The 72,089-nt window shown below is 47.7% G+C and overlaps 1 protein-coding gene across 2 annotated transcripts; it reads right to left on the reverse strand.

The window, feature by feature from the left end:
* Positions 1–1,828: 1,828 nt before the first annotated feature.
* Positions 1,829–27,485, reverse strand: COPS3 (COP9 signalosome subunit 3). Of its 2 annotated transcripts, none has more exons than XM_083152844.1 (12): positions 27,212–27,485; positions 22,634–22,763; positions 21,944–22,056; positions 21,798–21,847; positions 20,557–20,649; positions 16,249–16,428; positions 16,006–16,146; positions 14,779–14,952; positions 13,514–13,600; positions 11,374–11,487; positions 9,729–9,809; positions 1,829–2,124 (listed from the first exon to the last, which is right to left on the reverse strand). In XM_083152844.1, exons 1-12 carry the CDS (start codon positions 27,279–27,281, stop codon positions 2,071–2,073), a joined length of 1,287 nt encoding a protein of 428 aa, XP_083008970.1. In that variant the 5' UTR covers positions 27,282–27,485; the 3' UTR covers positions 1,829–2,070. The 2 variants fall into 2 exon arrangements, with proteins under 2 accessions (XP_083008970.1, XP_083008971.1); XM_083152845.1 differs by having other exon boundaries at positions 27,227–27,484.
* Between the last annotated feature and the right edge of the window lie 44,604 nt (positions 27,486–72,089).

A 72,089-nucleotide genomic window follows, 5' to 3' on the forward strand; every position in this document is an offset into this window, starting at 1 on the left:
TCCCTTCCTGTCTCCAGCATAGTCTGCTTCTCCTGGGCACAATCCTGAATTTGAGCTTCTCCGACCTATGTACAAGCCCTGGCAGCCGTCCTAGAATTAGCCCTACATCCTCCTATATATCCGAATAAGGTATAAAAGGACTCCCCTTTGGACACACCAGCTACTCACATGGATTAATATGTACCTGATACTTCCCACAGGAGCTCACAGCAGGATACTGCTTATGTGCTCTTTGTACAGTGACGGGTACTCTATAACTGTGTAGCTTGCCCCCCTCCTTGCACCTTTGTCCTCAGCGCATGTGCTCCAGAATGCCATTCATATAGCATGCATTTCTTTATAGGATTGGAAGGGCGACAACGGCATTAGTTCGACAATGGCTAGGCTAGTTTTTCATGTTTTTGCTTTGTCTCGAGCTGTGCAGACAGGCGTGTGGGGAAGCATGGCGAGTGCAGTACACTTTGACCAGTGTCTATGTCGACATTCAGGACAAAAAAAAAAGTGTGAAAAACTCATCTCAACCTTTTGATTGTTGTCCTAGCCATTGTCGACCAAATACTTGTTTCAACCTTCCAGGCATCTTGACCGACCTATTGCTTCTAGCACACTCTGGCCGGTAACTCAGTACTGAGATACAGACCAGTTTGTGCTACAAACACCTGAGCTGAGAACGACACCCCCAGACAGGAATGAGGAACTGCCGGGGTTGCGACAGCTGTAGGGTGCTAGAATGGCTACTTTCCGACACTTGGCAGCTCCCATAGGCGAAAACAGACACGGATTAGTGAAAACCGGCTGTGAATTCGACAATCCGCGGCCGTTTTTGACAAAACAGATCCGACTTTCAAAAAATTTGGATCGGACAGCCTGCAATGCCGTCAGAAACAGCAGCTCTAAACAGGTGAGTGCCAGTATTTCCCCTCTTGGGAAATATTGGTGCAGGATGAATCCCCCCTTAATAAATAATGAGAGATATTTAAATATATTCCAGTTATGTCAAATGTTGACCCATTTCCTTGTAGTATATTGAGGATTTCCTTGTACATGGTGACTTATATACAGCGAGGCCTTTTTTTGTTTTTGGGAACACAATTTAAAGGAGATATTCTAAAGCAAAATCTACATAGAATTTCCCCGGTATGCAGACAGAATGCCGACAAGAACATTGTAGACTGTATTCTGGTAAACAGCACAATTCCGGAACCACAATGTCGCTATTTATAGCCGTCATCTTAAACCGTATCCTTATACTTACATTGCCGGCACCCTTAAAATGCTTTATTTAGACTTTACCAGTGTGAACACTGTAATGGCAGTATTATGGTGCCAATAACATGGTCTGCCATGTTCTTGTTGTCATAAGGCAGGGAATGGGAACCTTCGGCCCTGCAGCTGTTGCTGAACTACACATCCCAAAATGCCCTGCAAGATTGACAAATAGCAAAACTGTAGCAAGGCATGCTGGGATGTGTAGTTCAACAACAGTTGGCGGGCCGAAGGTTCCCCCATCCCTTCCATAAGGTAATACAACCCATTCCGGCCTCACAGAAACTGTAACAATATAAATTAACTAAAAAAGCTGTATAAATACGAACCCAGAGTCCCATTTAGTGCCTATACTCCAGCCTCCTCTCTAATCCCACGGTCACATTGCCCACAGAAGGGGCGAAAGTCTGTGCGTTCAATTTCTCCGCATCCTACTGTGCCGTACTGATCCAATGGCTTAACTCAAACAAATGAAGGTCCTATGTCTTAACTGTCCTCTATATACGACCGACCACTGCAGGTGACCGAGCTTCCGCTATAAATGAAGTGACTTTCCAGAGACTAATTCACAACACACTTTATTTTGTATAGGCTGTTTCCATTCCGTGGGATATAGCTGAACGCATACAGGACTGAGAGAAAACTTCATAAATATTGGTTTTCGTTTTTATTTCAAATGTCCAGGCAGAGAGGTGGCGTTTCTCCCAGTTTCTTATCGAAAACATGTTTTAGATTCCGTAAGAAAGTTCTGCATTGCTGATAATCCACGTTGTGAACCTCAGTGGTGCAGGGTCCTCTTCTGCCTTAGGAGTAGCTGGACGGCTTGCTTCCTGAGTCGTCCTCTTGGGATCCCAAGCTCTGCAACACACAACAGTGCGGGTTACACCCTGGAGGCTCCATCACTTGCAACATGCAAACTAAAACACCAAACGTTTGCTCCTTATTCAATGTGGGATTCCGACTGCCGGAACGTCCCGACAGTTGGAATCCCGGGCTGTTTTCGTGCGACTCGCCTGCAACTCTACAGGTGAAATTCAATATTCTGCCTGTCGAGTGGCGAAACGTGGGCTTGTCTGTGAAAACGGCGATGGATTGTTGAATTCTACAATCCACGGCCGACTTGTTATAAAGTCGGATCCGTTTTGTCGAAATCCACCTTCAATGCTGTTAGAAACGACAGCATTGAATAGACGGCGGCAGCTATTTCCCCTGTCAGAAATAGCAGCCGACATTGAATAACCCCCTTTAGAATGGTTACTGGCAACATGTGGTATGAGGGGGAATCGGGGAGGACCACAACTTTGGACTGAAAACCACAAATAAACAGAAATTGATAACAATTATATACTGCAGTTTCCCACACTCTGCTGTTACAGTCCACTTTATGGAAATCCATGCTTGAGCACAGGTGGCGACTTAATTAGTACATCACTCAATTTAATTTAACCATATGGACTCAAGAATGGATATTCTTAAAACCTGGACTGTAATGGCGGAGTTTGGGAATCTCTGGTATAATGAGTCCCTGATCAATGCTCAAGTTCTAGTGACTCTAAAACATTCCAGGAAAAAGGTAGCGGGATGAAATACGCAGATTTCAGGTGGTAAAAGAGGACCACATTCAGAGTGTAGGCACGTGAATGACAATATGGTCTACATGTCGACATCAAGAAGGTCAACAATGACAAGTCGACATGGCCAACCGAGAATGACAACAATGCTATTTAACCCTGATGTGTTCAATGTCAACATGCTTAGTAGACATGTTGCACAATAACCTCCAGAACTGTTTGACAATACAGTGTCGGCATTAAATACTGCAGATGACTAATACTACTTTCAGACCGCAAATGCCATGTCGCACACGGGATTAGGACACGGGTCCCATCACCAGAGCAACACGGCAATGCGGTCTGAAAGTTCCGACACGACACTGCATATTGCCGAGTCGGTGACGTCACATGGGTGCTGGGCGGCGGCGCGTCATCGGGGGCTCGGGAGGAGGCAGTACTTGGAGCGGACAGTGCTGCCTCCTCCGTACTGTGAACGGGACACGGGTCGCTCGACCAATGCACCCGTTCACACTGCACTGGACATGGGTCATAGCCGTGTTCAACCCTGGTCATTACCAGGGTTGAACACCCATGTTGCTCGACCCGTGGTGGCCTTTTCAGACCGCACCGCGACCCGTGTTTAGGCCCCGCGAACACGGCAATAAGCCGTGTTCGGAGTGCTGTCTGAAAGCGGTAATACGGATTTTTGATGTAAAATATGCCAGGATCTGTGGGGCGAACAACATGCTGTACACGTAGAACAATCATGGTCTCTATTTAAGGTAAATAGCTTGTGGAACTACAAATCCCAGAATGCCAAGAGAGATCGTGATCGATATTTAGGTTTACTCTTTACATCAGGCATGTCCAACGTTGGCCCTCCAGATGTTGTGAAACTACACATCCCAGCATGCTTTGCCACAGTTTTGATATTAGAGAATGCTAAAACTATTTCTCCTTCCTCCACTAGGTGTCACTGGAGCGTAGACAGTGGGGATAGAAGGGCGACCTCAGGGAGCTAGGGCACTCTATTGTAAATTCAGTGTGGCCAACTCCTCCCCTTCTACTCCCCCCCCCCAGTCATAGATCGTGCCCAAGGGAGCTGGGCATGTTTCCTGATGCTCCTGGGCAATTGTTATTAGTTAGGCTTTATTATGTTTTAAACAAGAGGACAGGCTGGCAGTATGCTGTCACTGCCAGCCTGCTACGTGGGTGCTGCCGGGGGGACCCGGCCGCCGCTACAAAGCACTGCGCTCGGGTCCCCGGCTGAAGAGACCACAGTCTCCGTGAAGACGCGCGCGCCCCATAGAGAAAATGGCGGCAGCGCGACGCTTCCACAGCCGCTCCGCCGACCGGCCAGCAGGACGGCTGTAAGTATTCTGACCTCTCTCCAGTTAGTGGAGGAGGTCAGCAAAGCAATAAGGCGGATTGCAGAGGGGTTTTTTCTATGTATAGAAGCCCTGGCACCGGAGCGCAGACGGGAGGCGGGGCTTAGCGCGGACCCCTCCTCAGTAAGGGGGGTAACAAGGCAAGGCTCATAACCTCAGTACAGCCCCCTGCAGCGCTGCTGGCGGCCATTTTTAGACATTTGGCGCCTCAGGCAGAGCGTGCAGGAGAAGGCTGTGCAGTAATCCTGACTCCGGTGACCGTCCTGCATATACTCTACCCAGTCTGTGAGGTACACAGCGGGGGCTAGAGTAGGGTGAGCCAGAATTGGGCTGTGCTAAAGTTGTTAGGCTACAGTGCCTTTGTTGTAAGGCAAGTTTGGCCTGGCCAGCTCTTAACCCTTTCTCTGCTGTCTCCCCTGTCAGTTTCACTTCTAACCTTATTCTTACTGTTGGAAGTGTGTGAGTGTCTGGTGTTATATCTCTGTTCATTATGGCAGGAGGGAACACCAAATGTAAGGGCTGTAAGGGGAAGTTTACTCCTTCTGCTGATGGAGTTATTTTCTGTGAGAAATGTGCTGTTAACCCCTCCTCATCCACAGCTCAGGAAGTACCGGTATGGGCTTACTGAGGTAATGACACGCTTGGCTTCTGAACTTTCTGCCTCACAGAAAGACAGAGAGCAGGCAAGAGACCAACAAATCTCTTTAGCCACAGCTGTACAGGGGTTAACTAAAGCCCTTGTCCCGCCGGCTTCTGCGGAGCAGGGTCAGGCATCTTTACTGCCCCCTCTTCTCTCACAAGGAAGGAGGCAGTTTACTCATGACTCTGGCACTGATTCAGACGAAATGCCTGAGTTAGAGGAAGGAGAATACTATAATTCTGGTGCTGCAGCACCTGAGATTCAGGATCAGCAGATGGCGGTCCTACCGGACCCTGATCCTGTGGTACATGGCTTAGAGGATTTGATTGCCATGGTGAAGTTAGCCACGGATTATGTTGATACATCTGAGACTCCAGCAAGGCCTTCTCTGTTTGGGAAGAGGCCCAAACAGTCGTCTAGCTTCCCTCAGTCTGAGGAATTAGATGATTTTGTTACACAGGCCTGGAATCATCCGGATAAAAAATTTCAGATTCCTAGGAAATTTTATGTTTCTTATCCACTCCCTGCAGATAGTAGGAGGAAAGTGGAAACGCCTCCGGTGGTGGACCCATCAGTGACTCGTCTATCTAAAAAGACGGTATTGCCGGTGCCTGGAGCCACGTCTCTGAAGGATGCTTCTGACCGTAAGTTAGAACTAACTTTAAAGTCTATTTTCTCTGCGGCAGGAGTTTTACAGAGACCAGCGCAGGTAGGATGCTGGGTTAACAAAGCAATGGGGGTCTGGGCCTCCAAGATTTCTGAAGGTTTAAAAGACAACCCAGATCCAGCCGAGCTTAATAGGTTAGCTGAACACATACGGGAGGCCTCTGACTACCTGATGGAGGCTTCGGCTGACATTTGTAAAATGTCCGCACGTATTTCAGCCTTATCCATTTCTGCGCGCAGGGCTTTATGGCTTAGGCAATGGCAGGCAGATGCGGAGTCCAAGCGGGCGGTTGAAGCATTGCCCTTCAAGGGAGAAGTCTTGTTTGGAGCAGAACTAGACAAATGGATCTCCCTGGCAACAGGGGGTAAGTCTTCTTTCCTCCCTTCAGCAGCTCCACCTGCTCCTCGTAAGGCCTTTCAGAGTCACACTTTTAGGTCCTTTCGTCCCCAAAACAGATTTCGCGGTAGATCGAGAGGAGCTTCCGTCGCCCAGAGGGGAACTCGGGGCAGAGGAAGAGGTATGGCCACAGTACAGCAGGAGGCAAAGTCCACCCCTAAGCAGGCATGACGGTCTCCCCTCCCTGAAGGAGACCCTCCAGGTGGGAGCGCGTTTGAGGCACTTCAAGCATGCGTGGCTTCAATCTTGTCAGGATGCTTGGGTACGGGATCTGGTGTCAGAAGGTTACCAGATAAAATTCATGTTTCTTCCTCCTCAGAGATTTTTCAAGACAGGTTGGCCAGCTTCTCCAGAAAAAGCACTCCTTTTGAGGGAAGCAATTGCCAAGCTTCAAAGGATGGAAGTGATTCTCCCAGTCCCGACGGAGGAAAGGAACCAGGGATTTTATTCTACCCTGTTTCTGGTGCCGAAACCGGACGGATCGGCTCGTCCCATCCTGAACCTGAAACAACTGAATCCGTACCTACAGCCTCTGAAATTCAAGATGGAATCCATTCAATCCGTAATAGCAGGTTTGAGTCAGGGGGAGTTCCTGGTATCCCTGGATATCAGGGACGCCTACCTGCACATTCCAATTTGCCCATCCCACCAGGCTTTTCTGCGATTTGCAGTTCTGGAACACCATTGGCAATTTCAAGCCCTGCCCTTTGGCCTCTCCTCGGCACCTCGGGTGTTCACCAAGGTGATGGCCGTAATGATGGAGATTCTTCGCTCAAAAGGTGTAACGATAATACCATATCTGGACGACCTCCTTCTGAAGGGCTCTTCTCAGGAGGAACTTTTGACAAACATCAACCTGACCAAGAGGATACTGGTAGAACACGGCTGGATCCTAAACTACGAAAAGTCCCAGCTGCAGCCATCGCAGAGGATGCAGTTTTTGGGATTGATCCTGGACACGATACAACTGAGGGTTTTCTTACCGGAAGACAAGATCAGATCACTGCAGGAGTCGGTGCGTCTAGTACTGCAGCACAGGAAGGTCTCAGTACTCCTCTGCACGCGTCTGCTGGGGAAGATGACCGCTTCTTTCGAAGCAGTCCAGTATGCTCGCTTCAGGTCAAGACCATTTCAACTAAATCTTTTGAGACAATGGTCAGGATCACACCTACACCTACAACTTCTGGTGACCCTGTCCCCGAGAGCGAGGTTCTCCCTTTCATGGTGGCTTCACTCAGCCAATCTCAGGGAGGGGAAACGCTTCGCTCTTTGGAATTGGACGGTCATCACAACGGATGCAAGTCTCCGAGGATGGGGAGCACTGACAATGGACCATCAGTTCCAGGGCCGTTGGACTTGTCAGGAATCCCGCCTACACATCAATATCCTGGAACTCAGAGCAATATATTACGCTCTCATCCAAGCACAATCCCTGCTTCAGGGTCGACTAGTCCGGGTTCAGTCCGACAATGCCACCGCGGTCGCCTATATAAACAAACAGGGCGGCACAAGAAGTCGGACGGCCATGAAAGAAGTGACCCGAATCCTGGTGTGGGCTCAGGTTCATGCAATTGCCATCTCAGCGATCTTCATTCCAGGAGTGGAAAATTGGGAGGCCGACTACCTAAGTCGGCAGGATGTCCACCAGGGAGAGTGGTGCCTTCATCCTCAGGTTTTTCAGCGACTGGTTCGAAAATGGGGGTGTCCTCAGGTAGACCTGATGGCTTCACGTCTCAACCATCAGCTTCCGTTGTACTTCGCACGAACTCGAGACCCAGCAGCGGCGGGAGTGGATGCCCTGACGGCTCCTTGGCCATTCAGCTTTGTATACCTGTTCCCTCCGTTTCCGCTGATACCCAAGATTCTACAGCGCATAAGGAGGGAGAGGGTCTTGGCCCTCCTAATTGCTCCGGACTGGCCTCGGCGAGCTTGGTACACCAGCCTCACAACCCTGCTGGTCGAAGAGCCGTGGCCTCTGCCGTTACAAGAAGATCTTCTCAGTCAAGGCCCTTTCGTCTTCCCAGACTTAAAGCGGCTACATTTGACGGCGTGGCTGCTGAAAAGTCCATCTTAAGACAAGCAGGGATTCCAAGAACAGTAATCCCGACCATGATGAGTGCAAGGAAAGAGGTAACATCAAGACATTACCACCGTATTTGGAGGTCGTATGTGGCATGGTGCGAAGGCCGCGGGGTCTCCACAACGGCATTCAAAAAGGCTAGACTTCTTTTATTCCTTCAGGCTGGGCTGTCTGCAGGTTTGCGTCTGGCATCCCTGAAGGTTCAGGTGTCCGCCTTATCCGTTTTTTTTCAAAGACGGCTAGCACTTCTACCTGAGGTACAAACCTTCTTTCAGGGGGTTTTACGATTGCAGCCTCCGGTTCGCCCTCCTACGGCCCCATGGGACTTAGACTTGGTCCTTGATTATCTTTGCTCCTCGGTTTTTGAACCTTTGGAAGAGGTAGATCTCAAATACCTCACTTGGAAGACGGTTCTCTTACTAGCTTTGGCCTCAGCCAGAAGGGTTTCAGAGCTGGGAGCCCTTTCATGTCGCTCGCCTTTTTTGGTATTTCACTCAGATAGAGCCGAGCTTCGTACATCCTTATCCTTCCTTCCAAAGGTGGTTTCCTCCTTCCACCTTAACCAGCCGATCGTAGTTCCTGCATTTACCGAAGATCCTCAAGCAGAATCGTTGGACGTGGTGAGGGCCTTAAAAGTTTACGTGGCCAGAACAGCCTCAGTTAGAAGATCGGACTGTCTCTTTGTCACCTATGATCCAATCCGTCGGGGATGGCCTGCATCTAAACAGACTTTGGCCAGATGGATACGGCTGACGATAAGACAAGCATACGTGAAAGCGGCTCAGACTCCTCCGGCTTCCATTTCGGCGCATTCTACGCGTTCAGTAGGACCCTCTTGGGCGGCTGCTCGAGGGGTTTCCATTACTCAGCTTTGCCGAGCTGCTACGTGGTCGGGCAGGCGAACCTTTGTTAGGTTCTATAGATTCGACACATTTGCTTCATCGGCCTCTCAGTTTGGCCGAGCAGTTCTTGGGGGTTCTCAGCGCCTTCCCACCCGTGTTGGGAGCTCTGGGACGTCCCCACTGTCTACGCTCCAGTGACACCTAGTGGAGGAAGGAGAAAATAGGATTTCTGTACTTACCGTAAATCCCTTTCTCCGAGTCCACAGGTGTCACTGGACGCCCTCCTCGGCGCTGTTGCCGACTTACCTAGGAAGGACCTTCTAGTCCTGGTTTGGGGTTTCTTCCTGCTAACTAGTTTTTGTGTGGTTAACTATGTTCAGTGTTTGTGTTATTTCATCACTGCTTGACTCAGTTTCCATGTCTGCATGAATGTTGGTTAAAAGTTTACCTCCTCTTCGGAAGTGTGTTTCTATCTTCCAGCTCCCTCTGGGCACGATCCTTGAGACTGCCGGGGGGGGGGAGTAGAAGGGGAGGAGTTGGCCACACTGAATTTACAATAGAGTGCCCTAGCTCCCTGAGGTCGCCCTTCTATCCCCACTGTCTACGCTCCAGTGACACCTGTGGACTCGGAGAAAGGGATTTACGGTAAGTACAGAAATCCTATTTGCAAACCATGCTGGGATGTGTAGTTTCACAACATCTGGAGGGCCAACGTTGGACATGCCTGCTTTACATGATATAAGCCAGAACAATACCCTTACTTAAATGACAAAATAAAGGGAATGTAAATGATTTTGGCCACCTGGTATAACCTATCCGTACCCATTTCGTGCTCAGGGCACATAGTAAAATAAGAGACACAAAGAGATCCAATAAAATAATCCACTAATAATTACCTTTTGAACAAACTGTGGGTTCACTGTGATTTCTTGATCCATTGCTTTTAATCGGTCGTCAAGATCTATACAGCGCAGCATCTGGAGAGAGGACGCATACAATATAATTGAGTGTATTCAGGTTCTGGGAACATAGATTAGAGGCTGATTGTTCTTATGATAGAAGGAATTAGTTTAGCACCAAATCACAGATCACTGTACCCTTCAAAGTCATAGTTCGAATGTGACATTTAATCCAGCAAAGCTTTACACGCGACTGTGGAATGGATAGCAGGATTTCCCTACTTATGCATCCAGATGTGGCCACGCCAATGGCTATTTGCGACTCCCATGGCATTTGGCGCAATCCAGTATACCCAATTCGCTCCTGCAGCTCATAGAAACGAATTGAGCAGCAATGTCGCAGCGTGGAGATTCTGTGCAGAGGTTGCGAATTGGATGCGACAAACGGGAATGAGCAGTGGCCATCCAGCAACGATGAGTGCGGCTACATCTGTAGAACAGTTCGACATGGATCCTGTCCAGGTTTTGAATGAGGTCAGGAATGAACAGCAGCCAAGTGACTAGGAGCAGCTGGTCTCTGCCTTTAAGAATGGTGTCTGTAGACCGGTAAAGGGCTCCTGATGCTGAATAAGCTGGCCAGGTGATAGGCTGGGGTTTTGGGGTTATGTTAGGAGCCATCGGAGTGTATACCATTATTGTTTGTCAGAACATGGAATATAATGCTGTAACCGGTTACCTGCCAGGAACGGCTGTTATACCCAAGTGTGTGACCTAACTGCTGCTTGGACTTACCAGGTCTATGTGATGGTTGTCCCACTAGTCATTGGAACATTATAAAACACACAGGGGCAAATTTATATAGATGGGAGTTCTATTTCAGATATTATTATTATTATTATTATAATTTTATTTATAAGGCGCCACAAGTGTTTCGCAGCGCCGTACAAAGGAACAGTACAGGGAGACAAAAACTTGGCATAACATTGAATAAATAACAAAAATACAGTACAAATAAAGAGCACCACAGTTCAATACACATTACAGCTTAAATGTAAGTAGTGAGGACCCAATCAACATACAACTAGAGGCTTGAGGCCAATGATGGAGATGAGTATGAAGATGGTCACTGAGTGTTGGAGTAAAGGAGAGCTGTGAGTGAAATGTGAAGAGAAGTGGGCTTTGACAACAGGAGGGAAGAGGGCCCTACTCGGAGGAGCTTACAATCTAGTAGGAAGGGGAGACAGACAGATTACAAGAGGTGCAAGCGAGGGGGTGGTGGTTAGATAGCAGGATGTAAACAGGAAACAGGCAAGGGGTCGGAGAACCAGCTGGTTTATGCAGTGGAAGGGTACGCTTTGATGAATAGGTGAGTTTTCATGAATAGGTGAGTTTCAGATACTATCTATTATCTTCTAGAAGGTGCTAAATAAATAAGTAGATTCTGATTGGTTGCCCATACCAACATTCCATGTGATATAGAACTCCGATCTTAGTAAATTTACGCCACAATGTGCCAAGTTCCACTCTTACATACTTGGTTTACATTTGATGATGAGGCTTCTGTGTTATCTAATAAAGGTCCAACAATGATGAATGAAAATCACCTTGGCCTCAGCCCAAGACATAGAAATGACCCATTTACCTCTTGGTCGATATTGTGAAGCATCGCAGGATTGTTGTATTTCTCTGGATTATCGTGAAAGCACACCATCCCGTCTTTCTGATTAATACTTGCAAAGATTTCTCCATCTTCTATCTGAAAGGTCAGCGGACACGATGTTGTTACAAAGGAAAAAAGAAAGAAAAAAAATACTTGCGCACCCATTTATAGAACCTCTTTTTATTACCACCTTGGCATTTTGGAGATTATGGCTCTGATTCAGATCTGATCGCAGTACAAATTTGTTCTCAAAATGGGCAAAACCATGTGCACTTCAGGTGGGGCAGATGTAACATGTACAGAGTTACATTTGGGCGGGGTGTGTTGAAACTGAAATCTAAATTTCAGTGTAAAAATAAAGCAGTCAGTATTTACCCTGCACAGAAACAAAATAACTCCCACTATACCAGGTTACATCTGCCCCACCTGCAGTGCACATGGTGTTGCCCATTTTGAGAACAAATTTGTACTGCGATCAGATCTGAAGGGCCAATGTCTAAATAACACAATATAAATATTCAAGCTGGAAAGCCGGTTAAGTTAAAAGTGATGATCGCACCAAAGGCCAGAAAGCAAAATACAATTTCTTCCAAGCATGCTATATTTGAGCACCTAAATTCACTCCCCCCCCCCCCCCCCCCCCCATTTACAAAAACCCTACAACCCCAAATAACCACAAAGGCTGCGCAAGCTGGTGGGAGCAACAGTAATTGCTGAGATAGTAAGCGAGCCCTTCTTGGCATGCCAGGTCCCGTGAGACTCAGCATGTGCCAAGTGTCTTTTCCACTTGAATGTGCCTCTCATACCCCTTTTACACCGCCGAAAAATCCGGGTCAGCTGCGGGTCAGACCCGGATCATCGGCGGTGAAAATGGGGTATATCCGTGTCCATTTACACGGGTCCTCTACCCAGGTCCTGACCTGGGTAGAACCCGGATAGGACCCGTGTAAATGGTCTACAGCGGGTTCACAGCGTGCAGAGCTGGGGAAGATGTGCCCAGCTGCTGCGGGAGGAGGGGGGTCCCTGCGGCTGCTGAGGGGAGGGGGGTACCTGTCCTGTCAGCCTGCGGTCGGAGCTCAGCAGAGGGGATGATGTGCGCCGCTGCTGTACCATCCCCCGGCAGCCGGTCCCTGCGGCGAATGGACAGTCAGTGTCGGCGGTCCCTCCAGCGCATAGGAACTAGAACTAGTTCCCATGCGCCAGAGGGACCCCCGCCACTGACTGTACATTCGCCGCAGGAACTTCGCGGCTGCGGGGAGTGGTACAGCAGCGGCGCACATCATCTCCTCTGCTGAGTGAGCTCCGACCTCAGGCTGACAGGTACCCCCCTCCCCTCAGCAGCCGCAGGGACCCCCCTCCTCCCAGCACCCGGGGACAGCACTCCCCATCTACCCCCTAAAAAACACTGAACCTGGGTCAGCCCTGCCTTAAATAATAATAAAATATATATATATATATATATATATATATATATATATATATATATATATATATATATATATATATATATATATATAATTTTTATTTTATTTAAGGCAGGGCTGACCCAGGGTTCAGTGTAAATAGTGCAGACCCAGGTCAAAGTGCTGTGTAAATGGGGTATAAAGCAGGGTCAGACCCTGGATACTCCAGCATTCAAAGACCAGGGACCGACCAGGGTTTTTGGTGTAAAAGGGGTATCAGTCACACAAATGAAACAGTGGGATGCGAACAAATTGCTCTCCACCTTACTTTTACATGTGACATTTCTGTGCGAGTGTCAGAAACTGTATGCAAAGCGCTATGCTGCAGCGCCCGCAGCATTTTCACACCGCATTCTGTTGCGCTTCATCGTAGTGACATATTTCCTGCGCAGTTCAAGTTGCAGCCAGACATATTTCACACAAAATAAGTGGTGCTTTGCTGCGTCCGTGCGACAAATAAGATCTGCTTTGTTTTCAATAAAATGTTGCTACGATACACCGCTCAGCGTGACTCACTCGCACCAATGTCTCGCTCCACATGGTGTATCAAGGCTTGGTGTATGAGGATAATGAACCCAGCTATGTGACATTTTCCCGTAGGGAATGCGGCTAGTCCATCTTCATAGGCACTGTTGGATTACAGGTGGCCAATATCTTACCATATAGAGAACATATTTTTCAGCCTCCTGAGCACCAGATAACTGAACTCGGCTGGCCATGTCTTGTAATGAGAGGGTGAGAAATGTCTGCAAGAAAAACACAAGCCGTTTACATGCAGAGCTCCACCAACCCCAGTTTCTTTTAAATAAAGCAGATTGAGGAACAATTTATAAATCAATGATTTTTTTTTCTGTACAGCACATAAGGACTGGACAGGAACATGCCTTACGGAGTACATGGAAATCCCGATATCCGCACATTAAATGCTTACTGCCATTAGATAGAGATTAGGTACTTGTGTACTTTCACGGCTCCCATCGCATGCCAAATGTAGTGGCATGCGATTTTTGCAGTTTTTTTAGCATTTTTGAAAAATTGCATGCAATCGCATGCGATTTTTAACATAAATGCATATAAATGCATTGAAATTAGTATCAAACATGTTCAATGGCCCCCAAATGTCATTTTTGAGGCTGTACCACCCCCACTATCAACGCTAGCGCAGCGAGCCCGCGAGGGGCGGCGGTACGCGTCCTACGACCTTTTCATACCCCCACTATCTACGTCGGCGTGGAGTTGAGAATAAAAGTGTGGCGAGCGCAGCGAGCCCGAAGCGTGGCGAGCCCCGCGAGGGGACGCGGACACCTGTGAAGCCCACGAGGGGATGCGTATACCTGTGAAGGTATCCGTGTCCGCTCGCCACGCTTCGGGCTCGGTACGCTCGCCACACTTTCTATTCTCAACTCCACGCCGACCTGGATAGTGGGGGTATGAAAAGGTCGTAGGATGCGTACCGCCGCCGCTCGCCACTCTTCGAGTTTGCGTTGATAGTGGGGGTGGTACAGCCTCAAAAATGACATTTGGGGGCCATTGAACATGTTTGATACTAATTTCAATGCATTTGGATGCATTTCTGTTAAAAATCGCATGCGATGCGATTTTTTCCTATACGATGGACATCGTGGGAGCCGTGATTGTACACAAGTACCAGAGATTATTATCTCTATAATCCGTTTGTGTGTCTCCGAAATACTGCCATCTGTTGGCAATGAGTGAGACTACATCTCTCTCACACATGCATAAACACAGAGGCCATCACAAGGTTGCAGACTAGTATTTGATTGGAGGTAGAAGCAGATGGGGACTAAGCTGTCATTTTGACAGGCTTTTAACTAGTTACTGATATAATGGTGTAACTACATACAACCACCATAGCATCCCTTTGCCGACTATCGAGAGGAAAGATGGGAAAAGCGGCTCTTACTTTGGTAAGTCTCTGGATATTCTTTTTGTAGAGGGAGGACAGACACTGTTTCACCAGCCCCATGTTATTGTCTCTGGTAAAGGTCTCGCCGTGTCTGTTCACCAGGTTCCGCAGCTCCGCCGGGTTGTTCGTCGCGTAGACTTGTGCTAGCTCGTGGTATGCATTGCTAAGAGGCTGGGAACCACAGACACAGTTATACATTGACCTGCAGTATATAACAACATCTACACAATGTATATGTCGCTCAGTTTGACAGATACGTTACCTATTACGTTATTTTTATAACACGATTAGTGACTGCAATATTACTTGTGCGGCACCACTTACATAGAGCCCGATTCAGATCCAATTGCAACTGATTATTGCAGCAGATGTGCCAATGCTGCCGCCTGGAAATGGATTGAGGCGACCCTTCGCGGCCTCATCTATATCTGCAAACGAGCAGCAGCGCTCGCAGGTCATCAGCTAAGTATTAAGTAGCCCTAGGGTCAGGTCACCTTGAAATGGCACAGCATCCCCAAATGGTCCTTGACTGTTAATAATTTTTATATCAAATCCTGACTGCAAGCTACCTTTGTGCACGCGCAGTGCATTCAGACAATAATTGGTAAACTGTGTAAATATCGGCATTGCGTATACATCCGAACCAAGCCCATAGAGCAGATTAGACCGCTATAATCTAGGTTGGACCAATACACCGGGATCCGGGACCTCGCGGAGGCACCAAGTGTTAAGCTGATTGATTTTGGCCCAGCACACAAGATGCCTACCTTCCTGGATTGTCATAGCCCCTCCCAAAATGAACTTTACAATTAATTTAAACCAGTTCAACCCAAAACTTTTATAATTTAACTGTAAACTCTTAAGAGGATGATTCAAGTTAGAGCAGCAGCAGCATATTATATCCAAATAAAAAGTTTTGCCTAGCACGCCATAGAGTTGGACAGGATAACATGCCATGTCCAAGGTAACGTCACTGCTCAGCAACCAATAACCAAACTGCTGCCTAAGGCTGGGTACAAGCTGGAAGATAGATCTGCAGATCATATGATCAATGGATGGATCTGCCAGCTCGTTCATAAAGCGCACTGCACGATCGGTCGTGATTCCGCCAGGGAGGGTGTACCGGCCAGTGTGTACAACGGTTCTCATAGAAGGACCACACCTGCCCTGGCAAATAGAGCAACACAAATAAGGATTCACTTTGCATTAAAGGATCTTACTTACCTTGATGAATCTACTAACGATCTGTGAGGTATATTTAGGCAGCTGCTGTACTTTTCCTAGAAGTATCAAAGAGACCAGGATATATTTCTTGTAGGACTCCAACATGATGTGACTTACAGCCATGGCCGGCGTTGTGATTGCCTGGGACAGAAGGGACGGCAATGACGTTATAATGAGTGAACCGTCGGGGACACGTTGACGGGTGCCGAAATTTCTATTCAGGCAATGAGAGAACGTTTGTACCTGTTCATAAAAATAAAGTGCCCTCTCGAAGTTCTTTAGCCCCGTGTAAATCATCCCTCCGTAATAGTAGTAGCACAGGAAGGGCCTGGCATCGTAAGCACCATTCTCTTTACATATGTCCATCATGTCTACGTCTAGGTAAGCCAGCGCCGGCTTAAAACATTTCGCTAATAAGCAGAGCTGCCAGGACGAGAGAAAAAGAAGTTACGCACCCAAAGCCATGCACTGAATTCAGCTCGAGGATCTTAAAGTAAAAAAAAAAAAAAAATCAGTTATTTTAATGGAGGACAATGGGGCAAATGTATTAACCCTTCGAGCGCCATCATCTCTGTGAGAGTGGTGCAAAATATCTGCTAAAAATGCCGGCGTCGCTCACATTTGTTATATAAATTCAAATAAAAAATGCGGTGTGAATAAAATCATATTTCCTGTATAAAAGGTGAATATTACAGGTCGTTACGTTGAATAAAAATGTTTGCTTGCCCATTTCCACACCTATTTTGACAAATTCACTTGGCACTCGAAGGGTTAATAAGCTCCTGCTATTTTGTTCAAACCCAGCCTGTAACTTGACAGTTAGGAGCAGATAACTATCACTACACCGGGCTTAATACAGCTGCCCCAATGTCACTGGCTGGAGAACAAAGTCAGTAGCAATAAAAATGATCTGCTCGAACCCCGCATACGCCGAAATATCCTCTCTAAGAATTCAACCTCAGGTGGCCTGGGCCTTCCCCTTCTTTCTAAAAAGTACCACGCGTCTAGACAGTCAATTAGTTGCTTGGCACTCTCCCCGCGACGTGAAAAGATGGGTCGACCTGGAGTCTGATCTCGCTAAGGTGCTTTCTGTCTCCTATCTACCCTGGATCCCGCGCCAACACAGACCTGCTACAGTTCTAGCTATACCCACAATTTCCACCAAGTCATCACTTGCCACATACCCCTCCCCCCAGACAGCTCTCTGGCAACACCCATCATTCCCCCCCGGCCAATCCTCACACATGGTCATCAGCAGGTGTAATGCTGCCCAAACACGCTGCGATGCGGGCTGTCCCGATGTGTGCTTTGAGGTGCGCGCTCCCGCGGCACCTCATCACACAGTACAAAAAGTATGTGCTTGCACGTACTTAGGTTTCATCACATTGCATCGCATTGCATGCACAGCAATGCAATGCGATCCCTGCTAGTACAGCACGGAAAGCACGCCCTCATAGCAGCGTGTATGGGCTGCTTAACACGCTTTAGGCATATTCACGACAAGAACGCTTTGCTCTCCTTCGCCGATCTTCAGGAAAAACACCACCTCCCTCACTCCCTCCCTCGTCTATCAGTTCCTTCAAATCCGGAGCTTCATCTCCTCCTCACTCTCTAGGACGGGTTCTCTCAGAAACCTCACACCCATAGAAAGCCTGTGTGCCCACAGACCTATGGACAAAAGTATCATTTCACACCTACACCACTTCATCCTCATGCCGGATAGCCCCTCTCTAGAAACCTATGAAGCTGCCTGGGAAGCGGACCTGGAGACTTCTCTAGGAGAAGACTCTTGGAAAGAGATCCAACTAGCTATCTCTAAGTGCTCCATCAGCGTAGCTATTAAAGAAACCTCATATAAAATGTATACCCGGTGGTCCCTGGTCCCAACACGCCTCCATGCTATATACCAGTCTGTCCCCAACTCATGCTGGAGACAATGCGGCTGTGAAGGAACTTTCTTCCACATTTGGTGGACCTGCCCACGTATTAGGCCCTTTTGGAACATGGTCCAATCTGTCATAAACTCATCCATACCAGTTTGCCCCCCCCATTGACACCCACCACAATGCTTTTGTGTGCCCCGGTCGATCAGTTACCCACCTTCTCTAATAAATTGATTCTTCACATTATCTGCGCCGCCAAGCTACAGATTGCTAAGGCATGGAAAAACCCTTCTCCCCCCTTCACACCAAGAACTACTAAATTGAATCTGGTTTGTCTCCAAAATGGAATATATAACCAGCCTCCAAAATAACACAGTGGAGAAGTTCCATAAAATCTGGGAACCCTGGTACTCACCAAAAAACCTCGCCCTTCCAGGACTTGTTTGAGCTCACTTGCATCCGTACCGCCCCCTCACTGTCTGTTCCACTCCCTTAGGATTTCTCCTCGCCTCTTATAACTCCACTCTACACTCACTCTTCCCCACCTTCAAACTCCACCTGGTACTTGTGGACAATCACGGCTCCCACGATGTGCATCGTATGGTAAAAAATCGCATCGCATGCGATTTTTTAACAGAAATGCATCCAAATGCATTGAAATTTGTATCAAACATGTTCAATGGCCCCCAAATGTCATTTTTCAGGCTGTACCACCCCCACTATCAACGCGAACCCGAAGCGTGGAGAGCGCAGCGAGCCCGCGAGGGGCGGCGGTACGCGTCCTACGACCTTTTCATACCCCCACTATCCACGTCGGCGTGGAGTCGAGAATAGAAGGTGTGGCGAGCGCAGCGAGCCACCGAGCCCGAAGCGTGGCGAGCGCAGCGCGCCCCGCGAGGGGACACTGATACCTTCACAGGTATACGCGTCCCCTCGCGGGCTTCACAGGTGTCCGCGTCCCCTCGCTGCGCTCGCCACGCTTCGGGCTCGGTGGCTCGCTGCGCTCGCCACACTTTCTATTTTCAGCTCCACACCGACATGGATAGTGGGGGTATGAAAAGGTCGTAGGACGCCTACCGCCGCCGCTCGCCACGCTTCGGATTTGCGTTGATAGTGGGGGTGGTACAGCCTGAAAAATGACATTTGGGGGCCATTGAACAGGTGTGATACAAATTTCAATGCATTTGGATGCATTTCTGTTAAAAATCGCATGCGATGCGATCGCATGTGATTTTTGAAAAAAAAAAATGCCTAAAAACGGCACAAATCGTATCCAATCGCATGCCACTACATATGGCATGCGATGGCAGCTGTGATAATCCACAAGTACCCTCCACCCTACTATTTCACTTCTCTCAACATCTTCCCCTCACATCTTTTACACACTCCCCCCCCCACTCCCTTTCTTCCCTGCCCCCCACCACCACCACCACACACCTTTCTATCTCATGCCCCGTCATGCTTCCTCACTTCTTTTCCACATCCCCATCATACCTGTTCTCTTTTTCCCCTCCCCTCTTGCTCCTCCCCCCTTTTTTCTGTTGAATTCTGTTTTTTCAGTACATCTACCTCATGGACCTGAATTGACAACAGAACTGTTACAATATCCCCTATCAACCACCTGGTCCTTCGCTAACTCTGTATCCGATGTACTTGTTAATGTTATGCTTTTCAATCTGCAATAAAATATTTGAACAATAAAAATGATCTGCTCGCTGTCTGGGCACAGAGGGGGAGATAGATCATGCTTACCGAGGACAATCTGGGGTGTTGCCCATTAGAAAAAGTAACATTTCAATACATTCTATAAAAATCTGATTGGCTGTCTGCTATAATGAGGTTACGTGGCATTTGTGAGCCCACTGGTGGACCTCGGTGGGAGCCTCCCACACAGAAAAAAAAAAAAAAAAAGGGGGGGGGGGGGGGGGATGTGGCCACACCTATCAGCTGAGGCAGCCAGAGGGCAGTGGGCAGCCTCCAAGAAGGCAACACAGAGTTATGGCAGGATGTAATAGCATCCGAGTATATTGTAAGTGAGGGACGCCAGACGAATTTAGAATTTTTTTTAAGTGACAATAATTTACAAGTCATAGTTTTGCTTAGTAAACAAACAAACAAAAAAAAAAACGCTCCTATAAAGTTTGGCCGCAATCCTGCACCTTAGGCAAACTGACGTGACGTTGCGAGCAGACTAGTTACTCTGTTACAGTGGTTCCCAACCCTGGTCCTCAAGTACCCCCAACAGTGCACGTTTTCCAGGTATCCACACAGAATCACAAATAATATAATTAGCTCCACCTGTGATCTTTTAAAATGTGCCTGAATAATGAGTGCACCTGCCGGCTGACCTGGAAAACGTGCACTGTTGGGGGTACTTGAGGACCAGGGTTGGGAACCACTGCTCTGTTAAGATAGGGCAAGAGACGTGGGCTAATGACCTGAATGGGAGCTAGATTGTTTCTTCTGTTGCTATATGCCAACGACATTAAAGCATCATATTGTTTGTTTTAACCCGAACAAGCTGTACGAAGACTGCAATACTGCCCCATGCCCCCTTTATAAAACCCATATAAACTAAATGTGGAGGGTGGGCTTCATCAGATCACATGGACAGTAAGAGAGGTTCATCTGTAAGCAAGTAATTACAGCTGTGACATTATTACGTTACCTGGCAGAGATCTGCGTGGACTGAGGTGAGCTGATTTGTGTTCATCTGCATTTTGTCTATGGCTTGTCTGAGAACACAAATTCCTCGGAGTGGCTGTCGGAGAAAGCAAACACTGTCAGACACTTACTAATACCACAAAGGGCCCTATTCGGAAGTAAGGCGGAAGCGGTTCTGGCTTCTCCCACCGATCAGATACCCACGTGAACATCTGCACCACTCTCCCGGCTCTCCGCATGTAAGAGCAGCCGAGGTTGCCGTTCACTGTATGTGCACCCTTGCTGTAGGACAGGCATTCCCAACCACGGTCCTCAAGGCACACCAACAGTGCAGGTTTTAGTGATATCCAGGCTTCAGCACAGATGGTTTAATCAGAATCCCTCAGATACTAACTAAGTCACCTGTGCGCAAGCCTGAATATCTACAAAACCTGCACTGTTGGTGTGCCTTGAGGACCGTGGTTGGGAATGCCTGCTGTAGGAGATCAGACTGAAATGGACGGATCTCTGCATACGCTCACTTAGGGGTAGCCCGTACATACAAACACCCTGTAACTACCCAATAGGGCAGGACAGGCCAACCTGTGGCTCTCCCGATGTTGTTAAAATACAAATCCCAGCATGCCTTGCCACAATTTTAACACTCCCTTATAGAAAAACTGTGGCAAGGCATGATGGGAAGCGTAGTTTGACAACATCTGGAGAGCCACAGGTTGGCCAGGCCAGCAATAGGGTGAGAACAAGCTGAAATGCATACAAGTTTGAGATCAATCACAAGCTGACAATATGCAGAACTGTATGCAAAAAAAAAAAAAAAAACCCACAGAAATCCGAAGTAATCCCTTATCCAAAATGCTCGGGGTCCAAAGAATTTTGGATGGATACTCAACCTGTAATAAATTTTATATTGGACAGGGCCTAATACAGATCTGATCGCAGGAACAAATTTGTTCTCCAAATGGGCAAAACCATGCTGCATTGCAGGTGGGGAAGATGTAACATGTGCAGAGAGTTAGATTTGGGTGGGTTGAAACTGAAATCTAAATTGCACGGTAAAAATAAAGCAGCCAGTATTTACCCTGCACAGAAACAAAATAACTCCACCAAAATCTAACCTTCTCTGCACATGTAACATCTGCCCCATCTGCAGTGCAGCATGGTTTTGCCCATTTTGAGAAAAAATCAAACACCAGCCAGGGCTGTAAGTGGGTGCCAATGGCTCACACCTCACTATAAAACACTCACCTGTTTTCTCTCCACAAGGGCATTTGTTAACTGATGGCACAGACCAGCAACTGAAGGAGAAGATAATAACCGGTGTGAAATTCATTATTTTCCATAAATAAGAATAAAAGCCTGAAGAGTACACATCTGTCTGAAACAATACTCACATGTGTCTGTGGCGTAGCGGATGTGCTCTCCGTTGCAAGTGCTGATAAAGAGCTGGACTTGGGAAAACAATGTCTCAAAATCAGGAATATTGGGCATGGAAAACTTCACAAACCTGGGGGGACAGGGAGAAAAGATTCCCTGAGGAAGCGGAAAAGAGTGCAGTGAAACAGTCATACCCCCCCACCACTGCCATAATGGGGCGTACACACTGGGTGACTGTGCTGAGCGATCTGAGCAATGTAGATCTCTCAGAAAGATCGCTCAGCACTGAACAGCAATGTTCAGCCAGGGCCACTGATCTCCGGTGAGAACACTGGCCCTGACTGGGGATCTAACTAGATTTATCCAGCATGCCGGATCTTAATCATCCGTTGATAGTGGCACGCAGGGTTGTGCATAGCTATGCAGCTATGTGGGTCATTTTCTAAGCGATCTAGCCAGAGTGCTTAGAAAATGGGACATCTCTGCCCTAAAGACAAGCATGCATGCCACCGTTACATAATCATTTGCCACCTAAAGGCTTTGTGGCATCTCCAAGTCTATACAGAGTCACCTCATCTTGTCAGAGATCTTTTCTTTGCTTCATTCGGTTTCTTGCGATGGAAACCTGTGGGTCGTGGCTGGATTCTCTCTGCCATTCACCTAACCTTCTGGTAAACCAATGGAAGGATGAACACGTGTATACTTACAGAACAGCGAGGACCCCCAGAGAATGCTCCTGGACATCCAGCGCCCCAAGGACAGTATCCAAGTGAGAGAGATTTTTGGCGAGCAGCTCCCCACTCTTGTTGATGAGCTCACACAGCTGAGTCATTTGCCCTGTAATATGTAACAGAGACAGTTTCTGTAGGATAATTATGGACCACTTCAAATGGCACGCTTCACTTTACTAAAAGGCTAGGACACTAACTATACCGAAAGGTTTACATTTACAAAAAAAAAAAAAAAAATATAAATATATTTATATTATATCCTTGGGGGTGCAGATACTTGTGTTGCCTCTCAATTTCAAGAGAAAAATGTAACCAGAAAGTTGCTGATGGCACTCACAAGATTGAACAATGGCTGCGCGGGGGCAGCAATAACAGAACAAAATGAATCAACACAGGCTTGTGTGTCAACGTTTCGGGCAAGGCCCTTTATCAAGTCATGTCTGACATATATATATATATATATATATATATATATATATATATATATACGGAAGGGGGGAGGTGCGGCACTCTCAGTCAGGAATAAAGACACGCAGGCTGCGTGTCTTTATTCCTGACTGAGAGTGCCGCACCTCCCCCCTTCCGTATAAGCATTCATCCTAGTGGGGGCACCCAGCAAAGTATCTTGGCGTTGGAGCAGTGGTCGTTTGCCGGTCCTATTGTCTGCTATATATATATATATATATATATATAGTGGGATGTGTGGGCGGCGGCACTCGAATAAGTAGACACAGCAGGCAGGTTTCCCAACGTTTCAAGACCACTAGGTCCCTTTATCAAGGTGCATGTGACCTTCTTCACATGCACCTTGATAAAGGGACCTAGTGGTCTTGAAACGTTGGGAAACCTGCCTGCTGTGTCTACTTATTCGAGTGCCGCCGCCCACACATCCCACTATATTCTGCCTGCATTTGCAGCCAGCACGGAGGGCACCGATTAACTATCTACATCCCTTGGAGGGGTAATTATACTGCCATCCTTTGTGGAGTGCCGACCTCAGAACAATATATATATATATATATATATATATATATATATATATATATATATATATATATATATATATATATATATATATATATATATATATATATATATATATATATAGAGAACAGACTCTTGTTTCGCGCCACTTATTTGTTTGATATTATACTCTGGCTGCCGTACTCACAAGAACCCCTGTTGGATGGGGGAAAGAAGAATATGGATAGCAGTTGTGAGTTGGCGCCCTTTTTTTTTTATGCCTTTAAGTACTGGGTCTCTATTAGCCTTTGATGAATAATAACATTGATAAGAGTAAAGTCCAAAACTTTGTAAATATTTATTAAAAAGTCTTTAAAACCACTTAGTAGTGGTGAATATTCCAGATCATAAAAAGGTTTTTCACATTAGCAAACAGATGTTCCCAACGCGTTTCGTCCCTGCAAGGGACTTCATCAGGGGTTTGCGAACTTATTAGAAACAATTTCCCCGAATCTCGTATGTGGGATAAAACACCAACCAGGAATGGATAGATACACTCTTATTGGAAAGCTCTCATCCAGTGGTCAATATTGGATCAAGAACTCGTAGTTTCTTGTGAAGGTTATATCGGTGAATTTGCGGCCTGGTGGCAATAAAATCAATTATAACCCGGAACAAAAAACTGCAATTTGTATGCGGGTTATAATTGATTTTATTGCTACCAGGCCGCAAATTCACCGATATAACCTTCACAAGAAACTACGAGTTCTTGATCCAATATTGACCACTGGATGAGAGCTTTCCAATAAGAGTGTATCTATCCATTCCTGGTTGGTGTTTTATCCCACATACGAGATTCGGGGAAATTGTTTCTAATAAGTTCGCAAACCCCTGATGAAGTCCCTTGCAGGGACGAAACGCGTTGGGAACATCTGTTTGCTAATGTGAAAAACCTTTTTATGATCTGGAATATTCACCACTACTAAGTGGTTTTAAAGACTTTTTAATAAATATTTACAAAGTTTTGGACTTTACTCTTATCAATGTTATTATTCATCAAAGGCTAATAGAGACCCAGTACTTAAAGGCATAAAAAAAAAAAAGGGCGCCAACTCACAACTGCTATCTATATATATATATATATATATATATATATATATATATATATATATATATATATATATATATATATATATATATATATATATATTTTTTTTTTTTTTTTTTTTTTTTTTTACGGTTAGTTTGTGTGCTTTTTTTTAGAAATGTTCTACAGCTACTGCATATCCCATAGACTGCTCACAAGCTTTGCTTGGGACAATGTAACATCCCCCCCTGTACCACACAATGCAGGCGTCAGCAGACCATACGGTCTCCTCTGCATTATTTATAAAGTACACTATACGTGCCAGCTTATTACGCTGTGTCTAGTATCACAATATTCCTGCTATTATCACAATATCTATTGTACAGCCCAGGGCCAGCAGCTGCCACATCCAGGGACAGAGCCTCCCCTGCTGTGGAGAATGGGCAACGACAGCTAAGGGTGTCAGAACGGACAGTGCCACGGACCGTTCATACATTGCTCGGCATACAGCCATTTCACACATCGTCATAGATGGGGAAGGTGCAGTATCAACACACATAAATGCTGTCAACGGCACTCGATTCAGGCCGATCTCGCACCCTTCACTGGGCCGAATTTGTGTAAAATTGCTCGCACCCCTATGGAGGTGCGAGCGCTTTTAAGTGAATTCAGCCCGCCGTAAAGTGCACTTGCGAATCATCCGCACCAAATAGGATCGACGCCTTGGTGTGCTAATAGCACTTCTCCCCCATAACGAATAACCATACATCTACCCCAGGGTGTGCTAGCACCACCAGAGCAGAGAGTGACACCCCTGGCACGAAGGAGGAACTGCATGGTTTGTGAATGAAGACAAACATATCAAACTATTAAAGTTAAAACAAATTCATGCAAAGGCTTACCCCCATACACACTAGGGGATATAGCAAAGGTATCGCTCAGAAGAGCCCTTCTGACTGATATCTTTTACTATATCACGTAGTGTGTACATTTAATATCATTATAGATGCGTGCTCCCGAACATCGATAACAACCCCCTCCCTTACCCTGCAAGATCTGATGAAGAAGGTCCTCGTATCATGGCCCTCCCTCCCCCGGCATTGGCAAGTGTGTTTGCACTTGCTGATGCAGACACCCCGCTGGGTCCTCGCCACCACCAATGTCGGTGGGGATTGGCAAGTATGTATGGGGCTTAACAGATGAAGCAGTGTGGGGAAATTTAGCTTGATGTAAGCATAACATGTAGTAAATAATACAATGTATAGTAACTAGGGATGGATCTTTGACTATATAGAATAAAACAGTCCAGTGCATACAGTCTATAATACAGTATATACGGTAGTAACTGGGGATGGATCAGTGACCATATAGTACCATGTGTGCAGTACAGTATATAATATAATGTAATGTATAGTATTTACTGGGGAGGTGTATGTGTCTATACAGTACTAAGGGTATATGATCTCTGCATCACTATAGAGTACAGTCCACGTCACCATTATTTTATAGAAGGGACATTAGATTCCCCAACCCCATTCGTGTAAATATAGCACAGTACCTCCTCCCCAACCGCTATATGCACAGGACTCCTCCCATTACAGTACACACAGTGCCACCGCCATCACAGTACACACAGGACAGGGCTCCCCTCCTCCCTCCATCACAGTACACACAGGACAGGGCTCCCGTCCTCCCTCCATCACAGTACACACAGGACAGGGCTCCCCTCCTCCCTCCATCACAGTACACACACAGGACAGGGCTCCCCTCCTCCCTCCATCACAGTACACACGGGACAGGGCTCCCCTCCTCCCTCCATCACAGTACAGGGCTCCCCTCCTCCCTCCATCACAGTACACACAGGACAGGGCTCCCCTCCTCCCTCCATCACAGTACAGGGCTCCCCTCCTCCCTCCATCACAGTACACACAGGACAGGGCTCCCCTCCTCCCTCCATAACAGTACACACAGGACAGGGCTCCCCTCCTCCCTCCATCACAGTACACACAGGACAGGGCTCCCCTCCTCCCTCCATCACAGTACAGGGCTCCCCTCCTCCCTCCATCACAGTACACACAGGACAGGGCTCCCCTCCTCCCTCCATCACAGTACACACAGGACAGGGCTCCCCTCCTCCCTCCATCACAGTACAGGGCTCCCCTCCTCCCTCCATCACAGTACACACAGGACAGGGCTTCCTTCCTCCCTCCATTACAGTACACACAGGACAGGGCTTCCTTCCTCCCATTACAGTACAGTACACGCAGGACAGGGCTTCCTTCCTCCCTCCCTCCATTACAGTACACACAGGACAGGGCTTCCTCCCTCCCTTACAGTACACACAGGACAGGTCTTCCCTCCTCCCATTACACTATACAAAGGACAGGGCTTCCTCCCTTCGTACACAGGACATCTCCCCTGCCATCACTGCATACACAACCACCATTACTATTCACCCACAGAGGCAGGACGCGCCCCGGCCTGCAGCAGAGCCTCACACCCACCTCTCACGGCCTCACCTTGGGAGGACAGCTGTCTGACGCTGTTAACGAACTGCTCCAGAGCGGACGCCATGCTGAGGGTGTCTCCCACCTCCCTCCGCGGAGAGCCGGTGCCGGGAGCGGAGCGGGGAGAGAGAGAGCGGAGCACAGGCCGAGCTCACTCACTGCACCAGATCTCGCGATACCCAGCCAGCTGCTGTCTGGGCGCGTGCCGTCATCATCTCGCGAGGGAGCTCTGCTGCAGTCAGGAAACCGCGCGCGTGATGCGTCTACTCTAGTCTCGCGAGAGCCGGGCGGCACTAGAGAAGAAGTGTGGGCGGGTACTACTAAGCTCGGCTGCTGCTGGCGGCTACGCATTGTGCGCACGCGTGATCTTAGGGGTGATGGCCAATAGAGATGGGTCGACCGCGAACGAAGCGGTTCATTTGAACGGATCCCATTAAAGAGTGAGCGAGTCGCCGATCACAAAAAGGTGAACCGTCATTCTTTTACTTTCAGTTTCTTTTTTCATTACAATGCATTTGCCTGAGCTCAGCGCTGCCACCTGTGGCAGCTGAGATGTACTAACTGTGGATACTGAGTACAGTGCTGTGAGTGCAAGTGAAAGAAAGAATAACAAGGGGGTGCACACGCCATCGATGGTTGCAATATATGGCGTTTCTGCTCCCAGCCATCGATCAGTGTTTTACTTGGTCATGTATGTTTAGCTCCCTATTTAAAAAAAAAAAAGTAAAAAAAAAATGTTGATTTTACCATTTGTGGCAATAAATATTTGTAAAACGAATTAGGCTTCGTTATTATCAAATTACCCCTTTTTTCGAAGTGAGCCGATGACCCGTCTAAAAGATCTGGATCTTTTCATGGGTAGTTCACTGGATCCCAGCTCTTTTTAGTGACCCATTTTGCCCATCTCTAAAGCTGGCCATACATCAGAAAGATCGATCTTAAGATCGATTGCGCTCATGATTGTGTACAATTTCCCTTGAAATCCCCGGCAGTCCTTGGTGGTTTTTGGACACACAATCTACACACAATCGATCATACAATCAATCATACAATCCATCTACTGCATGATTGTGTACACAAGATGTGCACACAATCTGCATACAATCCATCTTACAATCAGTCATACAATCCATCTTATGATTGATTGTATGATTATGTACATAAGATGTGCACACAATCTGCATACAATCCATCTTACAATCAGTTGAGATTGTATGATTGGGTACAATATCTTTCTGATGTATGGCCACCTTAAGATTGGCCAACAACTCACTCACTCACCACCAGCACATTAGGGATGACAATCTTTGTGTTTACCATTGATGGTTATCATCGCTGCTAACATTATTGAGTAGCATCAATAGTGTACAACCATCTGCATCCATCAATGGTATTAACCATTGTTTATCAATGCTGTTTTCCTAATCAAAGCATAATTCACTCCCATAAACACCGTACTCCTCACACTGTCTACCCCCTCACACTCAGGACATAATCTAATGCCATAAACACTATGAGGCTGAAGTTAGCTTCTTAAGGTCCCCACACACTAGAACGATTAATCGTCTGATTTCATTGTTTTTGATCGTTTGGACGATTAATCGTTCGATTTTTGTGTGAACATCGTTAAGTATTTTTAATACTTACCATCCGATGCGCGTCCCCGTGTGTCTTCTGCGGCGTCGGCTCATCTTCCCTGCTGCAGGGAAGATATGCAAATATTCTGACCAATTTCTGGTCATGTGTTGGGGGCGTGGCTTTGACGCGGCATGTAAAGCCGGAAGCTGTGTTCCCCCGGCAGCTGACAGCCGGACAGAGCCTGCGGGGACAGATCAGGAGAAGCGGCAGGAGAAGCGGCGTGTGCCCCGGCAAGAGAGAGAGATAGCAGGGAAGTCAGTTGGGGGACCCGGCAGGAGACACAGCGGGGACTGAGTGCACGGAGCACAGGAGCACGGAGCACAGTGAGGAGGTGGAGGCTATAATTTGTAATAATTTGTATAATTATAAACAGAGCAGAATGTGCACTGAGCTGCCACTACTTTTATACCTTCTACATAGCCCAGCCCATTACCTCAGGGTTGCCGACTTTGTTATTCTCCTCTCCGGGAGAAGCCCGGAGAGGAGAGTTTCAGCAGCCGCTCAGGGGGCGGGGCTTAAGCCTGACATCACTAAGCCCCGCCCCATGATGATAAACCAGTAAATTTACGGATCTCCGTGGACGCGATTGTGTCATTTTAGCTCCGCCCCCTCCTCTGAGACCCGAGGATTGCGGCATTTTAATGCCGCGATCCGGGGGACAGTGGGGACCCTTCCGGGAGGGGGACCCGATTTTCGGGAGACTCCCGGAAATTCCGGGAGGGTCGGCAACCCTGCATTACCTTCTACATAGCCCAAGCCATTATTATAATTTTTCTGAAATCTTAATATAAATCTTTTGTCAAAATGTACTCTTTTGAACGAAATCTTTTGTGTTGGGCAGATGGGGAGTTCAAGGGAAATCTTAAGATAAATCTTAAGCTGGCCATACATCAGAAAGATCGATCTTAAGATCGATTGCGCTCATGATTGTGTACAATTTCCCTTGAAATCCCCGGCAGTCCTTGGTGGTTTTTGGACACACAATCTACACACAATCGATCATACAATCAATCATACAATCCATCTACTGCATGATTGTGTACACAAGATGTGCACACAATCTGCATACAATCCATCTTACAATCAGTCATACAATCCATCTGCTGATTGATTGTATGATTATGTACATAAGATGTGCACACAATCTGCATACAATCCATCTTACAATCAGTTGAGATTGTATGATTGGGTACAATATCTTTCTGATGTATGGCCACCTTTAAGATCACAGATCTTTCTAGTGTGTGGGCACCTTTATTCGGCCAGCTTCTCATTCACTTGTTATTCAATCTCCAGCTTCTTATTCACATCTTATTCAATCTCCAGCTTCTTATTCAGAAAATTCACTTTTGCAAGGGTTAATGAGTATTGGGACACAAATTTGACACCTGAAATCAACAGAGGGGGGCACTTACATGTCACCAAAGTGTATTTTGCCTGGCCCAACATTAATTTGGGCATGAAATACGCTGGCAAAGTGGGCACGTGCACCATATTTAATGATTTTGAATAAGTAGCTGTAGTTTTGCAAGGGTTAACAAGTCTTGGGCCACAAATCCGACACCTGAAAGCAACAGACGGGTAACACTAGCATATGACCCAAGTGTATTTTGCCTGGCCCAACGCGGTTTGGGCATAAAATACATGGGAAAAGTGGGCACATGGACTATTTTATCATGTATCATTTTGAATAAGTAGCTGCAGTTTTACAAGGGTTAACGAGTCTTGGGCCACAAATTTGATACCTGAAATCAACAGAGGGGTGTCACTTACATATGATCCAAGTGTTTTTTGCCATGGGCAAAGTGGGCACATGGACCATTTTATCATTTTGAATATGCTGGAGTTTTGCAAGGGTTAACAAGTCTTGGGCCACAAAATTTACCCCTGAAATCAACAGAGCAGTGTCACTTACAGATGGCCCAAGTGTATTTGGCCTGGCCCAATGCTGATTTGGGCATAAAACACACAGGCAAAATGGGCACATAGACATCATAATGTCTCATTTTGAATAAGTAGCTGTAGTTTTGCAAGGGTTAACAAGTTTTGGGCCACAAATTTGACACTTGAAATAAACGGACGGGTGTCACTAGCATATGACCCAAGTGTATTTTGCCTCGCCCAACGCTGGTTTGGCCATGAAAAATGTGGGCAAAGTGGGCACATTCACCATTTTATCATGTATCATTTTGAATAAGTAGCTGCAGTTTTACAAGGGTTAATGAGTCTTGGGCCACAAATTTGACACCTGAAATCAACAGAAGGGTGTCAATAGCATATGACTCAAGTGTATTTTGCTTGGCCCAACGCTGATTTGGGCATGAATTACTTGGGCAAAGTGGGCACATGGACCATTTTATCATTTTGAATATATGTGGCACCCCGACCTGGGATGCCCTCAGGAGCAGGGACAGTGTATGCTGGGTTGCTAGGCAACTGCAGCACCAGCGAAAACCCCGCCAGCAGAACCTAAGGGGTTAAAACTTGTAGGCAGCCGAGGGCGCGAAAAAGAACCCCTGGGCTGATTGACAGCCAAAGGGAGACCAAAAGGGGGACGGAGAGGAGGTGCCAGCGGGGTGAGAAGTGAGAAAGGAAGAGTGAGCGGCGAGTGATCGGGAGGACGGGGAGAAGTGACCGGGAGAGCGTGGCGCCCGGAGAGGAGTGAGGAGAAGACTGCGGCAGGAGGAGAACAGCGGCGAGTCCCGGGCAGAGCCTGAATACCGGCCGGGAACAGCGACGCCGCAGAGCAGAGAAGAAGACGCCGGAGAGAAGGAGAGCGGCGGGGAGAGATCTCAGCGCGGAGCCCAGCAGCGCAGGAGAGGGTGGCTGAGTGCGGCAATGCTTCAATAGCAGTGCCCACACTAGTGGACCCTCCTCAGACACCCGGGGACCCGATCGCGATGGGCGGGAGCCTGCACCTTGCTGCGGACACCAGGTACCCCATGTGCTGGTTCCCCCCCAGGCCTACCTCCCAGTATCCACTCCCTGCCACCAACGCCGCATACTACAAACGGACACCCCCTGCCTCCCACCTAGAACGTCTCTAGCCCTAACTGGCCAGTGGGCTATTTACCTGTATGCCACCCACAGCACCCCACTAGGAGGCACCAGTGGGGGTAGGGGTAGCAGCATAGAAGAGCCCCGGAGGCATAGAAGAGGCCCGGAGTCCTGACCTGTGGGCATCTGAACAGGGTGATGTTGGCCCTCCCAGCACCTGCAGAACAGTGGGGGCCTTACGTTAGCCACATTTAAATAGGGGGAGTTACCCTTTCATCTCAGAGGATCTCCATTAGGAAGTTCTACCAGTTGCAAAAGTACTGCTGTTCCATCGACTTAACCTAGGTTAGACTGCCATCTTGTGGCCAAGGTTCATGTTGCAAGGAGTTAGTGCCTAATTCATCGAAGTATGCAGCCTTCACTTTCCTGTCCAGGGACAGCATTCTGAACCGTATTCCTAGGTGGGATTTTCCCCAGGATTGGTATTGATAAGATATATTTGACCGTTGTATTGTATATTATTCATTCTTGTAATATTAGGACAGTTGTTTGTTTATGTGCTTTCTCATTAAATAAAACTTAAGCGGTTGTACCTGCTGAACGCCTTGCTTGAGTTCCTGGGGTGGCGTGTTCTCTACAGCCGACACGGCGAAGAATCGGTGTGGAACCAAGAGTATCCAGCGACTCAAGGTATTTATCTATCCCCGCCGGTGGCGTGTCACAATTGGCGTCAGACCGAACAGGATACGAGTTGGCTGAGAGAACAACCAAGCAGGGAAGATGGAGCAACAAGCTGCACAACCGGCGGTACAAACACCGGCGCAACCAGCTGCGCCAGCGCAAGGCGGAGAGATACCAGCACCCGGGGGTGAACAACAAGAACAAGCCACCGCTGCACCAACCACCCCAATCACGCTCCCGTACTATTTTGGGGCGTCATGGTTGCCCAGCTACAGCGGAGACAAGAAGAAGGCGTGAGTGAGGCGTTCAGTCAGGAGCACGAGAGGCGTGTTGCCTTTGCGGTACAGACAGTAGATCTGCCGCACATAATGTCTTAAGGTCGTGTACTGTACCTCTTGTATCAAAAACTGTAATCATGACTTGTGTATGTGGCCCCCTCCCCGAGGACAGTGAAGGTTTGGGCCCAAACCCAGAAGACTTTTCTCCGGAACATTTCTGTTACCTAGTTCGATGCCCGAGGACGAGCAACTGCTATGACCCCTGCAGTCAGCTCCAGCACTGACGCAGGGGGTTCTCCGCGGTCTGTCCCGGCTGTGACTGTTATTACCCCTGCAGTCAGCTCCAGCGCTGACGCAGGGGGTTCTCCGCGGTGTGTCCCGGCTGTGACGACGCAGCCAGGACGTCGCCGCGTCAGGGGGGCGTCGCCGCGTCAGGGGACGTGATCGCGTCAGCGACGCACGCCCCCCATCTGACGTCACGAGCGGCCGGGAGGCTCACGCCCGGCCACTTCCTCAGCGCCCGCCCCGGTTGCCTAGGCGACGGGGGACGCCAGGCGGCCGGGCGGAAGAGGAAGCGCTCAACGCAGCCTCATCCTCCCATGGAGGATGAACTATTTAAACCTTGATGCCGGGACACTCAGACGCCGGTTATAGTTCAGACCCAGCGTCCTGAGTGTTCCCGGTTCCTGGAGCCTTTGTTGGTCATTGTGGGAACCCCTCTCCAGCGTGGTGCTTCCCTTCGGCTGGTTCCCTGCCTTGCCCTCAGCTGCTCAGCTCCAGCTAAGTTTATATCCCTATCTTTGTTCAGCACTGTGTGGGTTATCTTAGTGTATTGTTACAGTCCTGCTTATTGAGTCATCTTTTATGTATTGTTACAGTCCTGCTTATTGAGTCATCTTTTATGTATTGTTACAGTCAAGTTTATTGAGTCATCTTTTGTGTATTGTTACACCTGTGGGGTGGTCCCATCAGGACACTGTTTTTCACACCAGGCCCCGAGGGTCACAGTTACAGGAGCTCCCTGGGTATCCTCGCCAGCAGGTATCAGTTAGAGGTTCCCCTTGTTCATCACTGGCCTGGGCGTGTGTGTTGTCCTTAACATAAGACCAGGTGGCATCGAGGTGGGAGCCTGACTAACGGGCTCCCACGAACGCGGCTATTATTGGTGAAGCCTAGCACCCCGCACACACACGTCGACCCCATCTGAGTACAACGGAGGTAGGGCAGGCGAGGGTACTCCACTCCTAACATTATAACCGGCCAAAAACACCTGTACTCAGCCTCGGGTCATTGTCTGTCATGGATCCTTCCCAGCAGGCCACGGGACATGCTCTGGCAGGCCAGATTCACACCCTCACACAGGAACTCCAAAAGCTCACCCTCCAGGTCAGTACACAGGAGGAACAGGTACATGGAGTCCTTTCTGCTTCTAGACGCCCAGAACCCAAACTCGATCTCCCTGATCGTTTTTCTGGGGACCGTTCCCTTTTTTATAATTTCAGAGAATCCTGTAAATTATATTTCAAACTGCGTCCCTTGTCCTCAGGTTCAGAGGTTCAGCGGGTAGGGATAATTATTTCTCTCCTACAGGGGGATCCCCAGACCTGGGCATTTGGACTCCCTTCAGGAGACGAGGCCCTCTCCTCTGTCAATTCCTTTTTTTTGGCCATGGGTTTGTTATACGACGATCCCGATAGGTCTGCCTCAGCAGAGGCCAATCTCCGAGCTCTTCGTCAGGGGCAAGGGACTGCAGAAGGATATTGTACACAGTTTAGGAGGTGGGCCATCGATTCTGGGTGGAATGACCCAGCCCTACGTAGTCAATTTAGAATTGGCTTGTCCGATGGTCTCAAAGACGCCCTGGTACACTATCCATCTCCCACATCCTTAGATGAGATTATGCAATTAGCCATCAAGGTGGATCGGCGGTTTCGGGAACGTCAGAGAGAAAGAGTGTCTGGGGTCTTTCCCTCATCCCCTCCGGGTGATTCTTCTGACCACTCAGGGGAGGAACCCATGCAGCTAGGGGCCACTCGCCTCTCCGCTTCCGAAAAGAGTCGGAGGAGACTTAAGGGGTTATGTCTTTATTGTGGTGGGTCCGGTCACCGCGCATTGGTCTGTCCGCTTAAGGCGGGAAAAGACAGGGCCTAGGTAACCTCGGGGGGGGTTCACTTAGGCCTTACCTGTTTTTCCCCCATTGAGTCCATCTATATAAAGACTACCATCTCCTTTGGGAAGCAGTTCCTGGAGGTGTCTGCCTTTTTGGATTGTGGCGCAGCTGGCAACTTTATGGACGCCACATTGGTTGAATCCTTAGGGTTCAAACCCATTCCCCTAGAGGGGTCCTTGTCTGTGTTTGGTTTAGATGGCCTACCACTATCCAATGGCAGCATCTCCTTCCGCACTCCTTCCCTCAGGTTGTCTATAGGGGCCTTACATTCCGAGGAAATCTCTTTTTTAGTTTTTCATTGTCCGTTTGCACCTCTTGTCTTGGGCCTACCTTGGCTAAAGAAGCACAATCCTAATGTCAATTGGGTTACGGGAGAGATCACCCGATGGGGATCAGCATGTTCTGACAGCTGTCTCTCTCTTCCTCTTCGGGCGGTGTCTCCTGTTTCGTCTTCTTTACCCTCACCGTATCACAGTTTTCTTGATGTTTTTTCTAAGAAAGAAGCAGAAACACTGCCTCCCCATCGGCCGTTTGATTGTACCATTGATCTCGTCCCCGATGCCAGATTACCCAAAGGGCGTTTGTATGCTCTCTCCGCTCCTGAGTCCCGCGCTATGGAAGATTATATTCAAGAAAGCCTCAAGAAGGGCTTCATCCGTCCGTCCAAATCCCCTGTGGGGGCAGGGTTCTTTTTTGTTGAAAAAAAGGATGGGTCCTTACGCCCCTGTATCGATTATCGTGCCTTGAATCAGATCACCATAAAGAATTCTTATCCTTTGCCCCTCATTTCTGTGTTGTTTGACCAGATTCGGGAAGCCGTTGTTTTTTCTAAGATCGATTTGAGAGGAGCATACAACCTCATAAGAATCAGGCAGGGGGACGAGTGGAAGACGGCCTTCAACACGCACACTGGCCACTACGAATATCTGGTGATGCCTTTCGGACTGGCCAACGCTCCTGCCGTCTTCCAAGATTTCATTAATGAGGTACTCCGGCCGTTTTTAGGAGTTTTTGCTGTGGTCTATTTGGACGATATCTTAATTTTTTCCAAAACTCTGACCGAACATAGGCAGCATGTCTGCATGGTCCTCCAAAAATTACGCGAAAACCAACTTTACGCCAAGTTAGAGAAATGTGAGTTTGAAGTTTCCCAGGTTTCCTTCCTGGGTTATGTCATTACTCCCAAAGGCTTTTCCATGGAGCCTAAAAAGGTTCAAGCCATCCTGTCATGGGCTCGCCCCACTAACCTCAAGGCTGTTCAGAGGTTCCTTGGTTTCTCTAATTACTTTCGTAAATTTATTCGTTCATTTTCAGATATCGTGGCTCCTATTGTCGAACTCACTCGCAAAGGAGCAGATCCACAAGACTGGTCCCCACAGGCGGTCGAGTCCTTTGAACGGCTGAAGAAAGCTTTTTGTTCTGCCCCCATTCTTCACCATCCTGACCCCAGGAAGCCATTCTTAGTGGAAGTAGACGCCTCCGATGTCGGGGCGGGAGCCGTGCTTTCCCAGACTCATAGTCTGGATAATAAACTGCATCCCTGTGCCTATTTTTCACGGAAATTTTCCGCCGCTGAAAAGAATTATGATGTAGGTAATAGAGAGCTTCTTGCCATAAAATGGGCCTTTGAAGAATGGCGCCAATGGCTTGAAGGAGCAGAGCACATGATCACCGTTATTACAGATCACAAAAATTTGGCGTATATCCAGTCGGCCAAACGACTCAACCCACGTCAAGCAAGATGGGCTCTTTTCTTTACCCGATTTCGATTTAATATCACCTTTAGACCCGGTCCTAAGAACACCAAGGCCGATGCGCTTTCCCGGAGTTTCCAGTCTTCTCAGGACCCGGAATTGGGGGATGAAACCATTATTCCGTCAGCGATTATCTTGGCTGGGTTAACCCAAGATTTGGCTACCCATGTTCTTGCTTCCCAGTCCTCTGCACCTCGGTTGACTCCTCAGAATCGACTCTTTGTCCCCAAAGCTCTGCGAGATTTAGTCCTCAAGGATTTCCATTCCACTAAGTTGGCTGGGCATCCTGGCATCACCAAGACCTTTGAAAGTCTGTCCACTGTAGTCTGGTGGCCCACCATGAAACAGGACGTCACCCGTTTTGTCTCTGTCTGTCCGGTATGTGCTCGACAGAAATCTCCCAGAGTAGCACCCATGGGCCAACTTCTACCTTTATCCATTCCAGAAAGACCCTGGTCCCACATTTCTATGGATTTTATCGTCGACCTTCCCTTGTCTTCCCACTGTTCTACCATTTGGGTTACGGTCGATCGCTTTAGTAAAATGGCTCATTTTATACCTTTGCGCAAACTTCCCTCGGCCCGGGAATTAGCTCAACTTTTCATTACTCACATTTTCAGACTTCATGGTCTTCCCAGAGATATTGTCTCGGACAGGGGACCCCAGTTTGTCGCCAGCTTTTGGAGGGCATTTTGCTCCAACTTGGGTATTAAGCTCAGCTTGTCCTCCGGGTACCACCCTCAGTCGAATGGACAAACCGAGAGGGTTAATCAGGCCTTGGAACAATATTTACGCTGCTTTGTTGCCAAATGTCAGACCGATTGGGCAGACTTGGTTCCATTAGCTGAATTTTCTTATAATAATTCCTATCACGTGTCAACCAAGACTTCACCGTTTTTCTGTAACGCCGGTTTTCATCCCAAATGCAATTCCTTTGATGTTCCTGTTAAGTCCACTCACTCAATTCCCTCAGCGGTTGCTGTCCTTAGGGACTCTTGGAAGAAGGTGCGTCTTGCCTTGAATCTTTCCTCGGCCCGTTCTAAAAATTTTTATGACAGGCACAGGAGACCCTGCCCATTCAGGGTTGGCCAGAAAGTCTTTCTCTCAACCCGATTTATCAAATTACGCCAGAAAAGTCATAAATTGGGCCCCAGATTCATTGGACCTTTTCTCATTACCAGACAGGTTAACCCAGTAGCCTTTCAGTTGCAATTACCCCGATCATTGAAGATCAATAATGTTTTCCATTGTTCTCTTTTGAAGCCGGTTCCCACTCTTTTTCATCAGAAACAGTCCAGGAGACCTGTGACTATCAGGGGCCACAAGGAATTCTTGGTAGAACAGATCCTTGATTCCAAATTCGTCCGGGGTCAACTTAAATTTCTTGTTCATTGGCAAGGATTTGGAGATGAAGAGAGATCCTGGGTCCCTGATAGACTTCTACATGCTCCCAGACTGAGGGCTGAATTCTATAAGAAATGTCCGTTTAAACCTGGGGGTAAGGGTTCGGTGACCCCCCCTCAAGGGGGGGGTACTGTTATGACCCCTGCAGTCAGCTCCAGCACTGACGCAGGGGGTTCTCCACGGTCTGTCCCGGCTGTGACTGTTATTACCCCTGCAGTCAGTGTCACAACTGAAGGGCTGGATGAAGTCGTGTGGTGTGTAGCAACCGGAGACGGACCAGAGGAGGAAGGATTAAATCGTGCAGGTTTAATAATAGAATTCATAAATGAAATAATACACACTTGAATACTTTCTTAAAGTGGCAGTTAGTGGTAATAAGACTTGAGCCAGCACGGCACTTTGAAAGAAGAAAAAGTTCATTGAAACAATAACAGTTCACATACTGCGGGCAGCAGGCTGGGGTCTTGAGAAATGAAGAAATCCGGAAAGAGAATGTACTTGATGGTAATGAGGGATCCTTGAAGACTGAAAGAAGCTGGATGATGACAGAAGAATGGGAAGTTGCTTGGAAGCAGACGGCTTGAAGGGCTTAGGCCAGGAAGCTCAGGGATGCAGGCAGAGACCAGACTGTGGAGAGAACTGGCAGCGATGGGGTTAAGCTGAATCGAGTCCAACACAGAGCACTGAAGCAAGGCACCAAGTCAGGAGAGGTGAGTCAGAGAGCCGGAGTCAGCTGGGAGCTGTGAACGCCTCTGGAGACTCTTTGTACTGACACTGAACAGGCCTAGGCAGATCCCCTATATCCCTAGAGGGCGGCTGCCATTGGCTGTCAGGTCAGTATGGGCGGAAACCTCAGACAAGGACCAATCTGCTATTTGCCCTTAACCAAGATGGCGGCGCCGGCCTCCCGGCGCCCTTACAGCACATACCGCTACACTTGCCGGCGTCCCACGCTGCCTGCTGCCCACCAGACTGCCGCTGCCTGCTGCCGCTGAACTGGAGACCACTACACGCTAGCCGACGGCGGGCGCGAACGGGTGAGTAGTAAGCCCGCCGCGCACCGCCGCGGCTGAGTGTGACAGTACCCCCCCCTTTCTGGGTGACCCCAGGGCACCTACGCACCTTGTGTGGATTCCTTTGAAAGAATTGTCTCACCAGACGGGGAGCATGGAGATCTGCAGCATCAACCCAGGAATTCTCTTCAGGACCGAATCCAAGCCACTCTACCAGATACTGAAGATGGGTATTGCGGCAACGTGAGTCGATAATGCGCTTCACCTCGAACTCTGTCTCTCTCTCTGAGCCAATCTTGGGCGGTTTAGGCACCTTTTTCTGATATAAGTTCAGTCGTAAAGGTTTCAAAAGAGACACGTGAAAAGAGTTTGATATCTTTAAGGAAGAAGGGAGCTGTAGTCTGTAGGCCACCGGATTAATTACCTGAGTGATTGGGTACGGCCCGATGAACCGAGGAGCCAGCTTCATGGATGGTAACCGAAGGCGTATATGGCGGGTAGACAGCCATACTCGATCTCCAACCTTCAACTTAGGAGCCGCTCTTCTTTTCCTGTCTGCCATCCTTTTATATCGAGCGGATGCTTTGAGGAGAGCGGTATGGACGTCTGACCAGATCTTTGCAAACCGTTGTAGGGAAGAAGCAGCTGCAGGGACATCGGGCAATGATAGATCTGAAAACTCTGGAGATCGGGGATGTTTGCCAAAGACAGTAAAAAAGGGAGTGGTGCCGGAGGATGAATGATAGGAATTGTTGTGCGCAAACTCCGCCCAAGGCAGAAGGTCTACCCAGTCGTCTTGAGAGGAAGAGATGAATAAACGAATGAAGGCTTCCAAGTCCTGGTTGACTCGTTCTGTCTGCCCGTTGGTTTGTGGGTGGAAAGCAGTGGAGAACTTGAGCTTGACTTGTACAGCGGAACATAGGGCCCTCCAAAACTTTGCGACGAACTGCACGCCACGGTCAGATATAATTTCTTTGGGCAACCCATGGAGTTTGAAGATGGTGGAAATGAAGAGCTGAGCCAACACTGGAGCAGATGGAAGGCCTTTCAATGGGAAGAAGTGCACCATCTTTGAAAACCGGTCAACCACCACCCAAATTACTGTATGCCCTTTGGAGGGAGGAAGTTCGCAGATAAAGTCCATAGACAGGTGGGACCATGGTTCTGTTGGAATGGCTAGAGGTAGAAGAGGACCGACAGGAGACGTTCTGGAGGACTTATGCTGAGCGCACTTTACACAGGAGGCGACAAAGGTGGTTACATCGCGACGAATGGTAGGCCACCAGTATGAACGCAACAGGAACATTAAGGTCTTCTGTGCCCCGGTATGCCCTGCGAAACGGGAAGCGTGTGCCCAGGACAGCACTCTCTTTCGGAGACTGAGGGGAACGAAGGTCTTGCCTGGTGGAGGTGAAGGCTGGACTGTTACTTGAGCAAAGACCAGAGGATCGAGGATGGGTCGAAGAGGAGTGTCAAGATCAGCTGAAGTTTCAAAAGAGCGTGAAAGAGCATCGGCCTTGGCATTCATCGTCCCGGGTCTGAATCTGATTTGGAAATCGAAGCGTTCGAAGAACATGGCCCAGCGGGCTTGACGAGCTGTAAGACATTGGGCGTGCTTGAGGAATGAGAGATTCTTATGGTCGGAGTACACAGTAATTTTATGTCGTGCCCCCTCCAGGAGGTACCGCCACTCCTCCAACGCAGATTTGACTGCCAGTAACTCCTGCTCTCCAATGGGGTAATTCTTTTCTGCTGGAAGAAACTTCTTGGAGAAGAAGGCACAGGGATGAAGCACCTGGTCCTCCCCTCTCTGCGACAAGATTGCCCCCACCCCCTCTGAGGATGCGTCCACCTCAAGAATAAAGGGTTTGTCGAGGTTTGGCTGAAGAAGGATTGGGGCGGAGACAAAAGCATCCTTTAGTTGTTGGAAGGCTTGGGAGGCCTCAGGTGACCACTGACTCGGATCAGAACCCTTGCGGGTTAGAGCTGTAAGAGGTGCAGCAAGGGTGGAGAAGTTCCGGATGAAACGACGATAGTAATTTGAAAAGCCCAGGAACCTCTGGATGCCTTTGAGCGTTGTGGGCGCTGTCCAGTCTAAGATGGCTCTTACTTTTTCTGGATCCATCTCTATCCCAGTGCTGGAGAGGATGTGGCCAAGGAATGGAATGGAAGTGACCTCAAAGACGCACTTGTCTAGCTTGCAGAATAATTTATTTTGGCGAAGGCGCCGCAAGACCTCAGCTACTGTTTGCCGATGGAGATGGAGGTTAGACGAAAAGATGAGGATGTCATCGAGATACACCACGATGGAATGATATAGTAAATCTCGAAATATGTCATTTACAAATTGTTGGAAGACGGCTGGAGCGTTGCAAAGACCAAATGGCATCACCAGGTATTCGTAGTGGCCATCTCGGGTGTTGAAAGCCGTCTTCCACTCATCTCCAGATCGGATACGGATCAAGTTATACGCCCCTCTTAAATCCAGTTTAGTAAAGATGGAAGCCCCTCGGATTTTGTCGAATAATTCGGTGATAAGAGGTAAAGGATAGCGGTTCTTGATAGTGATATCGTTCAGGCCCCTGTAATCGATACACGGCCGGAGGGTTCCATCTTTTTTTTTCACAAAGAAAAACCCCGCTCCGGCTGGCGAAGTGGACGGGCGAATGAACCCCTTATCCAAGTTTTCTCGAATGTAGTCAGACATGACTTTGGTCTCCGGCAGAGACAAGGGGTAGATGCGGCCCCGCGGTGGGAACTTCCCAGGTATCAACTCTATCGGACAGTCCCAGGAACGATGAGGCGGCAGGGTATCGGCACCTCCCTTGCTGAAGACGTCAGAAAAAGAAAGATATGGTGTGGGTAACGACAAGGGTGGAGCTGATGAAGACAAAAGACTGGGACCTCCTACTTCTTGAGGATTAGTTTGATGGAGTGGAATGACACGAGGCATGCAAGTAGTTAGGCAGTTCGTACCCCAGGCTGTGATCTCCATACTGGTCCAATCAATGTGAGGGTTGTGCTTAGTAAGCCATGGTAGGCCCAGGACTACCTGGTGTGAGGATTGAGGAAGGACAAAAAATTCAAGAGTCTCTTGATGTAAGGCACCGATGAGAACTGTCACTGGATCGGTTTGAAGGGTGATTTGCCCACTGCTGATGCGACTCCCATCTACTGCAGTGAGGGCCAACGGATGGGCCAAAGGTTGCACCGTCAAGGAATGTTGCTGGACGAAAGAAGAAGAAAGGAAGTTCCCGGCTGCTCCGGAATCTAGTAGAGCCTGGATCTTGATTTTTCCCTGAGGGCACACAAGGGTAACAGGAATGGTGGGCACAGTTGAAGAGGGAGATGAAAGCAGGACTCCTAACCTGACCTCCCTCTGGGAGGTTAGGAGCGGTCGTTTCCCGGACGCAGTGGACAGGAAGCCAACAGATGAGCGGAAGAACCGCAGTACATGCATAGATTCTCACGACGTCTACGGGACTTTTCCTCCACGGAAAGCCGAGAGCGGTTGATCTGCATGGGTTCGTCTGGTGGTGTGGTTGTGGAAGGCCCAGATCTAGGAACAGGAACAGCGTTGGTGGTGAGACGAGGGCGGAGACGATCGGAGCGATTTCTCTCTAGTTGACGCTCCTGCATCCGTAGATCTACTTTGTTGCACAAGGAGATGAGTTCAGCCAAAGTAGCAGGAGAGTCATGGGTAGTTAATTCGTCCTTGATACGACCTGCCAGCCCATTCCAGAAGGCGGAGATGAGAGCCTCTTCGTTCCACTTTAATTCCGAAGCCAGAGTCTGGAACTGCACAGCATATTGTCCCACTGAACGACTACCCTGGCGAATCCTCAGGATCTCAGTAGCGGCAGACGACACTCTGCCAGGTTCGTCGAAGATGCGACGGAAAGAGGTAATAAAAGCTTCATAGTCATTGAGCAGGGGATCAGCACGTTCCCAGAGAGGGGACACCCAGTCCAAAGCCGACCCTGCCAGGAGAGACACAATATAAGCCACCTTTGCCTTGGAAGTAGGAAAGTGAGAAGACTGTAAGGTGAAATGCACATCGCATTGGTTCAGAAACCCACGGCATCCTTTCGGAGAACCATCATATTTGCTGGGGGTTGGTAATTGCATGTGAAGAGGAACTATTGGTCCAGGTGTAGAAACAGGGACTGGAACCTCTGGAGCTGAAGCCACAGAAACTGAGGGAGCCGTCTGGGGCGGAGCCAAGACCTGAAGGAATTGAGCCACTTGACGTTGGGTAGCTGGATGGAGTCGTGTGGTGTGTAGCAACCGGAGACGGACCAGAGGAGGAAGGATTAAATCGTGCAGGTTTAATAATAGAATTCATAAATGAAATAATACACACTTGAATACTTTCTTAAAGTGGCAGTTAGTGGTAATAAGACTTGAGCCAGCACGGCACTTTGAAAGAAGAAAAAGTTCATTGAAACAATAACAGTTCACATACTGCGGGCAGCAGGCTGGGGTCTTGAGAAATGAAGAAATCCGGAAAGAGAATGTACTTGATGGTAATGAGGGATCCTTGAAGACTGAAAGAAGCTGGATGATGACAGAAGAATGGGAAGTTGCTTGGAAGCAGACGGCTTGAAGGGCTTAGGCCAGGAAGCTCAGGGATGCAGGCAGAGACCAGACTGTGGAGAGAACTGGCAGCGATGGGGTTAAGCTGAATCGAGTCCAACACAGAGCACTGAAGCAAGGCACCAAGTCAGGAGAGGTGAGTCAGAGAGCCGGAGTCAGCTGGGAGCTGTGAACGCCTCTGGAGACTCTTTGTACTGACACTGAACAGGCCTAGGCAGATCCCCTATATCCCTAGAGGGCGGCTGCCATTGGCTGTCAGGTCAGTATGGGCGGAAACCTCAGACAAGGACCAATCTGCTATTTGCCCTTAACCAAGATGGCGGCGCCGGCCTCCCGGCGCCCTTACAGCACATACCGCTACACTTGCCGGCGTCCCACGCTGCCTGCTGCCCACCAGACTGCCGCTGCCTGCTGCCGCTGAACTGGAGACCACTACACGCTAGCCGACGGCGGGCGCGAACGGGTGAGTAGTAAGCCCGCCGCGCACCGCCGCGGCTGAGTGTGACAGTCAGCTCCAGCGCTGACGCAGGGGGTTCTCCGCGGTGTGTCCCGGCTGTGACGACGCAGCCAGGACGTCGCCGCGTCAGGGGGCGTCGCCGCGTCAGGGGATGTGATCGCGTCAGCGACGCACGCCCCCCATCTGACGTCACGAGCGGCCAGGAGGCTCACGCCCGGCCACTTCCTCAGCGCCCGCCCCGGTTGCCTAGGCGACGGGGGACGCCAGGCGGCCGGGCGGAAGAGGAAGCGCTCAACGCAGCCTCATCCTCCCATGGAGGATGTACTATTTAAACCTTGATGCCGGGACACTCAGACGCCGTTTATAGTTCAGACCCAGCGTCCTGAGTGTTCCCGGTTCCTGGAGCCTTTGTTGGTCATTGTGGGAACCCCTCTCCAGCGTGGTGCTTCCCTTTGGCTGGTTCCCTGCCTTGCCCTCAGCTGCTCAGCTCCAGCTAAGTTTATATCCCTATCTTTGTTCAGCACTGTGTGGGTTATCTTAGTGTATTGTTACAGTCCTGCTTATTGAGTCATCTTTTATGTATTGTTACAGTCCTGCTTATTGAGTCATCTTTTATGTATTGTTACAGTCAAGTTTATTGAGTCATCTTTTGTGTATTGTTACACCTGTGGGGTGGTCCCATCAGGACACTGTTTTTCACACCAGGCCCCGAGGGTCACAGTTACAGGTGCTCCCTGGGTATCCTCGCCAGCAGGTATCAGTTAGAGGTTCCCCTTGTTCATCACTGGCCTGGGCGTGTGTGTTGTCCTTAACATAAGACCAGGTGGCATCGAGGTGGGAGCATGACTAACGGGCTCCCACGAACGCGGCTATTATTGGTGAAGCCTAGCACCCCGTACACACACGTCGACCCCATCTGAGTACAACGGAGGTAGGGCAGGCGAGGGTACTCCACTCCTAACAGCATCCTTTAAGTGGGTTAATATGTGGCACCCCGACCTGGGATGCCCTCAGGAGCAGGGACAGTGTATGCTGGGTTGCTAGGCAACCGCAGCACCAGCGAAAACCCTGCCAGCAGAACCTAAGGGGTTAAAACTTGTAGGCAGCCGAGGGCGCGAAAAAGAACCCCTGGGCTGATTGACAGCCAAAGGGAGACCAATAGGGGGACGGAGAGGAGGTGCCAGCGGGGTGAGAGGTGAGGAAGGAAGAGTGAGCGGCGAGTGATCGGTAGGACGGGGAGAAGTGACTGGGAGATCGTGGCGCCCGGAGAGGAGTGAGGAGAAGACTGCGGCAGGAGGAGAACAGTGGCGAGTCCCGGGCAGAGCCTGAATACCGGCCGGGAACAGCGATGCCGCAGAGCAGAGAAGACGCCGGAGAGAAGGAGAGCGGCGGGGAGAGATCTCAGCGCGGAGCCCAGCAGCGCAGGAGAGGGTGGCTGAGTGCGGCAACGCTGCAATAGCAGTGCCCACACTAGCGGACCCTCCTCAGACACCCGGGGACCCGATCGCGATGGGCGGGAGCCTGCACCTTGCTGCGGACACCAGGTACCCCATGTGCTGGTTCCCCCCCCAGGCCTACCTCCCAGTGTCCTAGAACGTCTCTAGCCCTAACTGGCCAGTGGGCTATTTACCTGTATGCCACCCACAGCACCCCACTAGGAGGCACTAGTGGGGGTAGGGGTAGCTGCATAGATAAGCCCCGGTGGCATAGAAGAGGCCCGGAGTCCTGACCTGTGGGCATCTGAACAGGGTGATGTTGGCCCTCCCAGCACCTGCAGAACAGTGGGGGCCTTACGTTAGCCACAATTAAATAGGGGGAGTTACCCTTTCATCTCAGAGGATCTCCATTAGGAAGTTCTACCAGTTGCAAAAGTACTGCTGTTCCATCGACTTAACCTAGGTTAGACTGCCATCTTGTGGCCAAGGTTCATGTTGCAAGGAGTTAATGCCTAATTCATCGAAGTATGCAGCCTTCACTTTCCTGTCCAGGGACAGCATTCTGAACTATATTCCTAGGTGGGATTTTCCCCAGGATTGGTATTGATAAGATATATTTGACCGTTGTATTGTATATTATTCATTCTTGTAATATTAGGACAATTGTTTGTTTATGTGCTTTCTCATTAAATAAAACTTAAGCGGTTGTACCTGCTGAACGCCTTGCTTGAGTTCCTGGGGTGGCGTGTTCTCTACAGCCGACACGGCGAAGAATCGGTGTGGAACCAAGAGTATCCAGCGACTCAAGGTATTTATCTACCCCCGCAGGCAGCGTGTCACATATACACTTGGCATGTTATTATATTCTCCCTCTATGCCAACATGGATGGTGAATTTAGAACAAGACCATTTAAAAAAAAAAAATCATGAAAACACTATGTCAACCTTGTCATGTATCTACCTTTTGACACTGTCGACCAATTGAATGTCCACATTTTTCATGTTGATCTTTTCACCCTGTCGACCTGTTGGGGCAGACCATGGCTAGTGCAAGGCTTCTCAGCACCCTAGGCAAATCTTTAGCAACTCCACTCCCCCTCTAAAAAAAAAAATCTGCCCTCTCAGGTGAAAAGGTACAGATCTGGCCTTACCAAATTTAATGCCCTATGCAAAATATTAGTTGTTGCCTCCTAATAGATAATTCTACCACTAAGCTTAGTGCTATTATACCGCCATCCGATGTGGGCCCTTTCTTTGTGTTTGGTGCCAGTTTAATGCATCAGTTGCACCACCACTTGTTCTACCTCTGACCCAGCAACACCCCGAAAGCATAGCATCAGCCACCAGTACAAGGGTGGCCAATCCTGGGATATATTTGGCCCAAAAATTGCCGGGATTGCAATCCTGGGATTTGGAGTTTTCAATCCCAAGATTTTGGTATTAGACTGTGCATATGCAGCCAAATGCCAAGCAGCGTCTGAGCACTGCAGATGCTTCAGGAGCATTTGACCAAAGTTGTGGCGCTGTTTCAGATGGTTCGCCAGAAGGTTTTTCTGACGGAGGACAGATGCAGGAATCTTCAGTCCTGGATCCGGGACCTGCTCTCTCGCAGTAGGGTACCGGTGCATTTGTGCATGAAGGCCTTGGGGACGATGGTCTTGACCTTCAACATGGTAGAGTATGCACAATTCCACTCTCCTCTCCAAAAGTAGATTTTAGTGAAATGGTCGGGGTTTCACAACGGAATTTGTTCCCAGTTCATCGCCTTTCTCTCTTGTTGTGGCTCCTGGATCAGAACCTATGGGACAGGTTTCTCTTGTGGATACTTCTCAGCACGGATGCCAGCTTGCGTGGGTAGGAAGTGGTTACATGTCATCAATCCTTTCAGGGTCTTTGGTCTCTGCAGGAGAGCCAACTTCCAATCAATCTGTTGGAATTGAGAGTGTCATACAATGCCCTATGTCAGGTGAGTGCAGGGTCATCCTATGTCATTGCTGCAGGGCCATCCTGTTCAGGTCCAGTCAGACAAGGCGACCATGGTGGGCAGAAAAGAACATTCCAGCCTTATCCTGGGTGTTCTAAATTGGGAGGTGGACTTCCTAAGCAGCAGAACAGTGGTCCCTTTATCCAGATGTCTTCCAGACGCTGACTCGTCAGTGGGGCATGCCAGAAGTGGCCTGATGGTGTCTCACCACAATTTCAAGGTCCCTCTTTATGGGTCCAGAGCCAGGGATTCCTGTGCATGGTGGTTGCTCAATTGGTTCCGTGGCCCTTTTGGCTGATGTACGTGTTCCCTCCAATATCCCTGCTTCCACGCGTGATATGCCAGCTAAAAGCAGAGGGTGGAACAGTAATTCTGGTGGCCCCGGACTGGCAAAGGTAAGTCTGGTATGCCGATCCCCTGCATCTCCCCGTGGAACCTCACATCAGGCTCCCGCTGTGACCATATCTCCTCAGTCAGGGCCCAGTCTGCCCCATCTGGCTTTGATGGGGTGGCTATTGAGACCTCACTCTTGAGAGCTAGGGGCTTCCCTTGCAGGGTCATTTGTACTATGCTCCAGGCCTGTGAGCTTTCCTCGGCTAGAGTGTTTTACAGAATTTGTAGGGCATATTTTTCCTTGTGTGACTCCAAAGCTTTCAATCCCAGAACATACAGACTTTCTCAGATATTGTCTTTTCTGCAGAGGGGGTTGGACGCAGGCTTGCATCTTTCCTCTTTGAAGGTTCAGATTTAGGCCTTGTCATTCCTTTTCGTAGGAAGTTGGCTTTACTCCCAGAGAGGTAGAGAATGAATAAATGTTGTGAGCAAAGAACTAATCCTCATTTGTACAAGGAAGGCTCCTCTCTTCTGAGTTTCATGCCAAGGTCAGTCACCTAGAATATGATGTTGGGCATGGGCAACAGCAGTTTAACCCTAAATCCCCCCCCCACACACACACACACACAGCCTAACCCTAACACCCATAGCCTGTTGCTTTAACCCCTAGCCATACCCTGCAGCCTTGCCCTAACCACCCCTAACCACAAGTGCCTATCCCTCCCCCCTACCCCATGTACCCCTTATACACATTATGCCAAAATTGATATTATGCCACCCGGATTGAGCCAAAACTGACTTTATGCCCCCCAGGTTGAGCCAAAATTTACATTATGCCACCCGGATTGAGCCAAAACTGACGTTATGCCCCCCAGATTGAGCCAAAATTTACATTATGCTACATGAAATAAACCAAAATTCACATTATGCCACACGGCAGGGCCAGAGATTGTGGGGTTATACAGGGACTGTGGTGGTGGTGTGACGCAGGGACAGAGACTGTGGGGTGATGCAAGGACAGTGATGGAGGGGACACAGGGAGTGAAGCATTATAGCAGGCTATTTACTGTGAAAGCCTATCTGGGGTCCAGCAGGGAGTTCAGTGGTGGTGCCCGGTGGGTCACCAGTGGCAACGGAACCCAAGAGCAGCATCCTGTAAGTGCAGCAGTACACTGCACAACTTTACAGGTCAGTGGAAAGAAGTGTTGGTATGCCATACTGCCACATACTGGTCCACTGTATATATTATAATATGGTGAATGTGCCCACTTTACCCGCGTATTTCATGCCCAAATCAGCATTGGGCCAGGCAAAATACACTTGGGTCATATATATAAGTGACACCCCTCTGTTGATTTCAGGTGTAAATTTTGTGGCCCAAGGTTTGTTAACCCTTGCAAAACTGTAGCTTATTCAAAATTATAAAATGGTGCATGTGTGGACCCCACGGGATGGCTAGGATCTTTTACTCCAGGGTATTGGAAGACAATCGATGGACACAGATTCAGTGAAGCGGGTGAGATTCAATGGGTCTAGTTTTATTTCACACAATCTATCCAACAATGGTAATAGCTTGAGGCCTGAGACTGCGGTTACCGCAATGTCAATTGCACAATTTACACTTAAATGATACTAACGACACACCTTGCTGTCAACCGGTACTAACAATACACTTTACTGTCAAACAGTACTAACAATATACTTTACTATCAAACAGTACTAACAATACACTTTACTTTCCTGGGCCCGAATCTAGTACTCGGCTTATGTACAGGGCAAATCTACAACTTCCCGGGGCATTTGCCTACAATGCAGTAGCCGGAGTTAATAGGAATTAGGCCTTCCTATGGATCAGTAGCCTGGGTTGGCATGAATTAGGCCTTCCTACGGATCAATAGCCTGCGTTAGCATGAGTTAAGACTGATCGGGGTGAAATTCTCCTTCACGGGCAGTGGACCACTGGGACCTAGTCCATCCCGGCTAAGTGACGATGTCCATGTTCTAGGCAGAAGGGATCCCTCGGTCTGGGGTCAATGGGAAGGTGGGGCGCTCCCTCATAGTAATGCAAGTGCCGAGCACAAGGGAGTCACTCCTCGATTTCAGCTAATTGCATCTTGGCACTGGTTCCCTACTTGAGAATAGGGGGTGGGAATCAGTCCCTCTGTAACTTCCCCTGCAGCTGTAAGTCTTTACAGCATTTCCCTGGCTTAAAGGCTGCACATATACATTCTTAGGACCACCAGGGCCAGACTTACTGTTCTGCTGCTGTGTCAGTGTCGAGCAGGCTCCTCTCTCTCCTGCGGGGCCGTGCAGCTTCTCTCCTCTCAACTGCGCCGCATCTTCCTCCCTCAGCGCAGTAGGTCTCTCCTCCACGGCTTCTGCCGGGTATCTGTCCAGGCTGGACGCTGGGTTCACAGGCTCTCCCTGGTGTGCGCCACTCTGTGGTGATGTCTGCGGTGGCAGGGGACTGGGGTCAGGGCTGCCAGTACCCGCTCCGTCTCCGGCGCTAGTCTCCCCTGCACCCAGCCTTGACGTCACACTGCCCCCGCCGCTGTGCTTCTCCTGGCCGCACGCTGCTCCTCTCTGCCGTCCTGACTCCCGACTCCTCCAGTCCACGCTGCTCTTCCTCCCCCTCGCAGCACGCTCCCACTGCCGCTCAGCACTCCCCTCTCCGTGCTCACGTGCCCGCCTGACCCCTCCAACCTCTCTCTTCCGGCCTCCCCGTAACAGCCCTGTGAGAGTGATTAACCCCTTCTCTACTGGTGGGTTAATCCTTCGTGGAACCCGATGCGGGGTGCCACATTCACTCCCACTTTTCATTGCCGTGTCCTCACGCGACAATGTGAAACTTAAGTGTTCCTGATTCACTGTTCCGCTTCTTCTACCAAATTCTGTAGCATTCTCTTCCTTAGGCAGGTAAAAACGCCTGCGGAACAGACGTCGGTTGGAATCAAACCGGCTTCCTTTAACCGGTGCACTACCGGGGCCAGTCACGTTTGCTGCCTCAGCACCCTTCTCCCCTTTCACCACATCAGATTCCACCATCTCTCCCTCTTCAACACTGCGCCAGGATTTCCGGGGGCTGTTTCTCTTTATGCCCGTCTGATGGACAAAGTTATCCTCTTTTGTGTCATTCCTGCTGATGAAGCCATATACACTTTGGACATTAAACCACTTGAAGGTTCCTTGTATCTGTGTAGCCAGCACGGTCTTCCCGGCCTGCCTCCTCTGGACGCAGGTGGTGTGTTGCAGGGTTCGCATCTCAGTCTGATCTTGGGTGGACAGTTCTTGTCCCAGTGCCGAGATCAGCTCTTCAGGGCAATTCCTCAGGATGTTCATGCCTAGAATGATGGGGGACACCTTTCCTTCTCCACAGGTAGTCACCAAATACCCTTGTTTGGGTAAGTGTGTTTGTCCGATCTTCAGGTCGGCCTCCCAGTACCCGGTGCAGGTGATCTCCCAGCCGTTGCTAGCGACCAGTTGCAACTGCGTGGGGGGCGGGGTGATAAGTGTTTCTCTTCCCCAGTATTTTTTAAGAGTGGTTAGTTGTATCGTGGATACTTGCGTCCCTGTATCTATCAGGGCCAGAGTCTCTATCCTGTTGATCAGCACTTTAATCATTGGGCATTGCACTACGTATTGGGGCCACCATGTCTCCGGGTCTGGACCTGCTACCGGTGTTCCCGCTTGTCTACGCCGTTTGGTTCTCCACCCCGACTCTCTATCATCACCGGTCAGTGATCTGTCCTTCTGATACATCTCACTTCTCATGTCTGCCATTCCTCCCGTCAGCTGTTCTATTTGTCTGCTCAGCGTCTGGAGTTTGTCTTCCTGAAGGTTCTGTCTGCCTTGTACAGCCATGTCTTTGCTTTTTCTGGTCCCGTCCTGGCTGGTGGCGGTGGGCCCATGCAGGTTCCGCTGTTCCTTCAAACCCAATAACTCGGGATATTCATCTTCTCGCTTGACCTTGGTGCCAACTACATCGATGGCGGCTTCTTTGAAGTCGATGAACGATTTCCCCGGCATCTGTCGACGGAGTAACCTCAGTTGCGCACGCATACTTTCCTTCGCCACCCCTTCTATAAGTTGGACGGTCAGTGTCTCATCTGAGTTTTTAGCTTCTTCAGGGTCGATGGCTTGTACTGCCCTCAAAGTCGCCTGCAGACTGAGGGCGTAATACCGTAGTGTTTCTCCAGGTTGCTGTTTCCTCCCATATAGTTTCATTTTCAGTTCCGGGAGATTTCTTGTTTTAAACGTGGTAAATAATCTCTTTAGGATCTGTTCCACTGTCTGTTTATGTTCTGGAGGCCATGACATCACTTCACCTAGGGCGGACCCAGTCAGCTGTCCTATCAATACTTATTTTGTCTGTTGCTCTTGAAGGATGTAGAGCCAAGACATCGATCCTATTTTCTTTTTAAACTGTGCGAACGTTGCCCCTGACGATTTGTTTGCATCCCCGCTGTAGGTCGGCATCCACGGGGCCCCGAAGTACTACAGGAACGTGATGGGTGTGACCCCCGGTGGTGCGGGCTGTTCTTGTTGGGGTTCCCCTCCTGGCGTTGCATTTGCATTCGGTGGCGCTGGCACCACTGGTGCCGCTGGTTCTTCCATCCTTTTTTCTTCCCAACCTGGTACCCTGGATCCTGTTCGTGACGCCAAATTGTGGACCCCACGGGACGGCTAGGATCTTTTACTCCAGGGTATTGGAAGACAATCGATGGACACAGATTCAGTGAAGCGGGTGAGATTCAACGGGTCTAGTTTTATTTCACACAATCTATCCAACAATGGTAATAGCTTGAGGCCTGAGACTGCGGTTACCGCAATGTCAATTGCACAATTTACGCTTAAATGATACTAACGACACACCTTGCTGTCAACCGGTACTAACAATACACTTTACTGTCAAACAGTACTAACAATATACTTTACTATCAAACAGTACTAACAATACACTTTACTTTCCTGGGCCCGAATCTAGTACTCGGCTTATGTACAGGGCAAATCTACAACTTCCCGGGGCATTTTCCTACAATGGGCACCTCTGTCTTCCTACAGATCAGTAGCCGGAATTAATAGGAATTAGGCCTTCCTACGGATCAGTAGCCTGGGTTAGCATGAATTAGGCCTTCCTACGGATCAATAGCCTGCGTTAGCATGAGTTAAGACTGATCGGGGTGAAACTCTCCTTCACGGGCAGTGGACCACTGGGACCTAGTCCATCCCGGCTAAGTGACGATGTCCATGTTCTAGGCAGAAGGGATCCCTCGGTCTGGGGTCAATGGGAAGGTGGGGCGCTCCCTCATAGTAATGCAAGTGCCGAGCACAAGGGAGTCACTCCTCGATTTCAGCTAATTGCATCTTGGCACTGGTTCCCTACTTGAGAATTGGGGGTGGGAATAAGTCCCTCTGTAACTTCCCCTGCAGCTGCAAGTCTTTACAGCATTTCCCTGGCTTAAAGGCTGCACATATACATTCTTAGGACCACCAGGGCCAGACTCACTGTTCTGCTGCTGTGTCAGTGTCGAGCAGGCTCCTCTCTCTCCTGCGGGGCCGTGCAGCTTCCCCTGCTCTCAACTGCGCCGCATCTTCCTCCCTCAGCGCAGTAGGTCTCTCCTCCATGGCTTCTGCCGGGTGTCTGTCCAGGCTGGACGCTGGGTTCACAGGCTCTCCCTGGTGTGCGGCACTCTGTGGTGATGTCTGCTTTGCCAGGGGACTGGGGTCAAGGCTGCCAGTACCCGCTCCGTCTCCGGCGCTAGTCTCCCCTGCACCCAGCCTTGACGTCACTCTGCTCCCGCCGCTGTGCTTCTCTGGGCCGCACGCTGCTCCTCTCTGCCGTCCTGACTCCCATCTCCTCCAGTCCACGCTGCTCTTCCTCCCCCTCGCAGCACGCTCCCGCTGCCGCTCAACACTCCACTCTCCATGCTCACGTGCCCGCCTGACCCCTCCAACCTCTCTCTTCCGGCCTCCCTGTGACAGCCCTGTGAGAGAGATTAACCCCTTCTCTACTGGCGGGTTAATCCTTCGTGAGACCCAATGCGGGGTGCCACATTTGTAACCACTTTGCCCGCGTTTTCATGTCCAAACCAGCATTGGGCCAGGCGAAATAGACTTAGGTCACATGTACGTGACATTCCTCTGTTGATTTCAGGTGTCAAATTTGTGGCACAAGGCTCGTTAACCCTTGTAAAACTGCAGCTACTTATTCAAAATTGAGACATGATAGAATGGTGAATGTGCCCACTTTGCCCACATTTTTGATGGCCAAACCAGCGTCGGGCCAGGCAAAATACACTTGGGTCACATGTAAGTGCCCCCCCCCCCCTGTTGATTTCAGGTGTCAAATGTGTGTCTCAATACTCTTTAACCCTTGCAAAAGTGAATTTTCTGAATAAGAAGCTGGAGACTGATTAAGATGTGAATAAGAAGCTCACTTCAGCCTCATCAAAAGGCATTAGATTATCTGTATTCCTCATGGCTCAACATCACCTACGCCACCATCTGCTGATAGATAGTGTGACATTAGTTGAGCCACAAGGCACCACCACCATCTCCTGATAGAGGTAATGGAACACTATGTCAAGAGGCACCACCTCCTCCACTGCCATTTACTGATAGAGATACAGAGATAGTCTCACACAGTATGGGCCTGATTCAGAGCCATTCGGCCAGTTTCTAGTTCTGACGCCGGCCGATGTTGGCGCTACTGCACATGTGCAAGGCACGGCTGCGTGCGACTAGCAATGTAATTCTATTTGCAAGCCGCTCATAGCATGAATGACAGGGAGTAGGTGTGTAAGGGTGTATCCCGGACAATTTATGGTGGTGCTCGCAACGATAACCCAACGATATGCTATTAGTGTCTGGGAAAATGCAAGGGGGGTGAATGATGGCTGTTTTGCTCGCAGCTGCCAAGTGAGTCTTAGGATATGCGGCGGTTGCGAAAACCAGGGAACAGAGTAAAAGTCAGTAGATGGTGAGTGAATATCGAATGATTTTTCTTCGAGGAGGCCACAGCCCCTAGAAACACATTCGTAAGGCGAGATTTCGCAGGGCAGGGGGTAGTGGGTACCTGCTCGTTGGTCTCCGAATATTCCTAGCCCTGCAAGCAGGTCTGAATCAGACCCAATATGAGAAACCGTTTTCAGGTCTGAATCAGGCCCAATATAAGAAACCGTTTTCTTGAAGGCAAGATGTTTATTGCTCAAAATATGCAAATACTGCCATTTAGCCCCTCCCAGAGGACCCTCAAGGCAGGGTTTGCAGTGCGGGGGGCAGGGCTTTATGCTCCCCCACCCCTCTTCTTCAGGCTTCTCCTAGAGAGGAGACTTTGAAAGTAGGCAAGTATGCCTAGGTATATTCTCCCTCCATGCTTGCATGGGTGTACTCCAGGTACTCCGGTTTCCTCCCACATTCCAAAAATATACAGGTAGGTAGGTAATAATAATGAATTAATACACAACCAATAAAGTATAGCATATACTGTACTCCAGCCTATAATAAACCATCACTGTGAGCAAGGCTATTGAACACAGAACAGCAGCTCTGATTATATAACGGGGCTCCCGCACAAAGCTGTTCTATTACACCTGCAGCTACATATAGAAACCTAGCAAGCCCGCTCAAAACAAAAGCTTTGAAAGCTGGTTGCCTCTGTGTGAGAGAGAGAGAGAGATGTAGCTGCACAGATGGCAGTGTTTCGGAGACACACGGACACAAGACATATATATATATAGATGATACCAACAATCTTATTGAATATCTCAGACATGGCATGGACACAAATCTGTAAGGTGACAGCTATTTAACCAAGAGCAGTACAACAACAAGTAGGATACAGGGCAGGTGCTAGGGTGTTCAGCGTCCCCCTTCAAGCTGATGCATAATGCCCAGAATAGTGGATCTTACGCATGCCCAGAGTAGCACCCCTTACCCATAATGGCAACAATAGTGTCGCTTACATAAAATGCCCAGAGTAGTGCCCACATAATGCCCCCCTCCTTCTCTATAATATGCAGCCTGCCACCTCCCCTAGGGGAAGATGAATTATAGTGGCACAAGGCATTTTTTGGCCTTGACGAAGCCGGACTTTAGCGAAATGCGCATTGGCTTTATTGACTGATGGTGTCTGTAATATATAACGCTGATGTGTGCTAAATAAAATGTTCCGAAAGCAGGGGGTTTAAATAGCGGTAGAGTGGCCACAGTGAAGCCGCAATAATAGAAGATTTAGCAAACGTGTGGCTCCGGCAAAAGAATGATATTTATCATCTAATTAGCAGAGGGGAGATGGCATTGTATAACATCATCTATTCTGCTTATGAGCAGCTCTGCTAATAAAGTGAAGTAACTGTAATTAAATGGTAGCAGGGAAATTACACAGAAACAGCAACTACAGCATTTGGTTAGTGACAATAAAAGCAGATATATAGCAAATGAATGACAGCAGAGGGGAAACGGCATTGCATTAACAGCACACAGATGGAAGACTAGCAAAGCATCTGTAATTAGTGGCGACAGGGAGACTACACTGAAACTGAATTACGGCCCCCACGACCCCCCCTCCCGTGATTCATGACCCCCCACGCCCCCCTCCCGCGATTTTCCCAGTGGGGAGCCGCTGACCCAAAAACACCGTACTATACTATTGCACACACACACCTAAATGCCACAAACGTCACTGTACCCTCCACACTATCAATGTACATCTTACTCTGTAACCGCTTTTTAATTAAACAAAACAATGCACACCCCCTTCCAAATCATATACTCTCTATTTAACACATTTCACTTATAACTCAAGTTGCAATACAGGGCATCTTACATACAATTCTAACCATATTTCTCACAATACAAAGAATTATTGCACCAATTGTTTTTCCATCTTTTGATCTCCAACACATCCTAATAAAACTTTGGTGTGTGGGTGCCTTGGAGATCTTTGTAATTTCAGGGCTATCAATTTGTTACCTACGGATTTTTGAAGCCATTTGAATAGCCCAGCAGTTACTGCCTTGTGGAATTGGTATATGCTCTGAATTCACCACTTGTTTGTGAGTGTATCTCATTAAATAAATTCTTCCACCAATTGTTTTCTGGGTACTTGTGTATTATCAGGGCGCCCACTAAGCAAATTGCTTAGCGGGCGATTCTGCGTAAAAAAATCGCATCGCATGTGTTTTTTGCGTGCGATCGCATGCGATGCGATTTCCCTATGTAATTTATTCACTTCACTGTGGCTGCATTGGATCGCATCGCACACGATCGCACCGCACCGCAAAATTGCATGCGATGCAATTTTCCTACGGTGCCGTACGTTTGCTAATGGGCGCCCTGATAATACACAAGTACGGTTTTCTGTTTATCTCCAAACCTCTTCCATGTCATCTCTGGCTGTTCCTAGTACTTTTTATACAAAGAAAAAGAAAGAGACTGTTTTGTGGGACGCACACTGATACAATTAAGGTAAAACTTAGCTTTTAATAAATTTATTTTCAAATTCCCTTTTAATAGTTTAAGGGAAATGGTAGTGAAATAAAGAAGTTAAAATCACGGACATACACAAAACCACATAGAACATATACACATATATAGTGCTCGAAAAGTAAAAGGGTGTATTTTAAAACCACAGCGATATGTTACTGGAAAATATTGTATTTATTATAGCACACCCTTGTGGGGATACAGTTTATCACTTGTAGCCTTAATTGTCTTGAATGTCTAGTGATATTCAGATTGGGGAGATTTGAACTCCTGAATATATAGTGACTATTAATGTGAACTTGTTTATATGGATCAGATGTAATTCAACAGTACTCAGCTGCCACCTAGTGGTGGTTAGCTAGCTGAAAAAATTCACATCACTATAATCAAATCTAGTTCAGGTTAATATAACAATGATTTGTTTAGCAGGCTATTTTAAGCAGATAACCTGACTCTATAGGTGCAGTTTATTTTCTATAGTGCTGCTACCTATCCGTCTCCCCAAATCTGCCTGCACCCTTAATAGGTATGCAGTACTGCCAATTTAACTGATCACCACAGTGGGTTAAACTGCACCTATAGAGTCAGGTTATCTGCTTAAAATAGCCTGCTAAACAAATCATTGTTATATTAACCTGAACTAGATTTGATTATAGTGATGTGAATTTTTCCAGCTAGCTAACCACCACTAGGTGGCAGCTGAGTACTGTTGAATTACATCTGATCCATATAAACAAGTTCACATTAATAGTCACTATATATTCAGGAGTTCAAATCTCCCCAATCTGAATATCACTAGACATTCAAGACAATTAAGGCTACAAGTGATAAACTGTATCCCCACAAGGGTGTGCTATAATAAATACAATATTTATCAGTAACATATCGCTGTGGTTTTAAAATACACCCTTTTACTTTTCGAGCACTATATATGTGTGTATGTTCTATGTGGTTTTGTGTATGTCCGTGATTTTAACTTCTTTATTTCACTACCATTTACCTCAAACTATTAAAAGGGAATTTGAAAATAAATGTATTAAAAGCTAAGTTTTACCTTAATTGTATCAGTGTGCGTCCCACAAAACAGTCTCTTTCTTTTTCTTTGTATAAAATGTTCAGCCTATGACTGTTGGGTACAGCACCCCCCAAATCTCAAATGAAATATAGGGGTTCTCTCTAAAAATGATAAATTTTCTCTTAAAGAGCATATGAGAAAATTTATTTAAACAGTGTGCAGGCCTGCTACTAGCCACTTAAATGTGGCAACCTGATATCTAAGTGTTCCTAGTACTTGCCATGAGCTCTCACTGAGCAGGAGGAGAGCAACGGGGAAAGGAGGGATTCTCTGCACTGGGAGACCCGGGAGACGGCTGCGCCAAACTGCTATAAAGACGGGTATGCGACTGCGGTAGTCACCCTGTAGTCGCATATCCGGCTTTATAGCAGTTTGGCAGGGTGACTACCGCAAACTGACTATACTCGCATACCCGGCTTTATAGCAGTTTGGTGCTCCGTGTGTGTCACATTATCTAATGCATATTGAAATGTTAGCAACTGTGCCTTGATATCCTTATAGCCCTTTTAAGGGCTATTGCCTGTCTGCTTGTGCTGCTCAAATTCCTTTATGTTGTGACAGCCTGCTCTTATATATCATGAGCAGCGGAGCCGCGGCTCCGTGAACTACATTAACCCTGTCACCTCCACACATGATTTATTGAAGTGTGTGTTCTGAATGCAATGTACTTATTATAGTGTAACTAGTGTAGTTCATTATTTGTGACTCACCCTAGTCTATATGTAAGTATATAGTAATAGACTGGGGTGAGTCACAAATAATGAACTACACTAGTTGCTGCAGTGTAGTATAATAAGTACATTGCATTCAGAACACACACTTGAATAAATCATGTGTGGAGGTGACTAGTCAGCGTCTATACTTTAACTGCGGGACCAGATACGCAGTAAAAACAGTGTTTTTTATGCTGCAAACTATTGAAAAAGTAGAAACTGTGTGGCACTTCATATTGTGTGTATTCCAACAATGGAATTTACGTGCTGATATTTATATAACACATACGGCAGAGCCGACAATTGAACAATTGGCATAGACATTTAAAATAAGATACAGTTGCACAGGACTATTACTTAACTGCAACATAACGAGATCATAGTGACACAAGTGCCATTTATCATATTGTTGTGACATATAGGAACTCTTGCGATTGGAACACTCAGAATTATTAAAAGCTTTATAAAAAAAACTCCAAACTTTATATTGTGACTAGTCAGCGTCTATAACTGCGGGGCCAGACACGCAGTGATAACAGTGTTTATTTAAGGCTTTAGAGAACCATCACAGGATAATTCTGCTTAAGGTTCCTGTGAAGTCACATTAGTCACTGTTAACCCCGTAGAAACATATCTCCAGGATAATTTATACAGTCCTAGCCGGCATTTCTATATAGAAGTTTAGTCCGTCACTTTTGTTTAGGTTCTGTAATCACGCCTCTTTGTTTTGGTATGCCCTTAACCCAGCCCATTATGATAATTTTGTTCATATATATCGTGTCAAAAGCCCAAATCGAGAGAGTGTGTACGGTGGTACAATCTTTTTCTTGCGACTGTTTGGACGGGAGTACATCGGACGTCGCAAGTAAAATTGTACAGGTGTGTACGCGCGTGATCGGCTGTTGTTTGTGGACGGTCCGACGGGAGTACGGTCGGCCGAACGGTTGCAAGAAACAGGGATTGTATATATGTGTACCCAGCTTTATATGTACAAATTTAAACTTCAGATCAACTACAGCGTCTCTCCATTAGAATCAATGCATTCGTACATTCGTTTTTTCATTGCGGAAAACCTTTTTTTTAACTCCTCATCATTGGCACCTTTTTAGTTATGCTGCCGTTTTTGGTTTCATCTCTTTAATATTAGCAAAAAATTTAAATTCGAGGAAATAAAATAAAAAGTCACACAGGGTGTCACGGACCCACCGGTCGCCTCTGCAGATATGTCAATCAGAGCAGCTCCAGCTGTGACTGGGGTTCACTTTGGAGACACGGGTCCCCTCTATGAGGTACACTGCCACCAGCAAAGCCTGATTTAGCGCTTTCAAAATTGCACAAGGTACGCCTTGCTCGCACCTGACCACACAATACAGTATAGAACAAAGGTAAAGTTTTGACCACTCTTCTTTGGCTTACAGGTCCTAAGAACACAAGATATTACAATGATTTTAAAAGTTTTTTTTATTTAAGTTTTTATCCACAAACAGAAAATAAGAATACATTACATTATACATTCGTCATAGAAGTGAACAAAAAAAAAAGGTGTGGGGTGACCAAGGAACATTTGACTGAGTCACTTCTATTAGCATATAGACAAATCTTTTTATCCTTGCGCTGATTTTATTTAAGTTTTTATCCACAAACAGAAAATAAAAATACATTACATTATACATTCGTCATAGAAGTGAACAAAAAAAAAGGTGTGGGATGACCAAGGAACATTTGACTGAGTCACTTCTATTAGCATATAGACAAATCTTTTTATCCTTGCGCTGATCTATTTAATATTTCTCTATGCCGTCTGTGGAGAGATATGGGGTAAGAGTTTTCAACCCCCTTGCTATTTATTTCCCCTCCCCCGCTCCCTTTTCCTTATCTATGTATCTACTGCTGGGAATGGGAAATTATATAGTAACACCGGGGCATGTGACCGGAGAGGTGACTGCTGAGAATGGGACATTATACAGTAACATCGGGGATGTGACTAGAGAGGTGACTGCTGAGAATGAGACATTATACAGTGACACCGGGGAATGTGACAGGAAAGGTGACTGCTGAGAATGAGACATTATACAGTATCACCTGGGGATGTGACAGGAGAGGTGACTGCTGGGAAGGGGGCATTACACAGTAATACCTGAGAATGTGACTGCTGGGAATAGGACATCATACAGTAACACCGGGGCATGTGACCGGAGAGGTGACTACTGGGAATGGGACACTATACACTAACACAAAGGGATGTGACATGAGAGGTGACTACTGGGAATGGGACATTATACAGTAACACCGGGGATATTACCGGAGAGGTGACTGCTGGGAATGGGGCATTATACAGTAACACCAGGGGATGTGACCAGAGAGGTGACTACTGGGAATGGGGCATTATACAGTAACACTGGGAATATGACTGGAGAGGTGACTGCTGGGAATGGGACATTATACAGTAACATCGGGATGTGACCGGAGAGGTGACTACTGGGAATGGGACATTATACAGTAACACCGGGGATGTGACTGGAGAGGTAACTGCTGAGAATGTGACAGTATACAGTAACACCGGGGATGTGCCAGGAGAGGTGACTACTGGGAATGGGACATTATACAGTAACACCGGGGATGTGACTGGAGTGGTAACTGCTGGGAATGGGACATTATACAGTAACACCAGGGGATGTGACCATAGAAGTGACTGCTGGGAATGGGGCATTATACAGTAACACCGGGGATGTGACCAGAGAGGTGACTACTGGGAATGGGGCATTATACAGTAACACTGGGAATATGACTGGAGAGGTGACTGCTGGGAATGGGACATTATACAGTAACACCAGGGGATGTGACCATAGAAGTGTCTGCTGGGAATGGGGCATTATACAGTAACATCGGGATGTGACCAGAGAGGTGACTACTGGGAATGGGGCATTATACAGTAACACTGGGAATATGACTGGAGAGGTGACTGCTGGGAATGGGACATTATACAGTAACATCGGGGATGTGACCAGAGAGGTGACTACTGGGAATGGGACATTATACAGTAACACCGGGGATGTGACTGGAGAGGTAACTGCTGAGAATGGGACAGTATACAGTAACACCGGGATGTGACAGGAGAGGTGACTACTGGGAATGGGACATTATATAGTAACACCGGGGATTTGACTGGAGTGGTAACTGCTGGGAATGGGACATTATACAGTAACACCAGGGGATGTGACCATAGAAGTGACTGCTGGGAATGGGGCATTACACAGTAATGGTGTGTACACACAGGTATAATCTGTATGAGATTTTGACTACAGTCAAAATCTCATCACGATCGCATGCAGATTGCATGGGTTTTTTACCCTTGCGATCCCGATGTGATCCCTATGTGCGTTCACATATCGCAAGCAGAAAGTCTTGGCTGCCTTCACTATATATAGTGCAGATCTGCACTATATAGTCAAAGTTGTATGCAGATTGCATGCATGCTGTGCGATGCGATCCTGAAGCAATCAGATCGCATTGGGATCGCATTTCACGGTACTCGCATCGTGTGTACAGAGCCATAGGCGAATCTAGAATTATAGTAATGGGTGGTCCCAGATCTGGACATAATAGCAGGGGGACCTTTGCGCTGCGTAGCCGCGTGGCAAAAGGGGGCGTGGCCTCATAGGAAGGAGGTGTGGCATCACAAAAAGGGGTGTGGTATTACACTTTAGACCATACACAGTAATGCCCATTACACATTTTAGCAAACTCCGTAATACCCATTACACATAAGGCCATGCAAGGTGAACTAATAGCCTTACGGCTAAGAGTATACAAGCGCCTGATAGGGTGTTTTGCCAAGCAGCTCCTGCTAGGGGGTGTCACACCCCTATAAAAGTGTAGAGAAAAAAAGAGAAAAAAGTGGAGCGCTATAAAATTGGATCAATATGGTATTCAAAGAGTATATAAGTGGTTTTATTGCTTAATAATATGTGGATTTAAGGCCACTTAACTTGATAGGTATAAAATATTTTACACAATAATATTACATAAAGACATATTTGAACAAAATACAAAAAGATTTTTAAAAAATGCAATTAATTGTAAAGAATAATATAAGGGTACATATAATAAAATACAAAAATGTGGGTAATACTTATGGCATGGATTCCCTTGGTAGTGTCCTTTTTAGGAGGTGCTTATGGATGCTGGATTTGAACGTCCTGAGGCTAAATAGTGGGGTCCATAAACCTTGCCGGATGAAGGGGCGCTGGAGGAAGATGATAAACCCGATGGATTGTGGGTGTCCTCAACGATATAAAATGCGCCTTTATGATCCTTAATGTGCAGGTGGTGGTGTCCCAGGTTTTAGAATATGCAAGAATTTGTGCCCAGTGGACGATCCAGATGTAAGCAGGTTGGTACTCCAAGACAGGGTATCCGATTGCAGCCAGTAAACCCAATTAAAATCAGCAGGTGCTCCCTGACATGTTTCGCTGTCCTCTGACAGCTTTTTCAAAGGTATAGCACCATATGTGTAATCATGATTTTTATACCTACCCACAGGAAGTTCAATTAAGCACATTAGCATAATCATTAACCATATTGATCCAATCAACGTATTTTTATTACAGTTATCTGTATACATTGTTTTCTATAAAGGAGGCAGACCTAAATACAAAACAATTACAGTATATTTACCTAGAATTCCAGCATGATAAAGTTGTACCATTTAACCCGATTTCGGGTGTCATCGTTAAACTCTTCCCCCGGCTTCCGGGGGCCGGAGTGCTATTGGCCCGGTGTCTGTATGATTTCCTATAGTGGGGGGGTTTTTCTCTTCCCCACCAGATCGTTCTATCCACGCTGCAGCGCCCGGAAGTCGGAGCACGGAGTGACGCGCATATCGCGTGTCACTTCCGCCATATCCTATGCAAGAAATCGTTTTGTCTGGCCGGTGGAACGCAAAAACACTTCCTGTTTGCGTTCCACCATACGGACGGCTCTTTATTCGGCTATATCTATTACGTCAGGATAAATGGAACATTCTAAATGGAGATAAAGATGAACCTATCTTTAAAGACAAAGAAGAAGAAGGTGGAGAGGGAGGAGGGATAATACCTATGCACTACTAGGGATTAGATATATGTATAGAGATGGTATACAATCTAAACATTTAAACATACTATATATGGATTACATTGAGATACGGATTGGAAAGGAATATATATATAATAATGATTCCTTACATTGTTATAGGAATTTTTCAAGAAGTAATGAAAAACAAGGGGGAAAAAAAAAGAGAGAGAGAGAGGTATAGGGCAGGTAAATGTACAGCAATATAATACTATAATGACAGAAATAATTGAAATAATTGATGATCCTATATTTTTCTCCATACAGTTGAGGAGTTAGGGAAAGAAAAGTGTGTGGGGAGGGGGTTTATGTATAAAGACATTGTCACCATATCATTATCTATACATATATATACATATTACTGTTGTGTTCATACTGCTGTCATATTATTATACTTATACACAGGGAGATGGACGAAGAGGTTATATTGCAAGATATGGATATGTATATATCTCCGTCCCAGGTAGGGCAAGCCCACGTATACACATCCACATTTGTGCATATAGGTGTACAAAAGGGGGGGGGGGTGTCCTCGGGATTATGTGATGATATTACAGGCATGCATTGAGTTCCACTTGGTCATTTAACCCATCTGGATATATTGTATTAATCTTATGCATCCAGTACACCTCCCGTTGACACAAAGTTTTGAAGCGGTCACCCCCTCGCATGGTGTGTTTAATGTGTTCTAATCCCACCACTTTTAAGCATTTCGGGTCACTCTTATGATGTGTCAGATAATGTTTTGAGACACTGTGACTGGAGAACATTTTAACAATGTTTCTCCTGTGCTCGCGAAAGCGTTCTTTTAGTGACCGTGTGGTGCGGCCTATATATTTTAGGCCGCAGGAACAGGTCAATTGGTATATTACATAAACTGTCTCACAGTTGATAAAAGTTTTAATTTTATATGGTGAGCTTTCATTTGGAATGTAAATTTCATGTGTTCTATCTTGGATATGTTTGCATGTGATGCATCTAGTTTTATTGCATCTATAGCACCCCTGCACGGGTTGTAACCAGGATAATTTTTTCTCTTGGGGAGGTTCTCTGCTTTTATTTTTAAACATACTTGGTGCTAGCACATCCTTCACAGTCCTATTTCTTCTAAATATAAACCCTGGTTTTGTGGGTAATAAGTCCCTCAAGATGGGGTCGCATTTCAAGAGGTTAAAGTTTTTGTTTATGATTTCTTTTATTTGGCGGTATTCACCATTAAAGGTAGAGATAAAGTTGATGTCTGTGTTGACTTTATAATTCAGCTTTTTTTCATTTTTACTTTTGCTTTTGAGAAGAGAGGTTCTTTCGCTTGAGGCTGCTTCCGTGTGAGCTGCTGTGATAATTTGTTGGGGGTATCCCCTGTCGAGGAAAGAGTCTATCATTTGAGTGCTTTGTATTTCAAAAGTTTTTAGATCTGAACAGTTCCTTCGTAGCCGAAGGAACTGTCCTTTGGGTATGTTGCGTTTCCAGGGGGGGTAATGTGCGCTGTGGTAGTGTAAGTATGAATTTGTGTTAACTTCTTTCACATAGTTAGAAGTGTGTATTTGATTGTTGATTATATTAAGTGAAATGTCCAAGTAGTTTATCTGAGTAGGGTGAAATGTGTGTGTAAAGTGTAAATTAAATGTGTTTGTGTTCATGTAGGTGACAAAGGATTGTGCTGACTGTGCATCCCCATTCCAAATGAAAAAAAGATCATCAATGTAACGGCCATAGAGGACCAGATGCGCCCCGTGCCCGCCACCCCACACCAGGTGGTCCTCGACCGGCAAGGTTTATGGACCCCACTATTTAGCCTCAGGACGTTCAAATCCAGCATCCATAAGCACCTCCTAAAAAGGACACTACCAAGGGAATCCATGCCATAAGTATTACCCACATTTTTGTATTTTATTATATGTACCCTTATATTATTCTTTACAATTAATTGCATTTTTTAAAAATCTTTTTGTATTTTGTTCAAATATGTCTTTATGTAATATTATTGTGTAAAATATTTTATACCTATCAAGTTAAGTGGCCTTAAATCCACATATTATTAAGCAATAAAACCACTTATATACACATAAGGCCACACACCATAATGCCCATTACACATTGTGCCACACATCATGATGCCCATTACATACTATATAACAAACCGTAATGCCCATTACATATTTGCCACATAAGTGCTGCTTACCTACGTGCTCATTGCTAGGGGGTTCTTGCTTGATGGCACCATAGTACCCATTACACATGATGCCGCACACCATAGTACCCATTACACATGATGCCACACACCATAGTACCCATTACACATGATGCCGCACACCATAGTACCCATTACACATGATGACGCGCACCATAGTACCCATTACACATGATGCTGCACACATAATGCCCCTTACACATGATGCTGCACACCGTAATGCCCCTTACACATTAAGCCACACATTATGCGTAATGCCCCCACATACCGCCACTTGTAACGTCCCTTAAGCAATTCCCCCAAAAGTGCCACTTACTGTAAATTTTTATATGAGCCTTCGCTGCTGCTGCAGGGAGATATGGAGAGCGGTGCAGCTGCTTCTATGGGGAGAGGAGCAGAGCGCAGCGCAGAGCACGCTCCCACTCCCCTCCTGGTGTCCCCTCTAGCCGAGTGGACATTTTAAATATTGTGCGCACTGTTGTTGTGCGTGACGTCGGGGAGCACGCTGGGCACCGGCACCACATGATTAAAGGGGGGGCGGGCTGAGGCAGAGGCGTCACTAGGGTTGGTGTCACCCGGTGTAGAAACTCATGGTGTCACCCCCCCCCCCCTGTGACTACAGGGCCGGGAACAGATATCTTGGGGCCCGATACACTGATATCTCTGGGGCCCCCTCCATTTTCCATGACCCCCCCATTTTAAAAATCAGAGGATGGCTTTAACAAAAAAAAAATTGTATACATTAAGTATATATATATATATATATATATATATATATATATATATATATAATGTTTAATGCTTTAAAAGTGGGGGGGCGTGGGGAGTTGAGGGGGCTCCAGTGATATCAGTGTAAATACTACTCCATACTAAATGTAAACAGCAACTTTAACATGCCCAAGGAAGCAACACGGGGCTCTGCAGCTGCTAGGAAATAACAAAAAAGACCTATTGGGACTTCTATTCCCACAGGTATGCAAAAAGGAGGTGCTCACATTTTGATGGTCTGGTTGTGCAATGCTCCCAGGGGAAGTGTCCTGCTGCCGTCCAGTCCACTCCACAGCCCATTCCTTGCTTTAGCTTCTCTTATGACACAAAGGGGCAGTGGGCAGACACGGTGACATGTATCAGGCTGCTATCATAGCCCTGCAGCAGCCCTATAGACACACTGCAGCAGCCCTAGGTCCCGACTCCTGGTTATTTTAAAACTTGCACTGCTGCAGCTGCCTGCCGGGTCTGCAAGCCAATCGGAGCTCGCTTGCGGTCCAACAGCCAATCAGGAGTAATGTCTCCTGATTGGCTGCCGGACCGCGAACGAGGTCCGATTGGCTTGCGGACCCGACAGGCTGCTGCAGGAGCGCAAGATTTAAAATAGCCGGGAGTTGGGACCTAGGCTAGGGCTGCTGCAGTGTCCTCCTGACAATACAGCCGGGCAGCTCTCTGCTCTCTGCCCGGGTGTAAATTGTTTCCGGCGGCGGACGGGAGCTAAAGTTAAAAAAAAAAAAAAGTGTCAGAAATGGCTGCAGGAGGCAGGAGCGCCGGGCAGTAGTGCGTCATTAAGCTTGTGTTTCATTTCTCCCGCCGGGGGAGTCACTAGAGCGTGACATCAAGCCCCGGCAGCGGCATTAAAGACTGGAGGGGGAGGGTCAGCAAAGGGCTGTACCTGTAGTACAGCCACCGGGCAGACAGGTAATTGCTGGGGGAAGGAGGGTTGGTGGGCGTCGGGCAGGCAGCGCAGTGTGAACCGGGGATGCGGGGTGATTGTGGCTTTTTTGGTGTCACCCCACTGAAGGGTGACACCCGGTGCGGGCCGCACCCCCCGCACCCGCCTAGTGACACCACTGGGCTGAGGTGAAAGCGGGGAGAAGAATTGGAGCGGAAGCTGCAGGGGTGACAGTCATTGACAGCTGGGCAGAGAGCAGGGGGCTGCCCGGCTGCATTCAGAGCACTGCAGGTCACGGCTGTTTGAAATAATACCCCTTTCTCAACAGAAAATGCAGGGATTTACCCAAGAATATGGTCCCAGGATCATGCAGGGACATTCCCAGGCTGACCCCTTATACACCAGCCTAGTCATTGCATTTTCTGGTGTGAGGGGGAGAGACAACCACTCCCCTCTCCCTACCCCCCTTTAACCAACCAGCTATATCTTCGGAACCAGCTGACCTATTTACATGAGACCAGTATCATATTGAAGAACTTTTGAGTTGGCTTCGAATGATTTTGGTCCTGTGAAACTGGGCTGTTTGGTTCCAGAGAAATCTGCCCTCAAAGAAAATAAACATGAAATTACATTTAAGAAATAAAAAAAAAACGGTTTAACCTCAATATCCCTGGAACCAATTAACCCATATGGGTTCATCCTTCTGATGAAGCGGCCGAGTGTGAAAGGCCGAGAAACGCGTTAAGGAGACCAGACGCCGACCGCTACTTTATTGTGCCTTCCTGCATACCCTCCACCTCCGTGATCGCACCTCTTCCTGTGGACCTCACCCTGGGAGCTGTTTTGCATCTAAGCAAGGAATCAACAGCCGGATAAAAATCCCCCACAGGTCAATTGAGTGACTGAACCAGAGGCGGGCAGGTTATAGCTCAATTGAGCACCATTCATTCCTTCCATGTTTTCATCATTAACCCCTTTTAATCATAAAAGCATGCATGCCATAATTCATTAACCTGGACTGAGCTGTGAGAGAGCTAACCGTCCATTTGCTTACTAAACTACATCTGCTTACTAAAACTGGAGTGAGAGAGAGTGGATTAATAATTACTGCAGCAAGCCACTAACAAATTTTATTGCTTAATTTTGCTTTATAAATATATATTTTTTTTCTTTTATATTTGTGTATTTTATACATTGAAGTACCGGCCGGTATCTGATTACCAATTGTATTAATTGTGTCATTTAATAAATTTTAAATTGGTTATTTGAATCAGCGCTGCCTCTGAAATTTTCTTTCTTGTCCATATGGATCCAGCCTGATATCAGATTGAAGGCCCAGCGATTTGGGTTCGACTGAGATCAAACTCGAGCTTCAGTGATGCCGAAGGTGGAACTGGCAGCCGTTGAACTGGGTGGGGGTCGGAATTAGCGGGTCCTTTGTTATCCTATAGGGAAAACGTTCCAGCTTTGCCTGGCAGTATCTCCGGTTCCCAGGGGGCTAGAGACACGGAGCTGGGCTCGTTGGAAAGCCCCATCCCTCAGCTACAAAATGGGCTAATGGGTGGTCCTGTGCACCCCCGGACCACCCCCTAGATTCGCCTATGTCATAGGCGAATCTAGAATTATGGTAATGGATGGTCCCAGATCTAGATATAATAGCAGGGGGACCTTTGCGCATCAAAAAGGGGGCGTGGCCTCATGGGAGGAGGCATGGCATTACAAAAAGGGGTGTGGTATTACACTTTAGACCATAAACAGTAATGCCCATTACACATTTTAGCAAACTCCGTAATACCCATTACACATAAAGCCACACGCCGTAATGCCAATTACACATAAGGCCACACATCATGATGCCCATTACCAAAGGCGTAACTACCAAAGGTGCAAGGGGTGCAACTGCTATGGGGCCCAGAGATGAAGGGGGCCCATGTTTGTTATCTAAGTAATATATTTTATATACATTTATCACCATCAGTTGCTAAATAGGGGGCCATTACAAACTTTTGCTATGGGGCCTACGAATATCTAGTTACGCCCCTGCCCATTACATACTATATAACAAACTGTAATGCCCATTACATATTTGCCACATAAGTGCTGCTTACCTACGTGCTCATTGCTAGGGGGTTCTTGCTTGATGTCACCATAGTACCCATTACACATGATGCCGCACACCATAGTACCCATTACACATGATGCCGCACACAATAGTACCCATTACACATTAAGCCACACATTATGCGTAATGCCCCCACATACCACCACTTGTAGCATCCCTTAAGCAATGCCCTGAAAAGTGCCACTTACTGTAAATTTTTATATGAGCCTTCGCTGCGGCTGCAGGGAGAGATGGAGAGCGGTGCAGCTGCTTCTATGGGGAGAGGAGTAGAGCGCAGCGCAGAGCACGCCACTCCCCTCCTGGTGTCCCCTCTAGCCGAGTGGACATTTGAAATATTGTGCGCGCTGTTGTTGTGCGTGACGTCGGGGGAGCACGCCGGGCGCCGGCACCACATGATTAGAGGGTGGGGGGGGCGGGCTGAGGTGAAAGCGGAGAGAAGAATTTGAGCGTAAGCTGCAGGGGTGACAGTCATTGACAGCTGGGCAGAGAGCAGGGGGCTGCCCGGCTGTATTCAGAGCACTGCAGGTCACGGCTGTTTGAAATAATACCCCTTTCACAACAGAAAATGCAAGGATTTACCTGGGAATATGGTCCCAGGATCATGCAGGGACATTCCCAGGCTGACCCCTTATACACCAGCCTAGTCATTTTCTGGTGTGAGGGGGAGAGACAACCACTCCCCTCTCCCTACCCCCCTTTAACCAACCAGCTATATCTTTGGAACCAACTGACCCATTTACATGAGACCAGTATCACATTGAAGAACTTTTAAGTTGGCTTTGAATGATTTTGGTCCCGTGAAACTGGGCTGTTTGGTTCCAGAGAAATCTGCCCTCAAAGAACATAAACAGTCATGAAATTACATTTAAGAAATGAAAAAAAAAAATGGTTTAACCTCAATATCCCTGGAACCAATTAACCCATATGGATCCAGCCTGGTATCAGATTGAAGGCCCAGCGATTTTGGTTCGACTGAGATCAACCTCGAGCTTCAGTGATGCCGAAGGGGGAACTGGCAGCCGTTGAACTGGGTGAGGGTCGGAATTAGCGGGTCCCATGTTATCCTATAGGGAAAACGTTCCAGATTTGCCTGGCAGTATCTCCGGTTCCCAGGGGGCAAGAGACACGGGGCTGGGCTCATTGGAAAGCCCCATCCCTCAGCAATGGGTGGTCCTGTGCACCCCCGGACCACCCCCTAGATTCGCCTATGATCAGACCCTATGTGTTCTTTTATATTCTACCTCGGAGCTGTAAATATAAAGCAGATATTCCTGCTGCTGGGAGAACCCAGATATCACATAAGCCTTATAAATAATCGGGACACGCTCACTTCTCTTTTTTAGCACTGTTGATGATTATCACTTGTTTATACACTAGGTGGCGCCCTTGTCTTTTCTATCATTCAGGAATTGAGAGTTTTGGTCTGAATTCTGGACCACATATTCCTGCACTGTCAATTGCCATATTCTTCAGTTGGGTTGGTACAGGAAGTTTTTCAGGTAAGACATTATACTTACGGGTTTTCACTTTCCGCGCTGGTTGATCAGACGCGTCTCAGTCAAAGTGCCTTGGCGTGTCACGAGTGACACGCGTGTCATAGGCTAGCCATCATGGTATTAGGTCAGCAGTGACAAGGTTGACAGTCAAACAGTCAACACAGGGAAAAGGTTGACAAGGTCAAAAGGTTGACACATGATAAAAGGTCAACATCAGTTTTTTTACTTTTTGGTGTCTATGTCGGCATATTTTGCTGCTGCTGGGGATGCCTTGAC

This window comes from Crinia signifera, chromosome 7 (genome assembly GCF_055691185.1).
Source record: "Crinia signifera chromosome 7, ASM5569118v1, whole genome shotgun sequence".
In the NCBI taxonomy this organism is placed as follows: Eukaryota; Metazoa; Chordata; class Amphibia; order Anura; family Myobatrachidae; genus Crinia; species Crinia signifera.

What these genes read in the sequence shown, in the direction of transcription:
- COPS3 (XM_083152844.1), bottom strand. Translation starts at nt 27,281, where the DNA reads ATGGCGTCCGCTCTGGAGCAGTTCGTTAACAGCGTCAGACAGCTGTCC. An exon ending in TCGTTAGTAGATTCATCAAG is followed by an intron (nt 14,953 to 16,005) that starts GTAAGTAAGATC and finishes TGTGGTTCCCAG; the next exon opens with CCTCTTAGCAATGCATACCA. An exon ending in AAAAATATGTTCTCTATATG is followed by an intron (nt 11,488 to 13,513) that starts GTAAGATATTGG and finishes CTGACCTTTCAG; the next exon opens with ATAGAAGATGGAGAAATCTT.